We start from the raw sequence: 72,089 nt of genomic DNA on the forward strand, positions 1-72,089 counted from the left end.
TAAAATGTATATCATCATAAACGATGTAAGAGAGTAACGCAATAAGCTCCGTCAATAGTACAGTCTTTAAAAGTTTCTGGCGGGGTCCGCTATCACCACGAGGTTGAAGAGAAGATTTATATCATTATAAACGATGTAAGAGAGTAGCGCAGTGAGCTCCGTCGGTAATACGACCTTTCAAAGTTCACGGCGGCTTCCGCTATCACCACGAGGTTGAAAATAAAATGAATATCATCATAAACGATGTAAGAGAGTAACGCAATAAGCTCCGTCAGTAGCACGATCTTTAAAAGTTCACGGCGGGGTCCGCTATCACCACGAGGTTGAAAATAAAATGTAAATCATCATAAACGATGTAAGAGAGTAACGCAAGGAGCTCCGTCAATAGTACGACCTTTCAAAGTTCACGGCGGCATCCGCTATCACCACGAGGTTGAAAATAAAATGTATATCATCATAAACGATGTAAGAGAGTAACGCAATAAGCTCCGTCAATAGTACAGTCTTTAAAAGTTTCTGGCGGGGTCCGCTATCACCACGAGGTTGAAGAGAAGATTTATATCCTTATAAACGATGTAAGAGAGTAGCGCAGTGAGCTCCGTCGGTAATACGACCTTTCAAAGTTCACGGCGGCTTCCGCTATCACCACGAGGTTGAAAATAAAATGAATATCATCATAAATGATGTAAGAGAGTAACGCAATAAGCTCCGTCAATAGTACAGTCTTTAAAAGTTTCTGGCGGGGTCCGCTATCACCACGAGGTTGAAGAGAAGATTTATATCATTATAAACGATGTAAGAGAGTAGCGCAGTGAGCTCCGTCGGTAATACGACCTTTCAAAGTTCACGGCGGCTTCCGCTATCACCACGAGGTTGAAAATAAAATGAATATCATCATAAACGATGTAAGAGAGCAACGCAATAAGCTCCGTCAATAGTACAGTCTTTAAAAGTTAATGGCGGGGTCCGCTATCACCACGAGGTTGAAGAGAAGATTTGTATCATTATAAAGGGGGTAAGAGAGTAGCGCAGTGAGCTCCGTCGGTAATACGACCTTTCAAAGTTCACGGCGGCATCCGCTATCACCACGAGGTTGAAAATAAAATGTATATAATCATAAACGATGTAAGAGAGTAACGCAGTGAGCTCCGTCGGTAATACGACCTTTCAAAGTTCACGGCGGCATCCGCTATCACCATGAGTTGGAAGAGAAGATATCTATCCCCTTAAACATTGCCATAGATAATACCGCGACTTTCTCCCTGAATAATGCGACCTCTAAATAGCTAGCACCTCAAAAACAATCTTGAAATATGTTCTGAGCGATCACGCACTGTAACCAGATCTACGCCGATTTTTTATTTTCGATTTTTTCCTTCAAGGGGCATGATCGAAGATCGGCAAGTGATTGCCGATTGTGGTGAAATCGAATGGAATCGGTTGCCGATTGCAAAATCGGTTACAAGCTTACTCTAAATATAACAAAGACTTAAGAAATGTTAATTGTAAGCAGGTAAAAGTTTTGAAGGATCACTTGCTTTGCAATTCCCACGCTATAACACAATGACATGACCTTTAAAAAGGTCAAGTACACCCCAGGAAAATGCTGACTTGAATAAATAGAGAAAAATCAAACTTGCATAGTGCTGAAAATTTCATCAAAATCGGATGTAAAATAAGAAAGTTATGACATTTTAAAGTTTCGCTTATTTTTCACAAAACAGTGATATGCACAACTAGGTGAGTCAGTTAATGATGTCCATCACTCACTATTTCTTTTGTATTTTATTGTTTGAATTATACAATATTTCATTTTTTATAGATTTGACAATTAAGGACCAACTTGCCTGAACCATATAGTATTAAACAATACTAATTCCACATGTTCAGGGAGGAATTAATTGTTGTATCACTTGACAATGAGGAGAAAATTAGAAGATTTCATATTTCATATAATAAAATACAAAAGAAATAGTGAGTGGATGACGTCATAGTCTCCTCATTTGCATATCAGTCAGGATGTGCATATAACTGTTTTGTGAAATTAAGCGAAACTTTAAAATGTCATAACTTTCTTATTTTACATCCGATTTTGATGAAATTTTCAGTGTTATGCTTGTTGGATTTTTCTCTTTTTATTCAGATCAACTTTTTGTTGGGGTGGACTTGTCCTTTAACTTGAGTGACGTGCATATGCAAGAAAATACAGAGAGAATTGGTGCACATGCATAGCTGATTGTGCTAGTACTAGATTCCAGGCTAACGTGTATTGGTTTGGATGTTCTAATGTCATTGACAAGTTTAGAGTGTAATTTGGCGCTAATAAAGTTTCGCACCGGTCGATCTGGCAATGCCATAAAAACTAATTTCACCTCAAAATTTGTCAGATTTTTTTGCCAAATATCTATTCAATTTAACGTGTCGATCAGTGCTGGTTCTAAAACTACTAAAGATTAAGTATAAGAATATTAATACCTATAGTAAATTTTTTTTTAATGTAAAAAATATAAGGCCTTACTTAACCACATTTAGGGCCTATTACTATTGTAATATTTAAGGTTTTTAAACATATTGTCTTAATAATTTGTGGAAGTTAAAATCAAGATGATGAGATCTAGAATTCTCAGATCTGAAAGTTAGACTATAACTTACCTGAAAAATCCTAGAGTTCTCCAAATGCCTCATTTTGCCAGCCATATTTGAAAGGGTTCCTGCCTATTCCGAAAGCTATGCACTTTAAAATATTCATACTATTATTGTTAAAAAGACAAAAATTTAAGTGACATAAAGTAAACTGCAAACACTTGCTGGATAAATATGTTCCTCACACTGACACTGCTGTCACAGTTCCACATAGAAATTGAACATTGAAATTGCATGCACATTAATGAGTGGTGCATGCAAAGATTTACTTGTAGGACCCTTAGGCTTACTGCACCATATATTTTACGTCTTACCTCCTGTGCATGTGCCATGGCTGTGACATGTTCTTGTAGATTTTGCAATTTATTGGCATTTTAAACTATTAGTTTTTTTTTTCTTTTTTGCAGCCCTGGTAGAAGCACCATCATCAGATGCATTTGAAGCAACTATATTTCAGCTTTGATCTTGATACCATCATTCAGACTCTCATCAGCTGTATCATTATAGGTGGATTAAAAGAACAATATTCATGCAGATATAATGGTGAGTACAAATTTATCCTTTTTGGAAGGGATTTTTATTATTATTGTGATATTTTGATTATTTACATGTGCATGAACATGAGATGCAGTTAAATAATTTTAATTTTGTAACCACTCTGATACAAAGCTTGTCTAATGCTCTTACAAGGTTCATGCTGTTGTCAATTCAAACATAATAGATAGGCATAAGTGAAACATCAACACCTAACATGTGCATTTATGATCACTTCCGAATTGATCTTCATTATTAGTCCAGTAGATATGTGAAAAAGATGCTCGAATCTGGCAGAAAGTGTGAAATTTGGCATACAGGGGTATTTTTGGGCGCTGATTTCAAAAATTGCCGGCCCCAAGCGATTTGACCATCGGGTCGGCCGCCATTTTGAAATTTAAGATGGCCGCCATGAAAAATCATTAAATGTCATTTTTTTTAGTTTTACATGGCATGTGACACTGAAATTTGGCATATAGGGGTATTTTGAGGCACTGATTTCAAATATTGCCGGCCCCCAGCAATTTGACCATTTGGCCGGCGGCTAAATGGCCGCCATCTTGGAATCCAAGATGGCCGCCATGATATATTATTGCAATCATTTTCTCGAGTTTTATATGAACTGCGGTAATGAAATTTGGCATATAGGCTTAATTTGGGGTGCTGATTTCAAAAATTGCCGGCCCCAAGTGATTTGACCATCGGGTCGGCCGCCATTTTGAAATCCAAGATGGCCGCCATGAGAAATCTTTAATGTCATTTTCACGAGTTTTACATGACGTGTTACACTGAAATTTGGCATATAGGGGTATTTTTAGGCACTGATTTCAAATATTGCCGGCCCCCAGCAATTTGACAATTTGGTCGGTGGCAAAATGGCCGCCATTTTGAAATCCAAGATGGCCGCCATGAAAAATCATTAAATGTCATTTTCTTGAGTTTTACTTGATAGGCGACACTGAAATTTGGCATATAGGGGTATTTTGAGGCACTGATGTCAAATATTGCCGGCCCCCAGCAATTTGACCTCCAGGTCAGCAGCAAAACGGCCGCAATCTTAAAATCCAAGATGGCCGCCTTGAAATATAATTTGCTCAAGTCTTACGTATGGCCTGTATAACACTTTAAATTTGGAAAAAAAACTTGATCTTTCCATCCTTGATCAATGAAAAGAACATAGTAAATAGATGCTATTTTTAATTTCAATATGGTTACCAAGTTTGAATGATGTTCAACATTATAATGGTGAGTAAAACCCATTGCATTGGCACTGAAAACAAATCCAACACAACCACATCTTTGTCCGTTGCAAGGAATTTGGCATCCTTAATTGCTGATATAGATGTTACGTAAGTATGAAGCACCATAAATACACAAACCAGCTAGCTTCTTCTGCAGTTACACATTTGAAGTGGCTTTGGTTGAATAATAACCATCCAGAACAATCATTTTCTGTTGAGAGGCTTTAAATTATTTCTTTGAGTTTAATATGATCTGCATTATTGCACTATGACAAATCGACGGAGTGTGGGGTGCTTATTTCAAATATTGCTGGCCCTCAGCGATCTGATCCCGAGTCAGAGGCAAAATGTCAGCCATCTTGAAATCCAAGATGGCTGCCATGAAAAAAGATCATTGAAAAAAAATCACTTTATCTAGTATCACGTAACGTATTATTTTAAAGTTTGGCATCTAGGGATATTGAAATTGCCCCCAGTAATCTGTCCAACAGATATGCTGCAAAATGGCCACCATCTTGAAATCTAGAGAGGGTAGACTGTCATGAAAATTCATTAGAATAATTTTCTTGGTTTTAAACAATTTGAGGCTCTGCATTTTAGAAATACAGGCAGGATTTTGGCCAGCTGGTTTTAGAATATTGCTCCAATAATTGCAATATTTTATAACAAATCAACATGAAGAAAACTGCTCCAGACTTGAAGTACTGATGGTTATATAGTAGTATGATGATGATGATGAAAATTAATATTAATAATGGATGATAATAATACATATTTTATTGTTCAAAATAGAATTCAGTAACAGAAATGCTCCGAAAATTTATTTTGCCCATACCCTGTAGATCGTGAGCCCGGCAGCAACTTAGCAGCGCGACATCGGACGTTGCTCTATCCTTTAACAAGTGGAACGCCTCTGGCAGTCTCGCCTGCATTACGCGATTTAATATAGCAGCAGTGCTAACTTTGAAAATTACTATAAAATAATCATTCACAAAAACACCATTCATATAATGACATAATACCACGTTCATTGACCATAAATGACATTTGAACGGTGACTTAAGACTTGTCAACTACACCCATGTCCACATTTCATTCACTCTATCTATAAACTTTCAAAGTTATGATGGCAATTCAACAATTACCCCAACATTGCCTAAGTTTATTGACCTTAACTGACCTTTGACCTTGGTTTTGTGACCTGAAACTCACAGGGGATGTTCAGTGATACTTGATTACTCTTATATCCCAAGTTTTATGAACTAGATCCATAAACTTTCAGAGTTAGGATGGTAATTCAACAAATACCCCCAACACGGCCAAAGTTCATTGACCTTTAATGACCTTTGACCATGGTCGTGTGACCTGAAACTCGTACAGGATGTTCAGTGATACTTGATTACTCTTATGTCCAAGTTTTATGAACTAGATCCGTAAACTTTCAGAGTTAGGATGGTAATTAAACAAATACCCCAACACGGCAATAGTTCATTGACCTTAAATGACCATTGACCATGATCATGTGGCCTGAAAACTCGCACAGGATATTCAGTGGTACTTAATTAACCTAATGTCCAAGTTTCATGAACTAGATCCATAAATTTTCAAAGTTATGATGGTAATTCAACAAATACCCCCAACTTGGCCAAAGTTTATTGACCCTAAATGACCTTTGACCTTGGTCATGTGACCTGAAACTCAGGCAGGATGTTCACTAATACTTGATTAACCTTATGTCCAAGTTTCATGAACTAGATCCATAAATTTTCAAAGTTATGATAGTAATTCAACAAATACCCCCAACTTGACCAAAGTTCATTGACCCTAAATGACCTTTGACCTTGGTCACGTGACCTGAAACTCAAGCAGGATGTTCACTTATACTTGATTAACCTTATGCTCAAGTTTCATGAACTAGGTCCATATACTTTCTAAGTTATGATGTCATTTCAAAAACTTAACCTTCGGTTAAGATTTTGAAAATAATTCTCCCAACATGGTCATAGTTCATTGACCCTAAATGACCTTTGACCTTGGTCATGTGACCGGAAAGTCAGGCAGGATGTTCAGTAATACTTGATTAACCTTATGTCCAAGTTTCATGAACTAGGTCCATAGACTTTCTAAGTTATGATGTCATTTCAAAAACTTAACCTTAGGTTAAGATTTGATGTTGACGCCGCCGTCGCCGTCGGAAAAGCGGCGCCTATAGTCTCGCTCTGCTATGCAGGCGAGACAAAAAGGGAGTTCACCCCAGAGAAAAGTTTCTTGTAAAAACATAAGAAAATATGATATAAAAAGACATTGGTGGATCCATCAAAGATATTAGAATTTTAAGTTTTTGATTTGTGACGTCATATAGGCTACTGTACGAGCAGCTTTCCCATTATGTTGTGTGATATAAAATGCATAAATGGTTCATCATGGGTATTTTTTTTTCTTTCTGGAGCGGGTGTGAAATCATTAGTTTGTTGATATACTGAGGGTCCAATAAAAAAACATTTTCATTTTTTGAGGAGGCTACATTTCATTGATTTTTGTACTATAAGAAACATAGGGGAACTGCTTGCATCTGACGTCACAAATGCACCAAATGAAATTCCAATAGCTTTTTAAATATTTGATGGAATTTCCTCAAACCTTCAATATTTTTTTTCATTAATTATTCTGTTATTGTTTCAATAAACTTTTTGTCAGGTTGAACTTCCCCTTTAATTCGTTGACCGCCAAACAGGTTAGAAGCAGCTCCCCTTTTCTAACATCTTTTGGTCTGATGCTGTCGGAGCTTGAACTCCCGATTGTGAGGCGAACATGCTCCGATTGTAAGATTGTCGAACACACGATGGTTATTCAAAAATGCCAAATTTCAAAATAATACCTACATTATAATGATACTTGATTTTTTTAAATGATTTTTTTATGGTAGCCATCTTTGATTTCAAGATGGCTGCCATAAATTGGATGAACATTACTGGATTCGAAAGAAGTCTATGGAGATCACAGGGAAATCTCAGTTGTGGGCGATGCCGTCGAACTTAACACACGTGTAGAAAGCAACTTGGACGCCAAAAGAAAGCTTATTTTCTTCTCTTTTGACTGATGATACATATGTTTACTCACCATTATAATGTTGAACATCATTCAAACTTGGTAACCATATTGGAATTCAAAATAGCATCTATTTACTATCTTCTTTTCATTGATCAAGGATGCAAAGATCAAGCTTTTTTTCCAAATTTAAAGTGTTACAGGCCATACGTAAGACTTGAGCAAATTGTCTTTCAAGGCGGCCATCTTGGATTTTAAGATGGCGGCTGTTTTGCTGCTGACCTGGAGGTCAAATTGCTGGGGGCCGGCAATATTTGACATCAGTGCCTCAAAATACCCCTATATGCCAAATTTCAGTGTCGCCTATCATGTAAAACTCAAGAAAATGACATTTAATGATTTTTCATGGCGGCCATCTTGGATTTCAAAATGGCGGCCGACCCGATGGTCAAATCACTTGGGGCCGGCAATATTTGAAATCAGCAACCCGAATTAAGCCTATATGCCAAATTTCAATACCGCAGTTCATATAAAACTCAAAAAAATGATTGCAATAATATATCATGGCGGCCATCTTGGATTTCAAGATGGCGGCCATTTAGCCGCCGGCCAAATGGTCAAATTGCTGGAAGCCGGCAATATTTGAAATCAGTGCCTCAAAATACCCCTATATGCCAAATTTCAGTGTCACATGCCATGTAAAACTCAAGAAAATGACATTTAATGATTTTTCATGGCGGCCATCTTGGATTTCAAAATGGCGGCCGACCCGATGGTCAAATCGCTTGGGGCTGGCAATTTTTGAAATCAGCACCCAAAAATACCCCTGTATGCCAATTTTTACACTTTCTGCCAGATCCGAGCATCTTGGCCATTTTTTGTCACATAACCGCTCCACTATATGTGAAATTGGCAACTTGTAATTTCTTATTCAAACTGATGGAATTATCCCATAACCAATTAAAACACAAAAAAACATGAATTAAAATCATGATTAATTATAAAAAAGAAATGTTTTTTTTTTCAAATAAATTCACTCTAAAATGTCCTTCCCTATACAGAGATGGTTTCGAGGTGCAGATCTTGAGGGCATCAAGCCCCCCCCCCCCTCCCCTCCCCCAACTTGACTTTACATGTTAATATTTGAAGCATAAAATATGTAACAAACCCCACATTTTTTTTAAATAATTTTTTAAAAAGTTTGGACATTGATATTGAAACCATGTAGTTTTTAATGAATATTAAATAGTTAATGTAGGAAAGGTTTTTATGTTTCTCTTATTCTGTTATTTTTGCAGATGCTCTTCTTCTCTTATTTTTGCAGATGCTGTAAGTTGAAATGGAAGTTGTCCTGAATCTGCACCCAGTCATCTGGTTTCGTAACTCCTTTCATCGGGCTATTGGAACCTGCTCCCTACCAGCCTAACAGATTGGAAGAATAAAGGCCAATGGGAATTGCCTTTTATACTCCTACTTGCCACACAGCATTCCGTGGTTTAGCGCAATCTAAACTGGACTATTGTAATACTCTTCGTGCTTGAATTAGGGCGATCTGGACGACTGCAGAGAGTACAGAATGCTGCATCTATTGTGCCATTTGTCTAATACGCCAACTTCGCTGGCTGCAAGTCAAGGAAAGGATATACATGAACATCAGTGTCCATCTACTGATTTTCAAAGTCAATGACAGAGATCCAGATTACATGTATTAAAAGGAATGCCTTGTGCGTCATTTTCATTCTAGGTGCAAATGCCTTTTTATTTTTGTGATCATTATTTTACCACGCATGATTTTACCACTTATCTTGGTGGTGAATATGAGTATTTGCTTGGATCGCGAGATCTCTGGGCATGGTTAAAGGGGAATGAAACCTTTGGAACAAGTAGGCTTGCGTCAAAACAGAAAAATCAAAGAATAAGAACAAAGAAAGTTTGAGAAAAATCAGACAAATAATGAGAAGGTTATGAGCATTTGAATATTGCAATCACTAATGCTATGGAGATCCTCCTATTGGCAATGCGACAAGGATGTGTGGTGTCACATGTGAACAACTTTCCCTTTGATGGACTATAAAATACCCGCAAAATGTCTCTTTTTGCTTTTTCTTATGGTGATACAAACTCTTTATCCATGATGTATTCTTTAAAAATCTGTATTACATGCCCTCCTATAGAAAAAACACATGTTCTACTGATAGATGTGATAAAAGAGGCAATTTAAGTGAAATATATACTAAAGGAATGGGGAGAGTTGTTCACAAGTGACATCACACATCTTTGTCGCATTGCCAATTTGAGGATCTCCATAGCATTAGTGATTGCAATATTCAAATGCTCATAACTTTCTCACTATTTGTCCGATTTTTCTCAAACATTCGTTGATCTGTTTCTTTGATTTTTCTGTTTTCACACAAGCTATCTTGCTCCAAAGGTTTCATTCTCCTTTAATAAGAGAACCAATGAGCATTTGCCCAGACGAAAGCCATTCATAAGGTCATGATAAAGGCTTAAAGTGTATACAGACATCTTTCTCAGATACAGGAATCGTGGTTAGATGTTCTTGCTGAATCCAGTAGCTGCTTCAGGATGAAGCATCCATTTTCTGTTCTTTCCTCTTTGATAAATCTCCAAAGGATGACAACCACCTCCAAATATTTTAACTAGTTTCTAAGCAAATTGTATGCAAATAATATCAATTTCCTGATATTTATGGCAAACAGGAATTCCTCAGTGAGACAATGAACAAACAAGTAGACTTTAACAGATGGAGGACTAAGCCAGATTATTGCCTTTCGGACAAGAGGACACAAAATACCATCCAACATTGATGAGACAGTGTGTACCCAATTCAGGATTTATTTGCCACAATGTGTTACTCATGGGTATACTGTGAGGGTATACAGAGGAATAAACCTGGTACGACCAAGGTTGTGCTTCTGGAGGAATGCTAACTTCAATAGTGTCATGCAGACGTACCTTAGACAATCATACAACTCTCTGTACTGAAATCCGTCAAGTCGAGCATAGGAGATTGAATGCCAATCAAGAGGACTTTGACAAGAACCAAAACATTACCCGTCTTCTTTTGACACAAGTTGCCTCAATGAGACAATGGACATAAGTTGTGTCGGAGAGACAAGAGTTTGATCATGCGCTATACCTATGACTACATTGGAATAGCACTATTAAAGGAAGGCAAACAATTTTTAATCTTAGTATTCACCACTGATGATGATGATGATGACACTGCTCTGCAAGTACTGAGACCCAGTCCTGACCCAGACATGTCAAGATAACATATTGTTTAGTCAAGCAGGTGTAGCAAAACAACCTGCATGAAGCTTCTAGGCCAGATGGGAGCTCTGCTACACTTCTTATTGCATTTCCTTAACCCCATACTATCCTTAACCCCGCACTATTCTTAACCCCATACTATCTTTTTTTGGATTCACACTGTCTATCTTAACCCCATACTATCTGCTAAGCCGGGGTAAACGCCTTAACGGCGGACTATCCCACAGCTCATGAATATTGATGATTTTACCATACAGAGCGTGATTAACGTGCAATTTCTACTTCTGTGATTGGCTATTGCTTAGCCCCACTTTTCCTTAGCCCAGTTTCGTTTCACACTGCATCTCTTAGCACCGCAATTGTGGTGCTAGCGCAATAAGCCGGCTAACCCTGCTTTTTTGCAGGGCCAAATAGTACCGTACTATTTACAGTGCTAGCCCACTTTGCTAAAACATAGTGTGAAAACGAAGTGGGCTAAGCTTAACCCCGGGAAATTGGTGGGGCTAAGGCCCCCCCTTAGCCCCACCAATTTCCCGGGGTTAAGGAAAAAAGTAGTGTGAAAAGCATACTACTGAAACTACTCATCAGATCTAACCTGCCATAAGTTTGCTTTTCCTGGCCTCCCTTTTTTATACGGGGAAATTTAAAAAAGTCATTCACATCCATATAAGAAAGGGTTGTCAACTCTAACAAACTGCACACCAATTCAAATACTGTGCTTTGTTCTTGACAATCCCATCATCTTGTCAGTCTAACAACACGGCTTTAGGAAGCGAAGAACATATTTCCAGTATTTTTCCTTGAATATGAAATATATTAGGATAACTTTGCATGTTTAGTGACAGCAGCATATTAATTTGAACAACTAAAATGTTTTCACTGCAGTCAATATGAGAAAAATCAAAATTTCATGACATTTTCCATATAAGGATACCTATTTGCATAATATGCAAATGGCAGATTTGTTCGTTTTTTTGAATAAAAACATTGAACTATTTATTCATCATGAACTTTTGTTCAAATTACTTGCTTTGGATATTTAATTTGTAATCTTTGGATTATTTTCCTTATTTTCTAATTCTTTGATGGGTAATTTGCATTTTATGCAAATTAATTTTCAGGCATTTGGGTGAATTCTCATGCTTAGTGATAGAACCATATAAATGACAACACAACATTAATGAAATGTTTTCAAGCAGTCTATATGGGAAAATCACAATATCTTAACATTTTTCCATATAAGGATGCTTATTTGCATAATATGCACATGAGGTAGATTTTCTTTGCAATTTTGATTAAAAACATTAAATTCAGTTATTAAAATGAACTTTCATTCAAATCAAATTGTTTTGGACACTTAATTTGTAATCTTTGGATTATTTCCCTGATTTTCTAACTTTTTATGGCTAATTTGCATAATATGCAAATTTCTTAAATTTCCACTGCTTGGATTTTTGGGGACTTTTAGTATGTTGTTTAAGGGACCTTCCTGGAAAACATTGCAGCGGAATACCCCGTGTTGCAATTAGTGGTGGGTTGCCCGCCTATTCTGGCTAGATTGACTGGACTAGTTACTTATGTAATGCCTCAATAAAGCTTGTTTATATAAACCTCTCAAAAAAAGTTTGGAAATCTGTGTTTGGCCATTAATTTCTCCCTACTCCCAATTTTAAACAATGCATATTTTACATCAATCGAAAGATAATTTAATTCTCTTTAAAATGATACCAAACTTGTTATGATCATGTCATCACGAAAAGAGCAGGATTCAAATGTGTTGGATGAGGTCTGAATTGAAAAGCTGCAAAACGAGCAAAAAGGGTTTGGAAATCTGAGTTTGACCATTCCTTTCTCCCAACTCCCAATATTGCACAATGCATATTTGATATCATTCAAAAGATCATTTAATTCTCTTTTAGATGATACCATGCTTGTTATGATCATGCCATCACGAAAAGAGCAGGATTCAAAAGTGTTGGATGAGGTCTGAATCGAAAAGCTGCAAAACGTGCAGAAATAGTCATGAAGGGTCAATACAGAACATGGTTCTTTTGTCTGTGTCAGTAGAGATGAAAATCCATTCAAACCAAGCCCCTGCTTCTGTAGTGATGGTTCTGTGATGAACTATGCAAGGAGGTTTGTGACAAATACCCATAGTTACAAATTGCATTTTTTTCCAATAACGTAAAAAAGAGCTAATCACGTTCCACATGTTCATTCAAGCGTGAATGTTTAATTAAACGCCATTGAATCATTGAATCATGTTAATTGGTCATGAAAATAACGAAAAAGTTGAGAAAAGATCATTTTCAGTTTTTTCAGTTACCAAAAAGAAACAATACATGCCTATGATATTTGAAGATCGTATTTTTTGTATTCAATAAATGTTCATTGAACCGTGAAACGATGAATATTGTTGAAGATACTCTTCCTAAAAATAATTGTCATCATATTCTATCAATTTTATTGATAGAAATGTGTAAAAAATCAAATTATAGCAAATTAAGACTTGTGTTCATTCAACCATGAAATTTAGCCAAAGATGTATCGTCTTTTAGAAAGTACCTTTTACAAGCCTTAACACTATTTTTCATGATGAGAATGTGGAATTAATTTCAATAAAATGGAATCAAAGTAATGATATTTGGCTTGTGACTTTTGAAAAGTGACATTTTTTGCCTTTTGACGGTGCTCACTGAAGCATGACGTAAAATACGTCCATAACATTTACTCAGAAGATAGCTTATAAAATTACCTACACACTCATGTAAAAATATATTAAAAACTCGCATTGGTTCGGAAATTATTGATGTTGGTTCAAGGGGGGACTTACTCTTTTTGTTGTGTATATAAACCCCTTTTTCATTATTTTAGTGTTTTTGACACCCTTATTATGTTCCGTACGTAACGTGCCCTATCTTGAAAAAGAGATCCTTTTTACTTTTTTTTTGGTCATGCATGGTATCCACTCGTCAATGGAAATGCCACCCCCCCCCCCTCCTCCCCGGCTATACTGTATGCCAACTTTGTGTGTGGTTGTGTGTAGATAAAAACAAGAGTGTCGCAGGGGCGAGCACATAATACGCCCGCCTGTAACGCGGCAAATTGAGTTATTGGTCAAGCAAGTAAAGTGGAAGGTAGCGACATGACCTTTGACCTTTTGACCTAAAAATCAATAGGCATCCTGGGATCCATGCTAATATCATACACACCAAATATAGTCAAACTGAAGTTATCACGTTTACAAGGACTTCAGAGGGGTAAGATGAAAACATGTCACTGTGACCTTGACCTTTGAACTTTCGACCTCAAAATCACTAGGCTTCGTGGGGCCGTTTCATAAAGTTCTTTGTAAGTAAAGAGCGACTTAAAGAATGACTGGTGATCATTTCTTACGTGCTAAACCATCGCCAATGAATATACCATTTACCACAAGAAAGGATCACCAGTCATTCGTAGATTCGCTCTTAACTTATGAACAGCTTTATGAAACACCCACCCGGGATCCTTGCTAGTATCATACACACCAAATTATATGAGCCTAGGTTAAGATAAAATGAAGTTTACAAAGTTAACGGACAGACAGACACCGAGGACGTAGGACGGGCATAAGCCGCAATACGAACTTTAGTGCCGAAAGTCTGTAAAATGTGCGCAAAATTGGGAGAAAAAAGTCGAACCTTAAAAATAGTTTCGTTGCCTGATTCGGGCCACCAAAACTTAGCATTTTCAATAATGGTTGCCCGAGAGGAATTTTCAATGGCCCTGGGCCACCGCTAATGTCGAGCTTTGGCTAGCGCTATCAAAATTATTTGCAGAAACAAGAAAACAGCCTTGCATTTCCATATTCTATGTACACATCGCAAACAACTGCACACAAAATTTATTGCTATCACTGTGCAGGTCAGAATATCTACAGCAAAATTGCAGCAAAAATTTGTCAGAAAAAATGTGCGGAAATATGTTAAAAATCACTCATTTTAGAAGAATCTCTACGTCACACTCACCTTTGCTCGAAAGGTGATTTAGATATGGGCGTAAAATTCCACAGGATTGACAAAATATAACATGATTTTTTTTAATGATCAGACAACAATTGCACAATATCAATAGTGTATCATCATGCACTTAAAACTGGATGTTAAAAGCAAATTGCATGGTAATATAGAGCAGGGCTTTCCCTCGTGCACGGATTGATCACAGCTAGAACATGATTGTCTCTGGCCAAAAGAGGGCTGGTGATTTCTCAGCGATGATGATTGCTTCCCACCAGCATTGCATAAACATGGGCCATGGGCAAGGTCATGAAAATAGTGTAAAGAGAAAGTTAACTGTTTGAAAGCAATTTTGACAGAGCTCTGCAAACAGGTGGTGCCCATAAAATTATCTTGATGTCCATTTGTAATAGGTCCATGCTAAGATCATAGCCATTTTACATTTCACTGCAAGGGTTTCAACTAAATCTTCACCTTGAGTTCATCCTCTGACACCTTGAGTTCTATGGGTTCTCATTTTGGAGGGTAAATCATAAGTAAAACCACAAGATTTATGCCTGATTATGGACAACAAAATATGACCCTGGACAACAGATTATGAACCTGAATATTGGAATTTCAATTCAAATGTCATAATTTCTTGATTAATATTTGCATGATATCAAATTTGGATAATAAAGCATGGAAGGCGTTGTTCTTTCTTTCTTTTCCCCCTCTTTTTTTATCTGTCCATTTTTTCCCTTCCCCTGCTGGATAGATTGGGTATTGATTGTGAATTAGCTCACCTCTGAGGCACAGGAATGTTAAGAAGTCTTCAGTAGAAGGGCAGTGATTGAAAATACTGCAGGATTTGGTAGAGTTTATATCTCCATTCTTCACCTTGGATGGGGTATAGCCAGGACTGAAGGCCTGCGGATAGGCAAACTTACGCTGGGCTTGAACCTTGGCCCTGCAGAATACGATCAGTAGACAGGAGACGTGAGGAAAAAATAAAAAAGGAAAATGAATGAATGAATGTTTTGAAAAAGAATTATGAATATAAATATAAGTGGGAGGAGAGACAGACGATTCATTAAAATATATAGTACATGTACCGTAAATAACAGATTATACTATAGGTCACAATTTTTCTTCAGCGAGCAAGAGACAAGTCAGACGTGCAGTTTATTCATGATAGGTCTGAGATGAGCCAGGCTCAGCCTGAAAATAAACCCAAGACCATATCCCCTTGGGCTTGAAATGAATGAAGGTTATTCACAGGGAAATCAGTTCAATTTATATAGCTTGCATTTATTTGCAGTCAGTAGGCAGGTCCTCAAAAAGTGGCTTCTTTCATCAAAGTGATATTCACGACAAGAGAGGTTTTGTATAATTAATGAGCTGGATGCGAACCAAAACACCTCTATTTATTTAGCCAATGCTGCCCTAAATTTGTATAATATTTTATGATTCTGGTAACATTGTAAAGAAGAAGAATCATTCTTTCAGGTCATGTGTTTGAATTTATTTTAAAAATTTGTAAAGTAGGTGAATTTTTAGATCTAAAACATACTACAAAATAAATAAAGTTGTTTTTACACTTTATTTTTATTTGAGCCCAAATGATTTTAGATCATGATAAAGCTGAATATGACCTCGTTCTCATTATACTTTCTAAAACTATTTTCCTGGAAACCGGTTCAGGAAACCAGTTTGGAAGATCGCTTTGGTAGCGTTCCCATTTGATCACCCAAAAGTGGTTTTCAAAACCACTTCACGAAAAGTGGTCTTGTTGCTATGTGAACACTCTCTGTGGGGTGACATGTTTTGCGCGAAATTTGAAACCACAGCGTAGGCATTCCACACACAGTGTGTGGAGTAGCGTGCTCGAAATGTGCGAAGATCGCTTCACGAAAAACAGTTGTGTCCTCACGCTAAAACCAGTTTAAAACGAGGCAAAGCGATCTTCAAAACTATATCGCAAGGTGGTTTTCTGCACTGGTTTGAAAGATCGCTTCCAAGACCACTTTGACCATTCTCATTACACATTATACTAGTTTCCAGTAAACTAGTTTTAGGACGGTAGTGAGAACGGTGTCTATGTATGCTTTAAGATGATCTAAATATCAAAATAAGAGTAAGTTTAATCGGGTCAAGATCATACTTTTCATTGACCAAGCTCTTAACCTGAAAGAATAAATATAGGGGCAAAAAGAACAGAGGAAGGGTGGGGAGAGGGTGGACAAGAAAGGAAGACAATTCCAAGGTCCACATAATATCAATATTTCTGATAAATTAATTAAGACAGGCTGAAGTCGTTAATTAATTAAGCAAGTAAATCCAAAGACGACGGACCCTTTTGACCCTTTGTTTGCTTGTCAAATTTTTTTGGGTACGAAACGACCTCAAATTTTTGGTGAAGACCATTTTTCTTCTTTTTTTTTTTGCTCGTCAACTTTTCATTCAGCTTGAAAGTAACCCCCCCCCCCCTCTTTAAAAAATTCTGCGTATGCTACTGCCTTGGGCTCAAGTCAAGCTCAAGTAGCTAGTTGAGAGTTAGTGGAGAGAAGCAGTCTATTTAATAAATGTTACTTCTTAGACATGGTTTCATGAACATGGTTGTAACATGAACATGATGAATATATGAGAACAGGTCTGAAGGTGAAAATATGAGGGAAAGAACAAAGTTGGAAAGACAGATGACCCTGCCTGGTCATCACAAACCTTGACACATAACTGCGCAACCTTAAGTCACTTTTCAACCAAACTTGGATGGTAGATGGACTTAGGGGACCTATATGTCATGCTGCAGTCGCAGGTCACATGGTAAGACCAAAGGTCATTTTCAGGTCAACGTGAAAGTTTTCGTGCAAAAATCTCTAATGACACATAACTCTTTAACCGTAAATCACTTTTCAACCAAACTTGGATGGTAGATGTACTTAGGGGACCTGCATGTTATTGTGTTTGGAGGTCACATGGTATGGTAAATTATATCATCAATGCATACACATAGAAATAAAAGCGATTTTATGCTGTGTAATGTCGTTCCGCGCGAAAATGCACGCGCATATATGTGCATGCGCAAAATGTTGAAATGCCTAAAATGACCTGAAACGTACCTAAAAATAATCATACAGTAGGTGATTTTGAGCATTTTTCAATTGACCTTTGACCCAAACTTTATTTGCTGTAAATATGATTGATAATTGATGATTCATTATGTAGATATGATCAAATAAAGAATTTTACAAAATGGCGCCTACATGACGTCATGACCTGATGACCTTGAAAAGCTTAGTAGGGCATCTTTATGATAGACTTTATACATGACATAAAATTCAAAGAAATTGACCAAATATGAAAATACCGTTATTTTCTTATTTACGAGATAACTGGATATATTCATTTGATTTGCTAGTTCATTACGATTAACTTGCACGCCGAATAAAAGTACACAATTTTTCATGCGCGGGCGCAGCATCTCCCTACGCACGCACTATCCCAAGATCATCACGCAAATAGGCGTCCATTTCCTCTAATGAGCCTGAACGCAAGACATGTTGCCAAGTAAGGCGAGGGGTCGGTGGGAGGGTTCAAATGAAAATATCCAGTTATCTCGTAAATGAGAAAATAACGGTAAGTATTTTCATAATTTACTGTCAATAACTGGGATATATTCATTTGATTTGCTAGACCAACACGGATTCAACGTGAAGGGAGGCATGTCTAGACTAAGAAAAGTGCGTAAAAAATAGGGAGATGAAGACACGAAGGCCGCTGCCTTAAGGACAGAGGAGGCAAATAAGGCCTCATGCTAATGAAGTCCTTATAGTACAAGGAAGTATAGGAATTAGGAGAGCGCCAAAAGGCGGTCCTCAGGATGTCGTCTACGACGATTCCATTGAAAAGAGCCCAAGAAGAAGCGATACTTTTAGTATCATGGGCCCTCGGCCTAGTGTCAGAAGGAGAACATCATCACCAACTGACTTGATCGTTTCAACAATCCAGCGTGAAATGATGTCTCGAGAAGCTGCCGCAAACGGCTCGCGCGACAATACAACCAACTGAACAGAGTTGGGAATTGTCTGAAGAATGGCAAACAAAGACTAGGGTTGAAACAGGGAACCCACATTGTTTGATCGAAAACCTGTTTCAAGGACCCGGACACCAGATCCTATTACCAGGGGCTAAAGGATCTGGAGGGAGTTAAGGAACTCCAATGGAACAAGTGCAAACAACTGGCAATTTTCTGAAACAGGGGGCAATTTTAAAAAAATATATATAACGGTGAACCACACCGCAAATTTGTTTATAGTAAGCGCAGCTCCTGCAATTTTTTAATTAGTACATGAATAGCATATGCTAAGTATTCTAAGGCTTATTCAAACATTCAAGAAATCAGATTTAAATGTTTAAGTGTGTTTTGACACCCTCACTCCACATCCCCTTTACAACCACACTCACATGGGCTTATTTATTTTTCATCTTTAATGAACCACGATCAATGAACCCCCCCAAAAAATAAATGAATAAAATGAATAAAAAAAGAGAGAGAGATGGAGAAAGAGAGAATTCAGATCAAATAATAATAAATTTAGAAAAAATAATTTTTAAGGTTTTTTTTCATGGTTAGAATCACGAGTGTGGGTGAGTGTTTGTGTGTGATTGTGACTGTGAGGTGCACTTGGATTGCATATAAATTATGTTAAAGAAATGAAGAAATGGAATCAATGAATAACTCAGTCTATTCAAATTCCAGCACATAGCCACAGGCTATGTACATGTATTGTAGGTTCACGTACCTTAAGTTTTTCACACGTTATTTGAAAACGCAGATCTCCACAGAAAATGCCTTTCATTCTGGGAGTCTAAATTTGGTGAAAATGTATTCATTAGTAACTTAAATATTTATCACAATGAAGAAATCATAAATTTTTTGACAGTTTTTTCAAAAATTAACATGAAATCTAAACTCTATCTGAAACGGAAAATCACCATCACTTATGCCATTACTGATAGAATTCTCACCCAGAGCTCTGGCAGAGTCCGATAGTCCGCGGGTCCGATAGTCCGTGGTGTGTGTAAAATTATGATCAGGATATAGTGAGATCCAATGCCATCAAGAGGTCAAAAGGCCAATGATACGAGTCCATGGGGTTCTATAACGATGACCCAAAGGACAATCGCCCCCTGACATCTACTTCAAGGAAAATATTATCCCCATATTTTTATCGTCAGGGACTGTTACCCCCCCCCCCCCCCGAAATTTACCCTCTAGACGCCATACGGAGCCTCTAAAATGCCATCGACTTGACGACATGGCGAGATACTTTATCTTGCCATGTCGACTAAATAAGTTTATTATGTCCGCATGGCGCGATACGTTATCCTGCCAAGTCAGGCCACTTATAAAAAGTTATATGTCAATATGGCGAGATATTTCATCTTGCCAAGTCGACTTAAATAAGTTACATGTCAACATAGCGATATATCAGGATTCTCGCCGGGACTTTTACACTTCATATCTCGCCATGTGGACATATCGACTTGACAAGATAGAATATATCGCTATGTCGAAATAATAAGCGTATTAATTACTTAGGCGGCGGAAGCGGGGGGGACCTTTCCCCCCTAAATTTGAGGTGGGGACGGTCCCCCCTAGATTTTTGGTTGAGAACCTTTTTTTTTGCTTGTCAATTTGTTTTCTACGTCCCCTCTAAATTGAGGTGGACCCCCCTAAAATCTTTTTGCCCCCCCCCCCCTAATTTTGGTTGATAACCTTTTTTTTCTTGTCAAAAATTTTTGGTGGTCCTTCCTATAAATTTTGGATGATTTGCTTGTCAAATTTTTTACCTGTGTCCATCCCAAAATTTCAGGTGGACCCCCCTAAATTTTGTTGCCTTCCGCCGCCAATGATTAATTAAGACATGGCAAGAAAACGTACCACGCCATGTCGTCACGTTGATGGCATTTTCAAGGCTCCGTACTAGGGGTAATTATCCGGGGTAATTGTCTGGAGGGTAAATTTCCGGGGGGTATCAGTCCCCAGCGGTAAAAATATGGGGATAATATTTTCCTTGAAGTAGTTGTCAGGGGGTGATTGCCCTAATTGGGTTATTGTTATAGAACCCAGGCGCGGATCCAAGATTTCGTAGGTAGGGAGGGGGGGCCAAATTTGACAAATTTGATTTTTGGCGCCCATATGTGTACTTTTCGAAAAATTGTGCCCACTCCCTCCCGGCCAGGCTAACTTAAGTGCCTTAAATGGATTTTGAATTATCTTATAATCACATTAAAAAAAAACCAAAGACCACTTTTTCATGTGTTCTTGAAAAAAAATCCATGAATATATAATGTAATATCAATGGGAGCGCGAAGCACGAGCGAAATTTTTTTTTTTTGGGGGGGGGGGGTTCAATTTGGTTTAATGTCTAACCAGAGTAGGCCCTACTGGAATATTGTGTGAACGGGAGCTGTAGTTTCTGTACTGTTGTGTTAGAATACCCTTCAATAATATTAATGATAACCTCTTGGGAATAATGCAATCTCGAAGCAATCGACTAATTCTCCTCATCAGTGGCATATTTATTCAGCATGGGTGCATGGGGGGGGGGGTGGCGAGGGCACCAAGTTAAAAAAATTAATGAAATGGGGGGTAGACGTCAAAGAAAATCTGAGATTTCATTCTTAAAAACAAATTGAGGTATCTCACAAGGCCGAAATAAATAATGAGAACGCGAAGCGCGACCTGACTTTTTTTATAGAATTTTCATGTATTATATCCTGAAAGCCTAAGTCAGGGGCGGACCCAGCTCCCGCCAATAGGATGAGGGGCTATTTTTCACCCATATTTTCCCCGATCGGCCGCTCAAAGTTGATTTTTTATTGTTTCTTTGAAGGGGTTGTCCCAGTGCGGTAATGAGCCAACAATTTTGAGGGGGCTCGATATGGTGTATCGCATAAAATTAATAAGAAGTTGCCAGTGAGCGAAGCGAGCAAGCAGTTTTGCAGTTAGTCATTAAGACGATACATATTTCAACGATTAAATAATGCGAGCGCGAAGCGCGAGCTGAACATTTTTGATTTTTTTTTGTGACCCTGAACAGGGTATCTATCTCGCTAAACAGACTTAAAATTCGAAAACATTTTTGATATTCCAACCTAAAAAGATGAGAATTCAAATCCCCCAATGGGACATTCGATTCATGTTTGTCAATCATGAAAAAAGGATGGGTAATTTTTGGTATCTTCCTACAATAATAATGCGAGCGCAAAGCGCGAGCAGAAAATTTTTGATATTCTGATTCGAAACTGGATAATTTTAGCACGTTTCGAATAAGATCAAGCTTTGTATCTAAAAAACATGCGTGCGCGTGTTTTAGAGTTAGACAGAATCCTGGCAATCTGAATACATTTCATTTTTCATCATAAAAATCAATAATGCAAGCGCAGAGCCCAAGCTGAAAATAATATTTGAAATTCCAATATGAAAAGGGTCAATTTAAGCACTGTTTACAGCACTGTGTATATAGGGAAATTTGATAGCACTATATAAATAATGCGAGCGCGAAGCGCGAGCTGATATTTTATTATTTATTTGGCCTAGGATCGAGACATTTTAGGTCTAAGGACATTTTGTCATCATATAAGAATGATGACTAGATCTTTTATTTCTTTTCCTAAAACTTGTGATATTTATTTCTGAAAAAGGGACAATTTAGTTATTATGAATTCATACAAATTTTATTTCATATTTATTAATCTGTTAAGCCTAATGAGTGTGTGAAATTTGTTGACAGTGCATGAGGCCTGAAAACTGGATATTTTAAGCATTTTTGTAATCATGAATAGGATTCATTGGTTGATATATTTTTAGCAAATGATGCGAGCGCAAATCGCGATCCGGAATTTTTTAATGGGGGGATTTAAGTAGTTTGTTATAGAATTAATATACAGTGCGTATCAAAAAAAAGTTTACACTTAGAAAAAATCCTATAAAATTATACATTTGTAATATCCTGAAGATTTTTCCACTTTTTAACATTGGTACAGATCCATTCAAGCAAATGACGATATAACTGTCGAAAAATATTTCCGCTTGAGTGAGCACCACTTACTTTTGAAAAGTTAGTGAAAAACGATTTGCGCAGAACTTTGAAATAGTTATTTGAATAAAAGTAGACCTTAATCATGAAGAACACGTGGAATTTACCTAGTAAAATTGATTTGAAGATATCTTTTATCTTTTTATCTTGTTTCCTTGCCCAAAACACTTCAAAATGTGCATTGCGCCCCACCCCACTCTCCCACACACCGAGGCCATTGTGACGATATCTGCTTTACACTGAGCTGTGATTTACATGAAATGGTTCAGGATTGATTTTCATTTTGATAATAATTGTCAAGCTTGGGAAAAGTGTGAAGAAACAGCTATTAAATGAAAAATGAAATGTAAACCCACTTTAAATGATAAAAACTTGGTAAAAAAAGATGCTGGAGATGTCTGATATAAACTTTTGTTCAGATTCAGTTATGTCCTCAAATCCAGCTGACACAAAAAGGATAAAGGTTGTGCTTTCTAAGTGTTAAAATTTCAATTTGGGTGGCAAAATTGTTACAAAATGCTTGAATGTATCCGTTTTATTTTAATTGACTAAAAGTACAAGGGAAAATGTATGAGAAATGTATCGCAGAGAAAGTTTGATTTCGCCCTTTCCTCTTGACACAGTGTGAAAACAAGCATTTCTGCGCAAACAGATTTCTGCGAGCTTTACGAAAATGGACAGTGCTCACTTAAGTGTAACATTCTGTCAAAACTTTTACTTTCATTGGATAGATGAGACCCACACCCAAGATTATATGTGAAAAAATTACCCACATGTTGTATATATTTTAATTCCCAGGGCTTTTTCAAAGTGTAAACTTTTTTTTGATACGCACTGTATAGGTATACATAACTCGCCAATCAAAATGCGAGCGCACAGCGCTAGCTCATAGGCCTTTATTACTTTTTTTTACAATCGAGACACCTGAAAAGGTATATTTAGAGAATCTTATATGAAATATAAAAAGACAATAGGTAGGCCTACTTGGCCAATAGTGCGAGCGCACAAAATGTTGCAAATGTTGATTCAAACCATAAAACTGACATTTTACAGAGCACTTAAAAACATAAATTGGTAAATAAAACAAAATAACGAAAGATCGATGTCCAAGCTGAATTATGTTTTGTATATTGATATCAAAACTTGATATTTTAAACTATATATCAGCCTATAGAGCAAGATATGTTTCTCATCGAACAGGCAATGCGAGCGCGATGCGCGAGCGAAACTTTAATATAGTTGAAATTGAAATTGAAATTGAAACTTTATTTACCACAATCTTCATAAAAAACGTACAAATCAATAAAATACATTATAACAAAAGTGAGTATATTTAAGAATAGTGGAAGGATCACTGAAAAGTTACAAGGAACTTATAAGTTCTTGATCCTGAAATTAACACAAAACAACACAATTAAAAAACAAATGCAGTCAGGAAATACAGAATAACAAACATAACAAAATAGTGACATTAAATATTTTTTTTAATTGTTTTCCAAGTCTTCTCCTGACCTTATTTTATTCACTCGTCTTCCTCCTTTTATGTTTCGTCTTCTTTTTTCTACTTTCTTTCCCCCTTTTTTTTCTTTCCCCGTTTTTCACAATTTATTTGCTCTGTCAATAGGGGGGAGGTTGCCCTCGGGCCGCCTCGATCCGCCTGTGTTAGTAGTTGTTATGATGAACACGATGCATATCTATTAAGAAATGAATGCGACCACGAAGCGCTAGCTGAAAAATTTTGTAATGATGAAATGAAAAATACATTTTCAGTTGTCAGGTTAGAATATCAATATTTTCAGCTTGTGCTTCTCGTTCGCATAAAAAACTGTAAGGTCGGAATGCGAATATAACTAAACAATTTATTGATGCCAGCGCGAAGCGCGAGCTCAATTTTTTTATATTCTGACTTAAGAAGGACAAAGGTATAATTCTATTCTAATTGCTTGTCTTTTTTCTCTTCCTTTTTTCTGTTTCTTACCCCTTTTTGCGCCACCATGGGGGGGGGGCAAAATCTTTGCCCCCTGGATCGACCTATGTATGTTGACTTGAAAAACACTAACACTTACATGTGGGATTGAAGCAGAGGATGCATACCTCATTAATCAAATATTGCGAGCGCGTAGCGAGCTGAATTTGATAATAACCCTTTTTTGTGACCCTGAACAGGGTATCTATCTCGCTAAACAGACTTAAAACTCGAAAACATTGTTTTTTTCTGTTATCGTAAAAACGGGATATTTTAATTCAGCCGCATTAATTTAAGTTTTTTGGGCAGGACATCACTATAAACAGGCAATACGAGCAATGTTGCGCCCCCGGTCGAAAATGAATTTGCATGAAGCCCTCTAAGTTCAAGGTCAATTTGGCGCCCTCGGTTGAACATAAACTTGGCGCCCCCATGTGAAATATAACTTTGCCCTCCCTCCCCCTCTCTGAAACATGTATTTGCCGCATTATGGTCAAAATTCAAATTAGCGCTCCCCTAGTTCGAACATCAATTTGGTGCCCCGCTAGATCGAACATCAATTCGGCGCCCCATAGTTCGAACGTCATTTTGGCGCCATCAAATCGACGTCCAGGTCAACATCTCCCTCTTCCGTTTCCCATCTCCTTTTCTTTCTTTTTTCTTTCTCTTATCCTCATTCCCCTTCCTTCCTTTCTATTTCTTTCTCTCTTTCTTTCCCCCTTTTCTTCTCTTTTCCCCCATCTTTTCTTTCCCCCTTTTCTTCTCTTTTTTTTTTCTTTTCTTTCCCTCTTTTCCTCTCTCTTTTCTCGTTTTTCCTCTCTTCCCCCCTTACTTTCTCTTTTTTTCTTCTCTTTTCCTCTCTTCCTCTCTCTCTCTCTTTTTTTATCTTTCTTCCCATCTTCCTCTCTCTTTAAATATTATTCTCTTCCTTCCTCTTTTTTTCTTCTTCTTTTCCCCCTTTTCCTTACTCCGTTCTTTTCTTTTCTTTCTTTTCCCTCTTCCACTTTTTTCTCTTTCCCCCTTTTTCTTTTTCTTTCCTTTCCCCCTTTTTTCTCTTTTAATCTTTTTTTCTTCTCTCCCTCCCCTTCCTCCCTTTCTCTCTTTCTTCTCTTCTTTCCCCCTCTTCCTCTCTCTCTCTTTTTTTCTCATCTTTCTTCCCATCTTCCTCTATTTTAATATTCTTCTCTTCCTTCCTCTTTTTCCTCCTTTTCCTTTCTCCTTTCTTTTCTTCTCTTCCTTTTCCCTCCTCTTTTTTTCCTCTTCTTTCCCCTTTTCTTCTCCCTATTTTCTTTGTCTTTCCTTTCCCATTTTTCTTCTCTTTTTTTCTTCTCTTCCTTTCTCCTTCTTACTCTCTTTTCTATTCTCTTCTTTTCCCATCTTCCTCTTTCTTTTTTTATTCTCTCCCTTTTCCCCTCTTCCCCCCTATTTTTTTGAGCTGGGGGGTGAGGCAGTTCCCTCTCGCCCCCCCCCCCATGGATCCGCACCTGATAGAACCCCATGGCCTCGTATCATTTGACCTTTGGACCTCTCGATGACATTTGATATATCTGATCATAATTTTACACACACTGCGGACTATCGGACCCGCGGTCTATTGGACCCGCGGTCTATCGGACCCGCGGTCTATCGGACCCGCGGTCTATCGGGATGTCCCCATTTTTTTAGATGGAGCCTTGTTTGATGATTTATTGTCTGATATTTACCCCTCTCCAGGAAAGAAATTAAAAAGCTACAATTCACAACTATAAGCTAAGTGATTTTGGATTATTAAGGCTCCGTTTTGACAAGCAAAGTCGGCGACTGTGAGGATAAAAGACTCACACATCGTATGTGCTGTGAACAGGGATTTATCTCCAGTGCATTTCAAATTACTATATCGCAGAATTGTGATATCCCAACTGGAAATGTGTGCATTAGAAATTGCACATGGTGAAGTATGGAAAAACTGCTACCGGAAGCGCGCGCGCACATGTATTACAGGAAAAAAAAGACGGACGTAGCTCACTTTTTATGGTACAGAAAAAAAGACGCACTTGGCAATTTTAAACTGTGTTTATCCTAAATTGAAAGTTACTTCATTTTGGCTTTACAGATATTTAAATTACGGTACATGTATGATATGGCTTCACTGCTCACTCACGGCGGGCGCAATTACCTGGAAAAAATTTGCGCCCAGTCGTCAAAATTTTGATGATTTTGGGGCTTTATGGGCGCAATTGATGGCTTTATGAGCGTGAATTTGCGCTCAGCGCCTGCTTATTTCAAGGCTTGGCTCTGAACCAACAGACATCGCCAGACATGATACCTCAACAGTAACTTTCCAGACGGAATCAGGTAAGGTAACAACGGCCCTGTCCTATCAAATTTAGGGACGGAAACTGGCTAAGAGTGTCTAAGTCCTCGCTTGAAGAAACAAACGGAGGAGTATGGCGACTTAAGGAAAATAATCACCAATATTTCCCTCAGTCTGCGGTGAGAACCAGTTGTTTACGAAAACAACAGCTACAAGGCCTGGTTTCTCTGGTGATCGCAAGGGCGAGCACCCCCGGCGCCGGTTGCAAAAGCATGGAACAGTCCCATATCGGTAAGACAAGGAGTTCCGAAAGTTGCGGGGGGTGGCAAAACTGACGCCCTAAGCAGCGGGGGATGAGAATCTAAGCTTCTAAAAAGAAGAGCTCCAGTGAAGTAAATCACTTTCATGGAGGGACTCATCCACAGTCGGCCCTAGAGATAGCGGGTCGCGGTGATCGATGGGTAGACAGACATAAGTATACATACACACACGCATACATACACACATATATAAATATATATATATACATATGTATGCATATATATATACTTACACATACATGCATATATACATACATCTATCCACGATCACATCATACTCGGTCGCGCAGTGACCATGGCCACAAACATAGCATGGATGGAGGATGAAAGCGGCCTGCGAGGCGACTCAAGTGTGCCGAATGAAAAACCTTCTAAATAAGAAGACAACTCGACAAACGGACACGGTAAATGCATCAACCGTAACCCACTCCACACAAGGAGGAAGCGGCGGAGACGTCCGCAAGCTTGACCCACATAGAGGGCAGTCTATCAGATAGATTGTTTGAGCTCGACCGATTGCCTGGCGGCGGACAGTTTGATGTGTGCTCGCCGACCCGGCACGGTGGGTGCGCCCAGGAAGTAGGCATAGAAATGCCGACAAAAAAAGCCTGGGGCTTGAAACAAGCCTGAACGCACGTACACAGACGACAATCTAAAGAGATATACGGCTGTTACTTTCCTCCGAGGTGATGCTTACCCGACCAGGAAAGACTCAGGGAACAAGCTGTGAATGTCAACAGGAGGGGTATCTAGCATATAAATAGCCGATTCCCTCCGGGTGTTCGGTGCGGGTGCAGACAAACAGGTTAATCATAACCATAACGCACCGGGTGGTGAAGGCATAGCGATTACTAAGTATAGGAGAACTATTAATCGCCGTGACATTCAGCTCCGATATTCATGCTCATAAGCTCGGCAGAGCTACGAGATAGCGAGTCATACCGCTGAGCGGTAATGGTGCTAATATCGGAGTCGCCCTGCCCTCTCTACAGCGGCGATCGCTGGAGAACGGGTGTCTGTACTAGCCCTGACTCTAACCTTACAAGGAAGAGTAGGAGTTAAAAGTAAAGACAGGGCACCCTTACTTTCATATAGAAAGTGGGGTTCAAGCCAAAAGCTGACGGTCCCGTCGCCTGGGCGGACGGTCCGCGGGCATGATAGGTTGCCCTCTCAAAAACAGCCAAGCATTCTCACGAGAGAAGGAAAGCATGCGGTATGTAAGAAATTCTTACCTCCAATCTACAGGCCTGCCTAGGGGGTAGAATGGAGAGAGTTACCGCTGAAAGAGCCGTCGCCGTAAGCGATGCCCGGCATTCTCTGAAGCTAGAGGGCGAATTCTGAAATTCAGGAGTACCTGCATATTAATGGGGATACCCATGCAGGTGAACTCGCCGACGGCTCCCCGGAGTGCGGGCTGGCGGGAGAAATCTCAATCCGCTCAATGCCTGACACCGGCAATAAGACCAACAGAAAGCAGCAAAGCGGCTGCAGCGTCCACCAAGTGACATTCGGGGGCTTGCCGACTTGCTGGGTGAGACCCATACGTCGGCAGCACCTGTACATATCATGAAATCACCCGTGCGGGTGAAAGGGCCTGCAATTTCATAGAAAAGGGCCGGCGGCTGGTACGAGGCTGCTGATAAGCCCTGCCGTCGCGTAGAGGCAGTCTATAATGACGGAGAACAGGAGGGTAAGAACCCGTAATGCTCGGGGACGTATTGATGCAATCTGTAAGGATGCAACGTCCAGCCGTCGGTCAACGAGAGCTTGCCGACATGTTGGAGCTTGAAAGCCGTATGTCGGAAGCACCTGCATAGAAACAGGGGTCACCGTGTAGTTGAGCAGCGTTTCGATAAGGGCCCGGCGTGAGAGGGCAGGTGACTGCTTGAACCGCACGGTGCTTAGCACGGCGGCTGAAGCTGATATGAAGCGTGGGGGGAATTACCGGCACTGCTCGTGGACGTGTGAAGCAACATGAGAGTTGCGACGCCTGACCCACAATTATCGGGAGTCTGGTGACATAATGGGGGCGACGCCCGGATGTCGATAAAACCTGCGTATTAGCGGGGATTTCCCTTGCAGGTGCGTGAGCCGGCGAATCATGAAATTGCCGGTGACTCTCCGAGGTGTGAGATGGCGAATGTCTGCTTGACCTGCCCGGTGCTTGACACGGCGGTTTCAGCTGACGGGGAGCATGAGGATAAAAATCTGTGATGCTCGAGGGCATTCTGGTGTAACATGAAGTTACGACGCCTGGCCATCGGCACAAGAATCAGAAAGAAAGGTCTGCCCGCGAAGCGGGGTTAGCGACCTAGAATTTCTTGTTCTTCCTCTTCTATAAGAGACAGGGGGGACGTGATATCTCGCATGAGAAAAGTCACCCAAATCTGATAAAGCCTTTCAGGCACATGGACGCAATTCCACGGTTCCACCTTAAAGGGCACGTGGACGCGATTCCACAGTTCCATCCTGATTGGATAATCGTGAGTTTGACGGGGTCGAGCTCACATGTCTCTAGCGACTAGGGGCTGGTAGCCCTTTGCTAATGCTCCCTGACGGAGACTGACAAAGCATTGGGCCTAGTCTGTGCCGGAAAAAGAGTCCCACGCTCTTAACCCGGACTTGTTGGACCCGATAGCCGGTGGGTCAAGCAGCCCTGGAGGAGTGAGGTTTTCTATACTAGTACAACACTCCCAAAAATAGGTTCAGGTCCCATCGAGGGAGCCTTGGCTATCACCTTTCAGGCATGTGGCCACAGCGCCACGGTTCCACCCTCAAACGCTCGGGCACGTGGGCGTAGTTCCACGGTTCCACCCTTCTTTTTCCAGGGCACGTGGACGCAAACCACGGTTCCACCCTTTATAGAGCCCTACGCAAAGGGTCTCACTCTCTTGCCCTCATACTCACCGCCGCTGATCGCAGGAACAAAATACCATGTCTGGTTCTCTCCCAGCGGCAGGTTTCGAGTCATCAAGAGATGAGTCGAAAGAGCTCATCTACCTGGTAAGTTCTTAACCTGAAAGAACAAAAGGAGGGGCGAAAACAGAGAGGGGGCGGAGGGTTGGGTGGGCAAGAAAGGTGACAAAACAAGATCCCTTTCAGAAATTATTAATAATAAAATCAATAACTTAGGTAATTGACAAACAAAACCAACTTCTTAAACATGAGTTCTGAAAACAAAGTTAAGAAGCTCAAGTGAGAGGAAAAAAAAAAAGTTTTTTTATTTTTTATTAATTACACGAGACATGACGTTAATTAATTAAAAACAGAAAACGTCCAAGACGAAGAGCAAGATCAGCTAAGAAAAAAAAAAAAAAAGTTTTGGGTTTTTTTTGACAAAGGTCGAAAAGAAACAAGTAATAGGAGCTGATCTGAAGGAATAAGTAGAAGTTTACTTCCCTTAAACTGGAAAGCCGAAAACTAATGAGCGAAAACAAAAGACGCTAATAAAAGAACAAGGGGGCTTCCCAAAAAAAATTCAATACAAAATAATTATTAAAATTAATAAATAATTAAACAATTAACCAATAGTTAACTAATCAATTCATTAATTAATCAATTAATTAATCAATCAAGAACAAAAGATTGATTGAAACACAAAGAGAACAATCAACCAACTCAAAACAAGAACAACAACAAAGTTGAAAACAAGTTTGAGAACAAACAAAAGACGACGCTCCTACCTGTCCAACATAGCCTAAGCTGTGGAGAGGGAAATAAACTCAATTCAATTCAAGACGAGGCAAAGGAGCAAGTCAAGAATTATAAAGGATTATAAAGAAAAAAGGAAGCGTCACATCAATGCCCGCGGCACACAGGAGAGCACGGAGCTGCGGGGAAGGGAAGCTGAGGCAACCCGTCTGTGAGAAAACGAAAACTGACGGTTCGGAACTCACAAAGTTTATTTGAAGAAAACGTGAATAAATAACACGAAGGCTCCGCGCAGAGAGATATAAATGAAATCAATCTAAAGCCGAAAGGCAAAGGATTGAAATAAGCAATAAATGCAAAGATAAATATGTCAACAAGGGACACTTTAAAAAAGCAAAGTGGGAGTGTACTTAGCTAACGTCTAATCACGGCGGCAGGCGAAAGTAAAAGAGGAAATGGACGACTATTTGCATGATGATCTTGGGATAGTGCGTGCATAGGGAGATGCTGTACGCGCGCAGGAAAAATTGTGTACTTTTATTTGGCGTGCAAGTTAATCGTAATGAACTAGCAAAACAAATGAATATATCCCAGTTATTGACAGTAAATTAGATTTGTAGAAAAACTTGGCGACAAACAATGGTGCAAAAAAGAAATAAAGAAAGAAAATAGAGGTGATTTGTCATAGAAAGACAACCTAATAATCATTTAACAGTTAATAACAATGAAGAACAAATAAATAGCAATTAAATAAGCAATGTTAAACATTAAATGGATTTGTAAACAAGCAGGACAAACTGCGATGCAAAACCATGCACTAAATCATGAAAAAAAAATGGCTCTTGATAACTGAAAATAGCTCTGGTAAAATGAAAAATGGCTCTAAATTTTTTTTAATGGTTCCCTAAAAATAAAAAGTAATGTCAACACTGCAATGAATGTAAGAACACATTGCCATTTGCCACTCACATTATTTGGTTTTCATTGCATCATGTTTTGCTTCACTTCAGCAGTTTTACTTCATCTAATTTTACCTTTTCCTTCCATCCTTTTTCATAATCATATTCCTTTTAAGATCCTCACAACCCTCCACCAAATCTACATTTGGTGGAATCTTATTACTAAATGAAAAATCAAAATCCTACTCACTTTTTAGGTTTTGACGATTTGACATCATCCTCTTCTCCAGAAGTTGATGAAACTATTGCAGCAGAACTCTTTCTCTTCACCATCAGTCTCTCCTTTGCTTTCCTAGCTATGGACTGTCTTGTTACCAATGATGTTGATGATGTTGTGGACTTAGTCTCATCTTGGCTATCGGTATATGATGATGCTCCTGAAGATGGAGACGACGAGGCTGTGTTTTGGCCTCTGGTGCTCCGACGAATGGCTGGACTTGCAGCAGGTTCTGCCTGTGGCATCTTAAACTTGCTCCTACTACGTAGGTCCCGGCGTAGACTTCGTAAAGGTTGCTTGGGTATGGATTTCAGTTTGGGGTTTTTGTCATGTATGCTAGGCACTTGACTGGCTTTTACAGAGCTCTCTCTACAGACAGCAAAGCATTTCTTCTCTTTGCATTTAGTCAAGGACTGTTTGGAATGGGCCACAGCATTTGATTTGTGTTTCTTTGTAAGAAGCAGGGGTGGTGGCAGTGGAGGGGGTGGTGGAAGGAAATCACCCGAATTCTTTTTTTCATCTGCACAATCATTGGTCACTGCATTTGCTTCAGCATTCTGTTTCTTCTTTTGTGATCTCAAAGGTCGGCACAGAATATTTCCCATAGCACTCCCCGAACTGCCTGATACAGATGCTTTGAGGCGATGAGCTATACTTTCAGATAACTTTTTGGAAACTTCCTTAGATTTTATTCCTAGCAGCCCAGGGCTCATAAATTTTGGAGAGCGAGACCTGGTAACAACTGGTTTTGATAACTCTGGTTTCAATGTCCTTGTAGAAACCAACTTAGAACTAGAAATCATGGAAAATTTGAATTTTCCAGATATTACTTTCTTCTTGTGAGAACGTTTTCTCTCTAGCGACTTTTTTGACCTAGAAAAATCTCTTAGCTTTGAAGATTTCTGAACCTTTGGAGATCTTTCAACTTCGGAGAGTTTCTTTGACTTTGATGATGAGCCTTTATAAACTGAATTATCTTTTCTTTCAGAAGATTTTGGTTTTGCTGGATCTCTAGACCTCGTCTTTACAGGACATTCTTCAGGTTGGGGATGGATTTTGGCAGAATTCAGATCATGAAATGCTTCCGTTGCTTGTATGTCATTGTGGTCAGGGTCAGTTATATTCAAAGGTTCCTCAGGATGTACAATGTCCACTAAAGCATGATTAACTGCAGTATGGTTAACAACAGCCTGTGCAAGAACAGAGTGTTCTTCAACAGATTCATCTACAATGGGATGGACTACAACATGATGGTCTTCCACAGGATTGTCTACAACTGAATGGCCTACAACTTCAAGGATACTTTGTTGCTCAGTGATATCAGACAGCCTTTGGGGTTCACTCAAGAGAAGAGGTTCTGCGCTGCTGTCTGTACATGTAGCTGGAAATTCCACAAAGTGTGGTTCTGCACCCAACTGCACATCAGCCTGTGGTAAGTCTAGAGGGAGTTCACTGCCTTGATTCTTAGATTCTTTGCTCTGTAGCTTTAGGTTCTCTTGTAGTTCATCATCTGCAATGTCCTGTTCTGATCTAGGTCTCTGTAGTGAAGCATACAGGGCTCGGGTTAACTCCCTTTCTTCTTGCCAGAGGAGGCCATCATTGAATTCCTACAAGGTGAAATGAAACAAAGGATATTCATGTTTTTCAGATGATATATGTGACTCTCTAACAACTAATGTAATAATAAATGATGGCATAATAAACACACATATGATATTATAACTATATTTAATATGTTTCCATGCCATGAGCATCTTTTCATGATAGATACCGGACATTAGAAATGGTCCTGTCATTATCAATATAAATCTGTGCTGTAAACCAGATTTACATAGCTTTAATGAAATATGTGAATGTCTTCTTATAATGATTAGATACAGGACAGTAATTTTGCAGTACCTCTGGATAAAGAGAACTTTTCTCCAGAAGTGGAGTGATATAGGCAACCTTCAAACAAGTGGGAACTTCAGCCTGATCAACACTTAAACTAACTATCTGTGAAATAATGGGAGCAAATGTAGAGGAACAATCTTTTAACAAAATGGTAGGAATTGGGTCTAACTGGCATGATTTAGGGGGTATTTTCCTAAGAATTGATTGAATCTCATCTGGATTGGTAGGATGCAGAGTCTCAAGCAAGGTCGCAGTGAAAGGTTGAGGACGTGACTCATCTTGGAAGAACTGGATGAACGTCTCAGCCATAACATGACTATCAGTGTGACGCAGTAGAGGGGTAGACTGCTTGCGATTCAAAAGACGGTTAGCAAGAGAGAAGAGCTTGCGTGAGTCGCTACCACAGTCCTTAACGAGACCAACATAATGTGATCAATTCGCCTTCATCAGCATGGAGCTTACCAAGTTCTTCTGAGCACACCATAGTTCTCTGTCGATGTATAGCTTAACGTTGGAACGCCATTTACGTTCAAGTTTCCTACGTTTCCTCTTAGCTGCGGAGATATCAGGATTGAACCAAGGACAGTCGTTACGGTTCTTGATGGTTCTCGTCTTCGCAGGTGCATGAGAATCCAGGAGTGTGCCGAGCTGAAGATTATACAATCGCACAGCATTTTTTTTTTATTGCTTTTCAGATCCTAAAAAACTTGTCGATTATTTCGTCCACGATCTCTTCCCGGAATTTCTTTGACTCACTCAGAACGAAGAACGATAGCTACAGCGCTTCGCACGGGAGGGGGGACACAAACCCCCTCCCGAACCCTCCCTCCGTGCATGCTTCGCACGCACCGAGGCTGCTGCGCGGCTTGCGTCGCTTAGCGCTGCCAAGCGTCAGAATGAACCTGGCAAAGACGTTGAACTAGAATGACAGACTTTTTGTCAACTTTGATAGATATTTTTGTAAATAGTTTATCTAATACATCTGGCATTTTGGTGTCTGATTTGTAAGACTATTTCCTTATTTTTGTTGTGGTGTTTTTCGGCAGAGATAACGATAAATCTGCATCAATTAGTGTTCGAGAAATTTCAAAAGAAAATTTAAATAGACTTAGGGAGAGATTAACTGAGATCGACTGGAATGTCATTATAACATTCAAGACTCAGATATTTGTTTTGACAAATTCTTGGATCTTTTTTATGTCTACTTATAATGCTACAATCCCTCTTAAGAAGTTTTCCCGCTCCACATATAAAAAGGGTTACACTTCGTATTTCCGAAGGTTCATAATTCCGAAGGTTCTTTATTCCGAAGGTTCGTAATTCCGAAACACGTAAATTGCCTATACCTCGATGTTCGTTAATCCGAAAACGTAAAAGGGTTCGTTAATCCGAAAACGAAATAAGGTTCGATGTTCCGAAGGCTCGTTAGTTCGAAAACGAAATAAGGTTCGTTGTTCCGAAGGTTCGTTAATCCGTAAACGAAATAAGGTTCGTTGTTCCGAAGGTTCGTTAGTCCGAAAACGAAATAAGGTTCGTTAATCATTACGTTTTCGGACTAACGAACCTTCGGAATTACGAACCTCATTTCGTTTTCGGATCAACGAACCTTCGGAATTACGAACCTCACTTTGTTTTCGGACTAACGAACCTTTGGAATTACGAACCTCATTTCGTTTTCGGACTTACGAACCTTCGGAATTACGAACCTTCGGAAATACGAACCTTCGGAATAACGAACCTTCGGAATATCCGAACCTTCGGAATAACGAAGCTTCGGAATTACGAATGTATGCGATAAAAAGACACCCAGACTCCCCTGGATCTCTAAATCTCTCCTTAAGTCCATCAACCATAAAAACAATTTATTTTGCAAATATAAGAAACAGCCCGGTAATGATAAACTTGAAAGGAAATATTCTTGATATTGTAATGTACTGACAACTTCCCTATGTCTTGCCTAGGCCTGACTTGAAACGGATATTTCAATATCCGGATACCCGACACTGAAAACCGGACGGCGGACGGGTATCCGAAATTTTACCCTGAAATATAAAAAATAATATCCATTTGCACTTATTTGAGTTATATTTAAGATTTTCAGTTATAATTAAGTTTTGAACCTATCCGATGATGGCGAGAGTCAGCGTGCGCTAATTAAAATATTTCTGAAAACCACGAAATTAAGAGAAGCTGAATATTTTGGGTTGAATCTATTTTGCAATCGGATTTGACTAATGTGAGTTAGCATGAGGCTACGGCTACAAATGTAGATCGTATGACTGTGTAAGCTATGAGTAAATGACTAACTCACATTAGTCAAATCCGATTGCAAAACAGGAATGGGGAGAAACCCGAAAATATAATAAATATTCCAAGTACGATCCCATTAAATGGTTGCGAGAGTATGTGTGTTTATTTGTTAGTTCCGATCGAATGAAATAAGATGCAATGAATTTGACCGAGGCGAGTGTAAGAGCGAGTCTACTATCACTAAAAATCTAAAACCAGACAGGCCTATATCATTCAGCTCACGCACGTGCTGTCCTGTCTGGACGTGTCTGGAGTGAATCATCCGATATATATTTGGTCACATTACACTCGCTACACCTTCATATGGGATCCTACTTGGAATATTTATTATATTTTCATTTTCATGTCGGGTTTCTCCCCATTCCTGTTTTGCAATCGGATTTGACTAATGTGAGTTAGCGTGAGGCTACGGCTACAAATGTAGATCGTATGACTGTGTAAGCTATGAGTAAATGACTATTATTTGAGTTATACAAGTCGGGCCTAGTTACGATCCCATTAAATGGTTGCGAGAGTATGTGTGTTTATTTTTTAGTTCCGATCGAATGAAATAAGATGCAATGAATTTGACCGAGGCGAGTGTAAGAGCGAGTCTACTATTACTAAAAGTCTAAAACCAGACAGGCCTACATCATTCAGCTCACGCACGTGCTGTCCTGTCTGGACGTGTCTGGAGTGAATCGTCCGATATATATTTGGTCACATTACACTCGCTACACCTTCAAATGGGATCGTACTTGGAATATTTTCATTTTCATGTCGGGTTTCTCCCCATTCCCCAAATTATAGCCAAGCTTCTCATTTCTCAACTTCTGAAACATAATCACACTTCTAACAAAGATTCAAGACAAGATTTAATAACAGTAACAGTAACTAATCACTTACATTCATCACCAGTAAGTTTTACTGCATAACACGTTGATTCACAACCGACCACAATAATCATTATTAATGACAGTTCAAGAAAGAAAAGGGATGATTCATTATTTCGGATTTGATAAATAAATCAAAAGAAACAGAATAAAACGGCCAATCAACATGTATTTGACGTTTACATGATTTCAAAATTATCTTCATTCATATCGAAAGTTGATGTGAGACAAAAGTATTGAAAATGAATATTTCGTTACGCATTTCAATTTAAATAAATTACAAAAAACAACATGACACACGCAGCCAACATTCATTCGACATTTTCATAGTTTAAAAAATAATCATCTTCATTTGTAACGAAAGTTGCCGTGAGAAAAAGGAGAATTCATTTTGTATTTGATGAATAAATCACAAAAACAACATGACACACGCAATCAACATTTATTCGACGTTTTCAACTTTTCATAGTTTCAAAAATAATCATCTTCATTTGTAACCAAAGTTGCTGTGAGAAAAAGCAGAATTCATTTTGCATTTGCTGAATAAATTACAAGAAACAACATGACACACGCAATCAACATTCATTCGACGTTTTCAACTTTTCATAGTTTCAAAAATAATAATCTTCATTGGTAACCAAAGTTGCTGTGAGAAAAAGCAGAATTCATTTTGCATTTGATGAATAAATTACAAGAAACAACATGACACACCCGAGTAACCCGATCAACATTTATTTGACGCTTAAATGGTTTCAAATTATCTTCATTCTTCACTCGCATTGAAAGTCGAGGTAAGAAAATATACGATGAGTTACGCATTTGAAATCATCAAAACATAAGACGGGAAAGAAAAACTATCTTAAGCGACACCATAGCAAAATCGCCATCGTTGTCAGAACGGAATTTTACTCCATTCACGGACGGTCATGTTTCAAAACTGATATAAAAACGATGGTTTTAAACAAGAATATATTACCAAAGAAGATTAATTGACATTGGTGATTATATTGGCGACTAAAACTTATGAATTTTGTTGGTGAGTCTTACTAAATTTAATGAGTTTTTGTGACAGGAAAGTGGTGATTCAATGTCCATGGATACCCGAACCCGAAAAATCAAAACCGTTATCCGTCCACGCGGGCGGAAACCGTTAGGATATCCTTTTGGTGGCAGCACTAATTAAAATAATTCAGTTCAGAATCATACAAGTAATAGTATATCAACAAAACATTGTTCACAAAATGATTATTCATAATACACAAAATTGTACCAAAAAATACAGAATATAACATTCAAATCATCTAGAACAAAGTAAATACTTAGTCTGTAGACAAATAAAAAATACTAATATAACAAAAAAAGAATTTATAACGACGCAATTGAACTGAATGATTATTAGAAGTAGAACAACCTCCCATCCCAACTGCTCCCCCCATATCCCATCCAAGCCCAGGAAGCGCGGCCTAGCTGCTTCCCTCCCCTAAACCCCGGCTACCCACCACCTGCCTTCTGTACATGTACTGTAATATAATACCAGATCGCAGCGTGTCTATCGCATCAGGAAACTGTGTATGGTGTATGTTTGTGCATACCTAACCCAGAGAGCTCCAGCCCGCGTAGCGGGCTGGAGCCCAGACGCGCAGTGTACAAACGGGCATTCAGGTGAGAGTACCGTGAAGTTTGGTCAATATCATTTACATAATACATAATTTAAACAGAAATTAAGCACTTACCACGATTGTATGGATGATAGTCTAACGAGTGGCAGTTTCCTGACATCGAGGCACAGACTGGAACCTCAAAAAACGATCAGTTCTGTCGCGGTGTCTCTCCCTCTTTCAAAATTCAAAACAAAATGGCCGATCGAGACCGAGGCTAGTATAGCACTAGCGCATATAGACTTTGTCAAATTCGCGCATGCGCCCTACACCCTCTCGAACGGCCATTTTGCTATGAATTTTGAAAGAAGGAGAGCCACCGCGACAGAACTGATCGTTTTTTGAGGTTCCAGTCTGTGCCTCGATGTCAGGAAACTGCCACTCGTTAGACTATCATCCATACAATCGTGGTAAGTGCTTAATTTCTGTTTAAATTATGTATTATGTAAATGATATTGACCAAACTTCACGGTACTCTCACCTGAATGCCCGTTTGTACACTGCGCGTCTGGGCTCCAGCCCGCTACGCGGGCTGGAGCTCTCTGGGTTAGTGCATACCCTGCATGTGGTGTGTGCTGCTCGATTTACTTATATGCGCTCGACCTATCATCTAAAAATAGAAAATATGAATACATAATTAGGTACAAGTCTAACGTAACCGAGTCTACATACACTATAGCTAGCTGCGCGTGCATGCCGGTTTGGTATATAAAGCACAACGTGTGTATTGCATAGCCAGCTAGCTAGACCTATACTTTATACATGTATGTATTTATGAATTATTGTTTCTTTCTTTTCGAGGGAGAGTGGTCGAAACCGGGATCGAAAGAGGGAAAAGGGAAAATGTATATGATTTTTATAATCGTATACGATAAATTCTTAATTGGTCTAAAACCAATCTAGTTGGTCAGTACAGTCTCGACCCATTACCTAGGCCTAATAGCATTTTGTCTACCAAACAATGTATGAAATGGTGTCCCTGGACTGAAGCTCAGAATATTTCTGCTCCATCGTCATTACCACCACTACCATTACCTCTCGTTATGTTTTTTAATCATGAATTATAAAGTTATGAAAATAATATTGTATTCTGCATATCAATCATATTCTCTGCTTATGATAATATTCCCACTAGCTTTGCTCAAAAACAGAACATGAAAATTGTTCGCAAAATCCAAACATCCTTTTAACGTTAGAAATAAAAGAACACACAAAACAGGCGTTAATTTGAATAAAGAAAAGATGAATTATTTATGAAAGTTGATAAACGCAATTCTGGGGAAAAGAAGAGAGGTATAAACAACTTAAGAATCAACTTGACGTATTATCACTCAGTTTTATACCACTATCATGACTAGCAAAAGTAAATTACGGCATCCCCAAAAAAAATATTTTGCGTTGCTCTGACGTAATTTCGTCCCAACCGCGGGTCGGACGAAGGGCCAGGGATGGCTCTGACGTAATTTCGTCCCACCCGCGGGTCGGACGAAGGGCCGGTGCTGGCTCTGACGTAATTTCGTCCCACCCGCGGCGGGATGAATCTCGTATAAGGCTACGGCTGATATTGCAGAGCTCTTGGATCTGTCGTCCCGGGCGCGGCGGGATGAATAGCGGCGCGCTAGGAGAAAAAGGGGCTCGCTGAATAACCGAATCGTCCCAGACGGCAGGATTTCGTCCGAGGCGCGGCGACCCGCAACCGATAATAAGTTTGCTCTACCTTAGTGTAGTTTAAAAGTTTATTACATGTATATGCATGTATAATCATTGTACATTATTTTTGGTATGTTAAGATAGTGTTTACGAAATTATCAAATAGACACTATAGCCAAAACTTATTGCTTAGAAAAATTGATTTCAGGATCGATCCGGTTATCCAAATTATCTTCAGCTTTGCACAGGATTGAAGTTATGTAAAATTGAAGATGCATACAGTTTATCACCAATTGATATTATTCTCACAAACCAAACAATTTCTATTATTATTATCTGATATATCATAACTAAGCCAAATTACCAAAATTTGCAGACTACCAAAAGTATTGTTTAAAACAATATCATTGAAATTTGAAATTCTCAATCTTATCAGAAGAAGGGAGATGTTACGATATCAGTATTGATATCTAAGCACTCCATACACCTCCCGCAACATGGATACCATGCCTGTTGATTGACCTGCCTGGCCTGTATAATAAAACTGTATCATACGTTCACTACCAAAGTCTCCACCAGAATCCTTTGTATTGGATCAGTTGGCGTGAACAAACGAAATACATATCATCTAAAACGTTCACACATATCAACTTCAATAATTCATACTTGAAATGAATATCTGTGAATTGTCAATTCCACTTTGTTGAATGTGTACTTCTATCGAAATCTATTGAATCACGTACCCCTCCCGACCCAAGGTGGATTTTCCAATCGCCATAAAGATTATACAGCCACAATCACAGTAGACACATCCATAAATGAATATTAATTTCATTCGCTCCGAACATTGACTTCTTTTCGCCAATCCCCTCCCCCACAAAGTCACAAACATCACATCATTTCCATTTACATTGCCCACGTACGACAACCCCCCCCCCATTATTCTTTCTGTTCTCCTTTCACACAAATTAATTTAAAATAATATTTTATTTTAAATCGTAGTTGGTCAATTCCAGCCAAATATTGCATTTTTCCAGTTTTTGAAATTTCTTTCCTGAGAAATTTTGTTTATACTGTTTATAAGTATACATTTTAAGCAGGGTGCTACATAACTTTTTTGAAGCACTTGCCCAGTCGGGCAAGTAAATTTTCAAATAGTTGGAATACTTGCCCGAATATAGATTTCACTTGCCCGAAAAAATCCTTCAAAACAAAGTTTTATTGCTTCAAAACAAGTTATAGCCTTATAGTTTTACATACCATACCATTGACGGCTTTAAAAATACATTTTTCAACATGACTACTGATGTACCTTGTAGTTGTATTTCTTTTTATTTATGATTTTTATCTTGAATATCATGACAAAATAAATGGTAAATATGCTCTTTAATTAATTTCCTAATCTCAAATATTTTCCATATATTTTGGAGGGGACTAAGACACACAATAAAAAAAGGGGAAATCACTGATAATAACCAGAGAAAAAAAATGAAGAGAGGGGGAGAGAATGAAAGAAAAAAAGTAAGAAGACAGAAAGGACAAAGAAATAAAGGAAGGAAGGAAGAAAAAATAGGAAAAAAAAGAAATACAGAGAGAGAGAGAATGGCTGCGGGGAAGAGAAAGATGGTAAGAAAGAAAGGAAGAAAGAAGGGAAAGGAGGATGGAAAGATAAAAGAAAGAAAGAAAAAAATAGGAAAAAATGACAGGAAAGAAAGAAGGAAGATAGGAAGAAAGAAAAAGTATAAGGATAGATGGAAGGAAGGAAAAAAAAGAAAAAAAGAAAAGAAAGATACAACGAAAGACAGAAAGAAATGAAGGAAGGAATGAAGGAACGCAGAAAGAAAAAATAAGAAAGAAAAGGAAGGATGGATGGAAAAAAAAAGAAAAATCAAAAGAACAAAAGACAAAAAAAAAGAAAATCAGAAAGAAAGAAGGAAAGAAAGTAAGAAAGAAAGAAAGAAGGAAGGAAAGAAGACAAATTGAAAAAAACTGAGGGGAAGAGAAAGGAAGGAAAGCAAGGAACAAATAAAAAAAGAAAAAGAAAAAAGGTAAAAGAAAGAAAGGAAGAAAGAAAAGAGAAAAAGAAAAGGTAAAGGATTGATGGAAGGAAGGAAAAGAGAGAAAGAAAATGAGAGAAAGGAAAGAAGGAAGATAGGAAGAAAGAAAAGGTATAAGGATAGATGGAAGGAAGGAAAAAAAAAAAAGATACAACGAAAGACAGAAAGAAATGAAAGAAGGAATGAAGGAAAGAGATGAAGGAAGGCAGAAAGAAAAAATAAGGAAGAAAAGAAAGGATGGATGGAAAAAAGAAAGATCAAAAGAACGAAAGACAGAAATAAAGAAAAACAGAAAGAAAGAAGGAGAGAAGGAAAGGAAGGAGAAAGAAAGAAGGAATGACAAAAAGAAAGGAAGGAAGGAATGAAGGAAAGAAATAAAGAAAGAAAAGAAAGAATGAAAGGGATGAAGAAAGTAAGGAAGAAAAAGACAGGAAGAAAAGGTAAATAATGGATGGATGGACGGAAGGAAGGAAGACAGTAAGAAAGAATGAAAGGAAGGGGAAAAAGAAGGAAGGATTAAAGAAAGAGGTAAACAAAGGTTGGATGGAAGGAAGAAAGAAAAAAAGATAGAAAGAAAAGAATGACAAAAAGAAAGACAGCTATAGTAACAGAAAAAATGAACAAAAGAAGGAAGGAAATTTAAAGAAATAAAGAGAGATTCAAAAGAAGGAAAGATAGGCAGAAAGAAAGAAAATAGAGAGGAAGAAAGCTCAAACTATCCAGTCATAAATAAAGAAGAAAATTTATCAATTTCCTTGGCTAAAAAAAATAGTTACGAAAGAAACCACGTTTATCAACATACACACAAATGCATATGTGGGACTGTCAAACAATGTATTTCAGTGTGTGTGCGATACAGACGATCATTCGAAACCCGATCTTTTTTAAGCATAACAGAAGTAAAAATTTCTCCTTTTACTGCTTACAAATGACAGAGCTACCCCAATTTTTCGGAAATATGAACATTACAAGAATTTTCATTGGTGAGAAATGTGAATTTTGACAGTTCTGTGGGAGATTCTTCCATAGCAAACTTTGTTCGTGCAACACTGTACACCGTAGAAACTTTACTAAATGCATCGGCTGCGTGGATTAGGCGCTAGCTAGCTAGGTATGCTAGACTGCCATTGATTCTGTGTGTGTGTGTACGTCTCTGAGCTGTGTGTTTATTGCAGAAAATGGCGCAAATTTTGCAATTCGAATTATAAACTTTTTTTAAAGAAGAAATTAATGATATTGCTTTTTTTGTCTCTTTTTCTTTTCTATATTTTGATGGTGAAATATGGGGAATCTTTCTTAAATATAATTTCCATAGGAGAATTTTGCTTGCCCGATTCGGGCAAGCAGTTTTTGTCTTTGCTTCAAAACACTTGCCCGACTCTAACTTTTACTTGCCCCGGGCAATCGGGCAAGCGCTTATGTCGCACCCTGGGGCATTTCTTACTCAATCACACATCTCCAAATCAAGGGTAAGTCCTTTGATTAAACACAAACATGTAGTTGAATTGCAATTGCAACTCAAACTTATTACACTTGTATTCGAATATAATATAAAAAAACATACAACCCGGAAAAAAAAATCAGCGTATTCAAACCAGGGTCCCTGCAAACGTCAAAACAATGCTCTTACAGCATTCGCCATAGACCATTTGCTTCCTTCTTCTGGGTTTTTAAAGGTCAAGTCAACCCAAGAAAAATGTTGATTTGAATAAATAGAGAAAAATCAAGCAAATCGCTGAAAATTTCATCAAAATCGGATGTAAAATAAGAAAGTTATGACATCTTAAAGTTTTAATTATTTTTCACAAAACAGTGATATGCACAACTCAAATGAGACAGGCGATGATGTCCCTCACTCACTATTTCTTTTGTTTTTTGTTTGAATTATACAATATTTCATTTTTTATAGATTTGAAAATAATGACCAACTTGACTGAATCATATAGTATCAAATCAAACAATGTTGTTTCACTTAGCAATGAGGAGAAAAATAGAATATTTCATATTTCATGTAATAAAATGCAAAAGAAATAGTGAGTGGATGACGTCATCGGTCTCCTCATTTGCAAGCCCACCAGGATGTGCATGTAACTGTTTTGTGAAATTAAGCAAAACTTTAAAATGTCATAACTTTCTTATTTTACATCCGATTTTGATGAAATTTTCAGTGTTATGCTTGTTGGATTTTGCTCTTTTTATTCAAATCAACTTTTTGAGGGGTGGACTTGTCCTTTAATGGTACAAGTCTGTTCGCTGCTGTTGCCTAATCAAAATGCGTCATTAATTCTATTGCAATGGGGTTTTTCGGTGATTCCTGACTTTGCTACGTCATGAAATTTCATAATTTTTGTTGTGACGCAAGTGTTATTTATATGAGAAAATTTATGCTTTGTTTATTCACATATATTCAGGGCTCGAAATTGGTGGCGGTCCAGGGGCCATTGACCGCCTAAAGCTCCGTCGGGCACCCTAAAAGTCGGGTAATAGTGCCCAGGCTGACCACCAGAAAAAATAAATGTAGAAAACCGAAAATGAGTAGGTCTAAAACGAATGAAACTTCTCTCATGCAGAGCGTTTAAACTTATATTTTGTTGCTTACGTTTAGAAATTTTGAAATCCGTTTAGACGAATTCTGCACTGATTATTCAATTTTTTTACAATCCTCCCCGACTTCATTGTAGATTCGATCCACATCGCGCATCAAAGACAGTCACGCATGCAATCAATCTCACTCCCGTGATCGAAAGTGCATGCACACACTGAGCAAGACTGGTACCTAGTTTTGTAAATTTTGTGTGTATGACGCACACACTCTTATGCCGCGGTATATGGTATCATTCAACAGACTGGTGATCCCACCACTTAGGTATTGTGCGGCACTACCGTACGCTCTCAATATGACCGCATATTTAATACCCTTCATTATTTTGCGGCATGTACGATGATCAACCCACTGATGGTTTGACTAGCCCAAGGCACTTGCGCACGACTTTCATGGGCCAATCGACGGCCGGCGTATCCGGTCATTGATCGGCCCATTGAACTTGAATAAAGTTAAGTCCTTTCATTATAGTATCAAATTCAATGTGTAGTGAGCTTGTTGTGTGTAATTCGGTGATTGAGGACACATTTTGTGATGTTGGGAAATGGACAACGACATGATCACTTGTTTATGTTTTGCTTTTGCCTCATCCAAGCCACAAGTGGTTTTGTTGCCACTCTTTCTGTAATGTATACTTCTGGGGCCCATTTCATAAAAAGTTGCTATAAATTCTTTCGCAGCCAGAGGCTGAATTGTGGAATCTTTTACAAATCAAAAATATAAACATTACATAAACATCATAAATAATTACATAATTACACAATCAAAAATTCAACCATTGGTTTGCATCAATTTGTACCAGTCAATGGGAGGGGGCTGAAAGTGAAGCCTATATATCAAGTTTGTACATTTAGTATTGGGGGTAAAAAAAATGAAAAAATAGTTTACACATGTGACAGACCAAATCATGACAACAAGTCTTGGTTTGATAGTACATATTTTATCACACTTTATTCACTTTATGGAGTGAGTGCACTTCAACATTTCCGCGGCAACGACTGTTAACTTGGTGTGATGTTTTGACAATAAATTTATCATAACCATGATCAAATGTGAATTGAATGATGTTCTTTCCAATTTCAGTTTTGGTGAAGTTGTATTCATTTTATTATGCATGGTTTCCCTCAGTGTTGGTGAGGGTGTTGTGCTTTTATTTCAGGAAATGTCATTGACACTTGTTCATTTTAAAACGTACCTCTAACATTAAGTCTAAAAATGAAAAAGTCTCAAGTAAACAAAGGTGTGAAAAGGATCATGAGTAATTTTTTTAAATCTCCTTTGAAACAAAGGCTTGAGTTTGTCCTTTTTAAAGGACAAGTCCACCCCAACAAAAAGTTGGTTTGAATTAAAAGAGAAAAATCCAACAAGCATAACACTGAAAATTTCATCAAAATTGGATGTAAAATAAGAAAGTTATGACATTTTAAAGTTTCACTTAATTTCACAAAACAGTTGTATGCACATCGTGGTCGGTATGCAAATGAGGAGACTGATGACGTCATCCACTCACTATTCCTTTTGTATTTTATTATGTGATATATGAAATACTCTAATTTTCTCCTCATTGTCTAGTGAAACAATGATTAATTCCACCCTGAACATGTGAAATTAGCATTGTTTAATACTATATGGTTTAGTCAAGTTTGTCCTCATTGTCAAATCTGTAAAAAATGAAATATTGTATAATTCAAACAATAAAAAACAAAAGAAATAGTGAGTGATGGACATCATCACTGAGTTGTGCATATCACTGTTTTGTGAAAAATAGCGAAACTTTAAAATACCATAACTTTTTCATTTTACATCCGATTTCGATGAAATTTTCAGTGTTATGCTAGTTTGATTTTTCTCTATTTATTCAAATCAACATTTTTCTGGGGTGGACTTGTCCATTAATCCACAGAAAGGTTCTACCAGTAATGTAGTGTTTCGCAGCAAGAGTTGATACACTTTACAATTTGTCATGATACAATATTTTCAATATGCATGTGATGACCACCTAAACTGCCATTTGACCACCTAAGTTCAGTCCAGGGTGCCCGGCTGACTTCCAAAAATTAAAGTTAATCGAGAGGCCTGTTATTTCTTGAAAAAAATCATTTTTTCTAAGCTAAATATCGGTAACAAAAATACGTTAAACGTGCATTTTATTTGACTGTTCAGAAATTTCAAACTTTTATCTATATAATAAGACCAATTTTTAAGGAATAAACAATTCTAAGCGCAAAAAAACGCCGATCGGAAAGATCGTCTTCACTGGCATGTGAGTGGGGTAGAAAAAAGTAAGGAAAATATTTTGCTGCAACAATCGGAGCAACCGAGCGGGGGTGGGAGGGGGTTTCCCCCCTCCCACGGTGCGACGGATTTGTAAGTCAAATGGTGCAATTCGAAGCATACTTTTGATGACATTTCTAGGTACTCTTTGAGTTGGCAATCTGTACAAAGAAAATAATACAGTTGTGTAGTTATAAGATCTAGATGACACTTACAAAGTCTGAAAGTCAAGAATCTTGACTTTCAAACTTTGTGTCATCTAGATCTAATAACTACACAAGTGGAACGCCTCTGGCAGTCTCGCCTGCATTACGCAATTTAACATAGCAGCAGTGCTAACTTTGAAAACTACTATAAAATAATCATTCACAAAAACACCATTCATATAATGATATAATACCACGTTCATTGACCATAGATGACATTTGAACGGTGACTTAAGACTTGTCAACTACACCCATGTCCACATTTCATTCATTCTCTATCCATAAACTTTCAAAGTTATGATGGCACTTCAACAATTACCCCAACATGGCCTAAGTTTATTGACCTTAACTGACCTTTGACCATGGTCATGTGACCTGAAACTCGTACAGGATGTTCAGTGATACTTGATTACTCTTATGTCCAAGTTTTATGAACTAGATCCATAAACTTTCAGAGTTAGGATGGTAATTTAACATATACGCCCAACACGGCCAAAGTTCATTGACCTTAAATGACCATTGACCATGGTCATGTGACCTGAAACTCACAGAGGATATTCAGTGGTACTTGATTAACCTAATGTCCAAGTTTCATGAACTAAATCCATAAATTTTCAAAGTTATGATAGTAATTCAACAAATGCCCCCAACTTAACCAAAGTTCATTGACCCTAAATGACCTTTGACCTTGGTCACGTGACCTGAAACTCGAGCAGGATGTTCACTAATACTTGATTAACCTTATGCCCAAGTTTCATGAACTAGGTCCACATACTTTTTAAGTTATGATGTCATTTCAAAAACTTAACCTTCGGTTAAGATTTTGAAAATAATTTTCCCAACATGGTCTAAGTTCATTGACCCTAAATGACCTTTGACCTTGGTCATGTGACCTGAAACTCAGGCAGGATGTTCAGTAATACTTGATTAACCTTATGTCCAAGTTTCATGAACTAGGTCCATATACTTTCTAAGTTATGATGTCATTTCAAAAACTTAACCTTAGGTTAAGATTTGATGTTGACGCCGCCGCCGTCGCCGTCGGAAAAGCGGCGCCTATAGTCTCGCTCTGCTATGCAGGCGAGACAAAAACTGACTCAAGATCATCAAAGTCGAAAATTGACAAAAGTAATTCAGTAACCAACTCCTGATCAGTCCTCTTCCAAAATCAGTTCCAACTATGTTTGATATTATGAGCAGTCTCACATGAGTCAGTTTATTCAAAAAGTGATCCGTATCCATGTAGCGGGCCTCAGCAAACAACTCTGCGGCTAGTGTCCAGTACACTCCCGTACAATTCCAGCTCTGCCTCTACTCTAGTCATGTTTGCTTCTTTCTGTGACAAAGTCATTGATTAGCGTATCACTCCACTTTAAAAAATAGTTCAAATTTGCATAGTGCGCAACTATGAACAAATGATGCAGTACTTCATGACTGTAAAAATGATTTGGAATTGTATCCTGAGCTGAGAAAGTAAAATTTGAATCCGAAATAATTCCAAAATGATGAGATCATACGCGAGCACTCGACAAGAAAAAGTGATGCAGCAGGACGTCGGCAAAATGAGCGGGCAGTCAGCAAACACTAGCGGTCTAGGGTAGCGGTACTACTACAGCGCTGTTTTGTAGCACATCACCGACACACGCGATGAAAACCACCTCATACCTTTTGCTAGACTATTTCAACAGTCGTTTTTACAAGTAATATCGCCTCAATTACGTACATTTCTGCATAAAATTACGCATGTATATTCTAATGTCTGTTTCGCAAGTCTGACAATAAAACAGAAGAAATAGGAGAAATAAAGAGAAAACACAGAAAAGAGCAAAAAAAGTGCGGAGATGAATTTTTAACAAGTGGAGTGCCTCTGGCAGTCTCACCTGCATCACGCGATTCAATATACATGTAGCAGCAGTGCTGACTTTGAAAACTACTATCAAATAATTATTCACAAAAAAACACCATTCATATAATGATACAATACTACGCTCATTGACAATAAATAACATTTGACCTTGATCATGCAACCTAAGACTTGTCAGTGATACTTGATTACGGTACCCCTGGCTATATCCACATTTTATAAACTAAATCTATAAACTTTGAAAGTTATGACAGCAATCTAATAATTACCTCCAAAATGGCCAAAGTTCAATGACCTTAATTAACCTTTTACTTTGGTCATGTGACCTGAAACTCACATGAGATGTTCAATGATACATGATTACTCTATGTCCAAGTTTTATGAACTAGATCCATACACTTTCAGAATTATGATGGTAATTCAACAGATACCCCCAACATGGCCAAAGTTCATTGACCTTTGACCTTGGTCATGTGACCTGAAATTTGCACAGGATATTCAGTGATACTTGATTACTCTTATCAGTCAGTCCGCAAGCCCCTGTGTTAATGAGCAAATGAGCAAGATTTATCCAAGTCCTCTCGTGGCTGAATTCATGTCCCTGCAAAATCTCGTGAATTGTGAGACTTTCTTTCTCAAAGAATTTAACCACTTTCTTCTTGAGTAATATTGATTATTTTTGTACCATGGGCAAGAGTAAATGTTACCCTTTTATATTGGCCATTTCTTTTGAATTAAATATTTTGATAAATAAGTGAATTTTTTACCTGAAAAGATGCATCAAACAGAATTTTCTTCCTCTGTTTTCACTTGCAAATTGTGCAACATTTTGTGTTTTAGGCACCAACATTATTTATATCATCAGAAAGCTCAAACTCTATACTTTCTTACAATGTCACTCTTGATATGTGGCATCTTTTAGATGGGTCAGCAGCCAGTTATTTCCATCAAGATGCAAGACGAGATTTCTGAAATTTCTGAGTAACATAAAATCCAGAGTTCTGATTGGCTGAATACTGTTTTCAAAACAAACAGGCGCGGGTAATTTGAAGAGATTACCACATGGTGAGTGTGACCTTGCAGAGGCCCAGTGTGGGGAACATTGGAATTTGCGTGGGTGTGTGGTCTATGACCAATCAGAGCGCAGTATTCTTGTTTTTGAGCTGCAAAATGTACTTGGCCTATGAAAAGCTGGCTGCTGACCCATCTAAAATACATCTTCTTATAAAAATTATATCATATTAAAGCTTAGATCTTCAGCTTTATCATGATTTAAAAATCATTTGTGCCTAAACAGAAATTAAGTGTGAAAACAACAACTTTTGTTGCATGAAAAAAAATATTTTGTTTCATGTTTTAGATCAAAAGTTTTTCCTATATTACAACATTCTTTTAAAAATCCAAGCACATGACCTAAAAGAATGATTCTTCTTCTTTACAAAGATACCAAAAACATGAAATTTTGTCAATATTTAGAGCAGCAATGGCCGAATAAAAAGAGGTGTTTTGGTTCGCACCAAGCTCATTAACTATGCAAAAACCCTCTTGTCATGAATATCACTTGGATAAAAGAAGCTTCTTTTTCAGGGCTTGCGGACTGACTGTTATGTCCAAGTTTTATGAACTAGACCAATACACTTACATAGTTATGATGGTAATTCAACAAATACCCCCAACATGGCCTAAGTTCATTGACCTCTGACCTTGGTCATGTGATCTGAAACTAGCACAAGATGTTCAGTGATACTTGGTTACTCTTATGTCCTGGTTTTATGAACTAGACCAATACACTTACAGGGATATGATGGTAATTCAACAAATTCCCCAAACATGGCCAAAGTTCATTGACCTTAAATGACCTTTGACCTTGATCATGTGACCTGAAACTCACACAGGATGTGCAGTGATACTTTATTACTCTTATGTCCAAGTTTCATGAATCACATCCATAAACTTTTAAAGGTATGATGGTAATTCAACAAATACCCCCTATTTGGCCAAAGTTCATTGACCCTAAATGACCTTTGACCTTGGTCATGTGGTTTACTGACGGATAGTCTAATATCACTTGGTCTAATCATCAGATGGTCTAACAACATTCGGGCTAAACCCACTTAGTCCAATTCTCTTTTGGTCTAATGACCACTTGGTCTAATAGCCAATAAGTCTAATGACCACTTGGTCTAATAGCCAATTGGTCTAATGACCACTTGGTCTAATAGCCACTTGGTCTAATGACCACATGGTCTAATGCCCAGTTGGGCTAATCGTCACTTGGTCTAATTTTCATTTGGTCTAATTGCCAATTCGTCTAATGTATTTTATTGTCACTTGGTCTAATTGCATTTGGTCTAATACCAGTTCGTCTAATAGTCGGTTGGTCTAATACTAGTTGGTCTAATGCCAGTTGGTCTAATCCTCACTTTGTCCGTTATTCATTTGGTCTATATTGCAGTTGGTCTAAAGTGCAGTTTGTCTAATTTCCATTTCGGCTAATTTCCAGATAGTCTAACATTCATTTCGTCTACATGCCACTTGGTCTAATTTGTAAAGTTTGCATGGTGACTTGTTTTCAATTTTCTGGTGAAATTTTAAAAGTTACTTTCCGCGCGCCGGCTTCGAATCTTCACACGAGCGCCCCTTGATATTGGAGTACAGTTAGACTAGAGTGCCTGTGGAGATGAAAAAAAATAATTTCAGGATTAAACAAACTGGGGATTTTTTTGTGTTTCAGTGGATTTTTGAAGGTTTTAGGGAAAAACAATAATTTTGCTATTTTTCTGTAAAATAACGCTATTCTGCGATCATATATATGTATATAATCTACTGTAGATAGTTAACGGCTGGCTTAACCCAATCAGGGTTCCCAGCTTTTCAAGAAAACAAAAATCCCTGATTTTTCTCTGAAGAAGTTTAAAAATTCCCTGATAATTATTTAAACCCATTCCCAGTTTCTCATGTTTTCTAAGTTGTTGCAGTGAATTACATGTATTATTATTGTTTTATATACATGTAGGCCTATTATTCACTGTTGATTATATGTACCACTGCAGTGGCGGACTGTGACCCGGAGGAGACAAAGCATTGGAGGGGCACTGTATTGTTTGTGAACAATGCTGTGCCCCTCCAATGCTTTGTCTCCTCAGGGTCACGGTCCGCCACTGTGTACCAGTAGGCCTACTTGTACTGTAGTACAAGAGGCTACACTAAAAAACACCATAACATGTCATTCAATGAATTGTTTTAATATACAACAAAATATATCAGAGTCTGACTGACTATCGTGCTTTCGACTTTTGGGCAGATCAAAATTTCCTGATTTTACCCCCATTTGAGGCATTTTCCCCTGATTTGAGGCAATTCCTCGATTTTTCCATGACTGGAAAAAACATTTTGAAAATACCTGATTTCCTTGATGGGCTGGGAACCCTGCCAATCCATTTAAAGGAGGCAAAGAAGTAGAACAAAAACAGAATGAGAAGATTAAGATGAATGACTACCACTAGCGTACCTAAGGGGGGGCAGTCCCTGACGAGTCACAACACATGCAAGGGACGTACCCCTGCCCCCCCCCCCCCCTGACGAGCCACAAGTGGCCCCCTCTTTTGAACTTGAAGACCTTTTTTTTTTTTTACTTTTTTTTTTTGCTTGTTAATTTTTTATGGTGCGAAATGTCCTTTATTTGCTGTTGAAGACTTTTTTTTTTTGGCTTGTCAATTTTTTGGCGGACGAATTTGCCCCCCCTTTGGAAAATCCTGGGTACGCCACTGATGACTACTGTGGTGATAACTGATAAAGGTCTGCAAACGTAGACTATACTATGTTATTAACACGTCTCTATGGCTGCTACCAAGATGGTCGCAGTGATGTTGTCGCAGCTAACCCAATAAACCTGTAACTGGTCTGTTATTTGCCTCCAAACTAACTATTGGAATAACTAAACAAAATATTCATAACAAAATTACATGATCTAATGGCTTTGTAACTTTTGGAATCCCCCAATCTGCATAACTATTGCTTATTTTCCATCAAGTATCGTCCGTAATGGGGCATAACAATGATTTAAAAGAGGCATAAACATGTTTACCAGATACGTATCCACACAATCAATTACATCATATTTTCGTTCCTTTCTTCATAATAATGTTATTCTGATGAAACCCCGCCCGACCATTATAAGCTATAAGGTCCCCAACTTATTTATTGTTCTGTAAATGTGCATGCGGTGATGTAATGATTATGAGTATGATATAATTTTCATCATCATCTATATAATTGATATGTAGGCCTAATTATAAGAATCATATTTGATTAGAATAATTCATTTGATGAGCGACTATCTCGTCATCGATAGTCCTTCACGGTGAGGTTTTGCGCCCACCAGCCCTACCCCGGCTCTACCCCTCCGGATCCTGGCGACATGTATTAACTGATGCATGGTATTTATCCACTACGTTCCATATTGTTAATTCTAGATCAAATAAATATAATGAATGATGTTATGTTAGAATATATGGACATTTAGACCAAGTGTGAATTACATGTAGACCAAATGAAAATTAGACAAAGTGACGATTAGCCCAACTGGGTATTAGACCAATTGGCGATTAGACGAAGTGGTAATTAGACAATTTGGCTATTAGACCAAGTGTTCATTAGACCATTTGGCTATTAGACCAAGTGGTCATTAGACAATTTGGATATTAGACCAAGTGGAAATTAGACCAAACGGTCATTAGACCATGTGACAATTAGACAAAATGAAAATTAGACCAAGTGGAAATTAGCCGAAGTGGAAATTAGACCAATTGTTGTTAGACCAACTGGAAATTAGACTAAATTGTTTTAGCCCAACTGCTCATTAGACTAATTGGATATTAGACCAAGTGGGAATTAGACGAATTGGATATTAGACCAAGTGAAACTTAGCCCAGCTGGTTATTAGCCCAAATGGAAATTAGACGAATTAGATATTAGACCAACTGGGAATTAGACGAATTCGATATTAGACGAACTGGTTGTAGACGAAATGAGTTTAGACTAATTAAAAATGTGAAGTTGGACGAACTGATAAGTAGACCAAGTGGTATTAGACCATCCGATAATTCTCCGGTCATGTGACTTAAAACTCAGGCAGGATGTTCAGCAATACTTAATTAACCTTATGTCGAAGTTTCATGAACTAGGTCCATATATTTTCAAAGTTATGATGACATTTCAAAAATTTAACCTTAGGTAAAGATTTTGATGTTGATTCCCCCAACATAGTCTAAGTTCATTGACCCTAAATCATCTTTGACCATAGTCATGTGACTCAAAACTCAGGCAGGATGTTCAGCAATACTTAATTAACCTTATAGCCAAGTTTCATGAACTAGGTCCATATATTTTCTAAGTCATGCTGTCATTTCAAAAACTTAACCTTCGGTTAAGATTTGGTGTTGACGCCGCCGCCGTCAGAAAAGCGGCGCCTATAGTCTCACTCTGCTTCGCAGGTGAGACAAAAACGCGGAAATTCACGGAAACGAGGAAGTCTCACATGCCTGTTTTCAATGGGCTGCTGTCAGCTCAGCTGCTCACAGCTCATTGTGCGACGTTAATCATACTGGAGCTCGCTGGAGGACCGATTAAGGCAGAAATATGGCATGAAAATAAATCGTTTTTTAGAGTTGATTTCTGCAAACTATTTTGAAAAGTGAATTTACATATCTGATTAGTAATACTTCCCCTTTACAATGATGACCACAAAAGTCATTATAAAATACTTTTGATTCTTCAGCCGTGTACAAACTACAAAATGATTAAATATCAGAGTTACAATGAGTACAGGGTAGATGCAGCGTTACTCACCGACTTTTTATTGGTGGTGCTCCTCCTAGGGCGTTTGTCCATGTTGCAACATGTATCGGCATATAGCACCTGAAATATCAGGAGCAATCCAATGAAGCTCCTAAAAAATCACACAATTCTGAAAAAAAAGAGAAGATGAACTGCAATTGCTCAATTGATATTAGAACAGATAAATCCACTTGCAGGCTTTTTGTTTGTATTTAAATAAAACATACATGTAAATTTCCTGCACAATCTCTATCACACAGCAGAATGCTTGGCAAGAAAGATTTACACATAATGATGACAATCAAAGGGTTTCTATCAAAATCTTCCATTTATATTGCTCTATGTTTGTATGAATTACCTTTATTTGTCATGTACATGTATGGATTTACATGTTGAGTAACATAATTTCCTTTCTTTCCACACATGATTACAGTGGGTTTTTTTACTATGATTAATAACGCCTATCAAATTTGTGTAAGTTAGGAATAATATATAGATAGATCTAGATCTAACTGTTACAAAATAATAAACATTAAGTGAACAATTAACAATTGATATCAATTTAAAAAAATGAATAGCAATTGAATAAACAATATTAAACATTATTTAAACAAATATACAAGCAGGACAATAAAACTGTGATGCGAAACCATGCCCTGAGCTGAAAAAGATATATGGCTCCTGGTAATAAAAATGGCTCTCAATTTTTATTTTCTAAATGCCCCCCCCCCCCAAGTATTTTTTACCCTTACATATAGAATAATGTTGAAATCATTCACTTGACATGAACTTTTTGTTTTACAATAATACAGTACCGGTATACATGTACATCAGTAATACATCAATGAATTTTTATTGCATCATTCAATTTCCATAGATTTCAAATTAATTGAATATGTATATTTATTTATGTATGCATGTATATCTTTCTTCTCATTTATTATTAATATTGAGCATGCACCGATCACCTAAATTGAGCCTGAAACCATTTGATTAAAAAATAGCAAAAAAATATTAAATAGTAAGGACCTCCCTTATCAAAAATGTAAAAAAACGGGCCGAGAAAATGTCTCGTTTTTAAAAAAAATATTAAGATATCAAATAGTAAGGACCTCCCTCATCACTGCTCTCGAAAAACCCGGATGATCAACTACTTTCTTGTTTTACTTGGCCTAAAAAAACATTTGGTCAATGAAACTCACTATAAATTCAATTCTTAGCAAAAGCATTTCTGACTTTCTGTACATGGAAGCAGCGAAAAAAATACACAAGGGCGGCAGGCAAATTCGCCCCGGAAATGCCTAAAGCCGCCCTCGAAATCACCCAAAATCATGCTTTCGGGGCGACATAAAATCTGGAAGTCACCCCCGAAATTATTGCCGAGCGATAAAAACTCAGCAGACCGCTAGCGCCATATGCTCGAGCTCCGCTTGCCATTTAAAAATCATCCAAACTTTGCACTCAAAGTCATGAACAAGCCTTGAAAATAGCTAGGACACAGTTTCAAATTCCCAAGTTGCGTCTTTTTTTCTGTACCACGTTTTTACATACATGTACACATGGTATGGAAAAAAAATCAACGCAACGGTCGGGAAACAGTTGCATGTATAAGGGTTCATTATGACTACCACCATGTGCAATTTCTAATGCACATATTCCCGCGACAAATATCACAATTCTGTGATAAAATGATTTGAATTACACAGGAGATAAATCCCAGAGTCTAGTAACCACGCATTGGTGAGTTGTCATTCGGCTTTGCCTGTCAAAACGGAGCCTATTAACATCCAAAATAACTTTTTTTAATCATAACTCAAAAATCATTTGTTTTATTTTTCTAGGGGATGAGGTAAATATCAGACAATGAATCATCAAACAAAGCTCCATAGATATTTACAAGTCCGACGGGAGGCTCAAGCACGCACGCATTGGCGCATGTACTAGCTAGCCAGTCTGAGCTCTGTCTCTCTGCCAGAGCTCTGGGGGACAATTCGCTCAGTAAACGCCTCAATGATGGTGATTTTCCCGTTTCAGATAGGGTTTGCATTTCAGGTATATTAGTCAAAACTGCCAATAAAGTTTGATGATTTCTTCATTGTCATGTATTTAAGTTATTAATGAATACATTCTCACCAAATTTAGACTCCCCCATAGAGAAATGCAATTTTCATGGAGTTTTGCGTTTTCAAAGAACTTAAAGGAGAATGAAACTCTTGGAGCAAGTTAGCTTTTGTGAAAGCAGAAAAATCAAAGAATAAGATCAACAAAAGTTTGAGTAAAATAGGACTAGCAATAGAAGAGTTATGAGCATTTGAATGTCGAGATCACTAATGCTATGGAGATCCTCCCAATGGCAATGCGACCAAGATATATGATGTCACAGATGAACAACTCCCCCCTTTTGGACACTGAAAATATACCCCAAAACATCTCTTTTTGCTCATTCTAATCATATGACAAACGATTCATCAATGATATAATGTTGTGAAACCTCTGTACTTGTCCTCTCAAAAAGAGAACACCTCACCTTGTGATAGACTCTATAAAAGTGAGAATATAAGTGAAATAAGTACTAAAGTAATGAGGGAGTTGTACGTGTGTGACATCACAGATCTTGGTCGCATTGCCAATGGGAGGATCTACATGGCATTAGCGATCTCAATATTCAAATGCTCATAACTTTCTTATTATTCATTCAATCTTCCTCAAACTTTCAACAATATGTTTCTTTGATTTTTCTCTTTGATATGGATTCAGCTGGTTTCAAGGGTTTCATTCTCCTTTAATGCAGATTTTTATACCCCTCACTTATCCATGTTATCTGAACTTTCCTGGCAAACAGTTAAACAAAGAATTAAATATCAAACCGCCTTATGTACAAAATTCAAAATAATTTAATGCTATCATATTTGAAAAATATAATTCCGAGAAAAGTTTCTATTTGTACACAATATGCTGCTCACTCCCCACTCTTTTTAACCAAACCAAGAACTGATTACTTTAAACGCTCGCTACATTATAATGGTTCATTAACTTGGAACAATTTGCCGTCTGATACCCGTGCAATAACCTCAGCTCAAGTATTTAAGAGGCATTGTAGGCTTTTTACTCTCACACCAGCTTGATCTTTTTTATTGTTGTTTCCTGTTGTTTTTTTATGTAATATATTTATCTTTGTGTAGGCTTATGTGTGCGTGAGGGTGTGTACGCGTGTGTGTGGATGTTTATGCGTGAATGTGATTAATATCCAAAGTCTAATACTATTTTGTTTTGTTTATTATTATCATGTAATATGTAAGGCTTTACTTTGTAATTTATTGTGTATATTTTTAATGTTTTTATCTGCATAGACAGGGCCCCTTGGCAGAACAATACTCGATATTGAAAGAGCTACCCTGTATAAAGAAGACCTAATAAATAAATAAATAAATAAATGCGATATAGCAGCAGTCCTTCCTTTGAAAATAGCTAATGAATATTATTCACAGAAGAAAACACTAATATGATACAAAAATATTATGCCCATTGACCCGAAATGACATTTGACCATGATCATGTGACCTAAGACATGTGCAAAACAATCATTCATACTTGATTATCCTTATGACGATGTTTCATGAGCTAGATCCATAAACCTCCTTAGTTATGATGCCAATTCAACACATACTCCCAACACAGCCAGAGTTCATTGACCTTTAAATGACCTTTGACCTTGGTCATATGACCTGAAACTCGCACCGGATTTTCAAGGATACTTTATTGCTCTTATGCAGGGCACGACACTAGCGCCGGTCCGACGGTCCCCGACCGGTAAAAATCACTGTCAGGCCAGTAGATTTTCAAAAATAGCAAGATTTACTGGTCCGACATGACCAGTAAAAAATATTGTCGGGCCAGTAATTTTTCCAAAAATAGCAAGATTTATAGGTCCGACATGACCAGTAATAAAAACCATTGTTGGGCCAGTAACTTTTCCAGAAATTGTCAAATTCACTGGTCCAACATTAACATTAAAAAATATTCCATGACTCAAATTGCAAACCATTTTCCTCCCGTTATTTTCTGTCATTCACACACAGAATACACACAGAATGAATCGCACGTGTTACTAGAGTACCATACAGTGTACATGTAGCCAGCCACACAACCCAATTCTCTACTGGCTGCACGAACGAAGCTTGGCTAACCTCTGGCAGAAATCTCTCACAGAACTGTCAAAATTTACACTCATGAAAGGCTCTTATTATGTTCATCCATATTTTCTAAAAATTGGGTTAACTATGTCATTTGTAAGCAGTAAAAGGAGAAATTTTCACTTCTGTTTAAGGTCAAACAGATCGGGTTTCGAGTGATATCGTCTGAATACATGATAGCCCCACATATGCATTTATGTGTGTGTTGATACACTTGGTTTCTGACTTTCTTTCGTAGCTATATTTTAATTGAGCCAAAAAGAAACCGGGAAAGAAACTGATTTATTTATGATGATAATCTAAGCTTTCTTCCTCTGTTTTCTTCCTATCTTTCTTTCCTTCTTTCTTTTCAATCTTTCTTTATTTCTTCCCTCTCTTCTTTCATTTTTTTTTACTGTCTTTCTTTTATAATTTCCCTTTTTTTCTTTTTTTCTCTATTTCTTTTTCTCTTTCTTTCTTTAATTCTCGATTCCATCCATCCTATATTTATCTCCTCTTCTTCCTTTCTTTCCTTCCTTCTTTTTACCCTTTTCTTTCCTCCATTCTTTGTTACTTTCTTTGTTTCTTTCTCCCTTCCATCCATCCTTTCTCTACCCTTTCTTGTTTTTTATTTCTTCCTTCTTTCAGCCCTTTCTCTCTTTCTTTCATTTATTCCTTCCTTTCTTCTTTCTGTCTTTTGTTCTTTCCTTTTACCCTTCTTTCAATCTATCCTTTTACCTTTTCTTTCTTTTTTTTTACTGCTTGCTTCCTTTCTCTCCTTTCTTCTTTCATTCCTTCCTTTCTTTGTCTCTCAGTCTTTCTTTTTTTTCCTTCTTTCCATCTCTCCTTTTTTATTGCTTCTTTCTTTCCTTCACTACTTTCTGTCTTTCGTTCTTTCGTTCTTTATTGCTTGCTTCATTTCTTTCCTTCATTCCTTTATTTCTTTTTTCTTTTGTTCTTTCTTTCTTATTTTTGTTCTTTCTTTGTTCCTTCCTTCATTTCCTTCTTTAGTTCTTTCTTTTTTTTCCTTCCTTCACATATATCCTTTCTTTACCTTTTCTTTTTCTTCCTTTCTTTTATTCTTTCTTCCTGTCTTGCTTTCTTTTTGTCCTTCATTCCTTCATTTTTTTTTTGGAGGGGGGGTAACAAGGATAAAAAAATAAACTCGCGCCTTTTTTAAATGTTTTCTTTATTTTTTGGGACAAGTAGATTTTAAGTTCGGACCAGTAAAAAATTGAAAAACTGGGTATCTACTGGTCCGACATGAATAGGTTGGACCAGTAGAAAAATTGGGTTAGTGTGGAGCCCTGTCTTATGTCCATGTTTCATGAACTAGATCCATAAAATTTCAAAGTTATGATGACAATTCCTCAAATAGCCCCAACATGGCCAAAGTTCGTTGACCCTAAGTGACCTTTGACCTTGGTCATGTGACCTAAAACTTGCACATGATATTCAGGGATACATGGTTGCTCTTATGTATAATTTTCATGAATTAGATCCATAAAATTTCAAAGTTATGACAATTCCTCAAATAACCCCAACATGGCCAGAGTGCGTTGACCCTAAGTGACCTTTGACCTTGGTCATGTGACCTGAAAGTCGCACATTCAGGGATACATGGTTGCTCTTATGTCCATGTTTCATGAACTAGATCTATAAAATTTCAAAGTTATGATGACAATTCCTCAAATAGCCCCAACATGGCCAAAGTTTGTTGACCCTAAGTGACCTTTGACCTTGGTTATGTGACCTAAAACTCACACATGATATTTAGGGATACATGGTTCAGGGATGCCACTAGGTGTCCTCCAAAAATACTGAAACTTATCGCAGGCCGGGACAGTGTCCAAGAAAGAAAAAAATTTAGGGGGGTCCACCTTATATTTTGGGATGGACACAGGTAAAAATTTGGACAAGCAAAAAAAAAAAAAGAATTAGGAGGGGGGGGGGTCCGCCCACACCTCAAATTTAGGAGAGGACCAAGTGGCTTCTTACCTTGTTGTGATCGATGACTTTGAAGTCAATAAGGTTTGAAAAACTGACGGTAGTTAGTTGTTGTGTGTTTCTCATAGAACGCTAGACCAAAAGCTTCAGTCTCTGTATTTTGGTTATTCAGCTGAACCGCGTTGGCTCCACTCACCAATACATAGACTGAAGAGTTGTTGGCCCGTACATAAAGACAATGTATCAGCTAACCTGCTGCATGCTGATATGGAACCCAGGGAGCTCCGACCCGGAAAGCGGGCCGGAGCTCCCTGGGTTCCGTATCAGCATGCAGCAGTAACGTTAGATCTAACATTCGGCGGAAACCCGATTTTCGGATAGTTTTTGGTACATAAAATGTCACATTATAAAAAAATAATTACATCCAAACTTACGAGAAAATATATAAAATTCAGAAACATCGTACCTTAGACCGCAGTTACCGCTAATTCCTTTCAAATGATGATCAAAACATAGTCATCCTCGATCCTTTCGCATCGTAAGTTGCCATCTTGGATGACGTCATCATCTTTACAGACGTATTTACCAGTCGCTATTATACCGCGGTTCGTGCCGCTGCTTTGCGCTCGTCTATGTGCGTGCATTCGAAACTTGTTGCTCGCATTGATTGGCCAGGATTTATTCTAATCGGAAAGCCTCGATAAAAGCATGACTCAATTAACGTAGTGGGTAGTGCGCGCGTTTATAATAATAGCAAATATCTTGGGGAAATATCTCTCACTCTGTCGATCGACATGCATGAGAGAGAGGGGGGAAAAGCGAGGACTTTCCGGTTTTTTAATACACAGAAAACGTCGGAAATACGAAAATAAGACAGATAGCAGGGAAAAAGCCGGAATTCCGTATAAAGATTGAAAAGTGGCATCCCTGATGGTTGCTCTTATGTCCAAGTTTCATGAACTAGATCCATAAACTTTTAAAGTTATGATGACAATTCTTCAAATAACCCTAACATGGATAAAGTTCATTGACCGTAAGTGACCTTTGACCTTAATCATGTGACCTGAAACTCAGGCAGGATCTTCAGTGATACACTATTACCCTTATATCTACGTTTTATGAACTAGGTCCATATACTTTCAAAAACTTTCAAAAACTTAACCTTGGTTAAGATTTCAATATTGATTCCCCCAACATGGTCTAATAGTCCAGTAGAAATTTTTCATACCTGGAAAAGTTGTTAAGTACAAGGTATTTTTGTTGAATCGTGTTCTAGATGGGTATTAGAGTAAATTCAGCTTGGTTGCCACCTTGGCAACCTTGAGCAATTTTTCTAATTAGCCTAATTAGCATAATCATCTAATTAGCATATTACGATATGTAATATGCTACTTCTCTTAAACCAGAAAGATTGAAAACATAAATAATATAATTTTTCTAAGAGGTCCTGTGACGAAGAATCGATTCATAGCAATAACTTACATATTTAGGATATGCAATTATCGTAATCAGGCTAATTAGCATAATGAGCTAATTAGCATAAGTGTAATTTATACATATTTATGGTGTCTATCCAGAAAATGCCTAGTACGTAGATAATGCAACCCTCCTATGGTTTTCTATAGCAAGGAATTCATTTATGACATTATTTTCAATTTTAACCAATGTAATCGCTGTAATTAGCATAATTAGCATAATGCACTAATTAACATATATGTGTGTAATATATATTGAAATATATATTTCTTTGTCATTTCATATCGAGAATGCCCGAAAACATGAATACAGCTAACCTATGGTTTTCTATGGCGAGGAATTCATTTATGACGTTATTTTCCCCTCTTTACCAATGCAATTTTCTTAATTAGAATAATTAGCATGATGCGCTATTCGCTAATTAAGATATATGTGCAATATGTATTCCTTTGTCGTTCTATATTGAGAACGACTGAAAACATAAATAATACGGCTATCTTATGGTTTTCTATGATGAGGAATTCTTTTGTGACATTACTTTTCCCCTCTAACCAATGTTATTGGTGTAATTAACGTAATCAGCATACTGCGCTAATTAATATATACAATTGTATGAGCAATATAATTATATATAAATATATATTTTTTGTTATTTTATATCGAGAATGCCCGAAAACATGAATAATACAGCTATTCCATGGTTTTCTATGACGAGGAATTCATTTATGACATTATTTTTCCCTTTTACCGATGCAATTGTCGTACTTATCAAATTAGTATAATTAGCATAATGCGCTAATTAACATATATGTGCAATATATATATTCCTCTGTCATTTTATATTGAGAATACCTGAAAACATAAATAATACAGCTATCCTATATTTTTCTATGGCGAGGAATTAATTTATGACAATATTTTTGCTTTTTTACCAATGTACTTGTCGTAATTAGCATAATTGGAATAATGCGCTAATTAACATATACGTGCAATATATAAAATATATATTCCTCTGTCATTTTATATTAAGAATGCCCATAAACATAAACAATTCAGCCATCCTATAGTTTTCTATGATGAGGAATTCTTTCGTGACATTATTTTTTCCTTTTAATCAATGTTATTGTTGTAATTAGCGTAATTAGCATATATATTAACATATAATTGCAATATATACATTTCTATGTCAAAGTACTTTCTACATCTCTCCTAATGTTTTCTATGTTGATGAATTCATTTATGACAGTAATTTTCCATTCTAACCAATGTCAATGCCTTAATTAGAATAACTACATGTAGCACAATGCACTTATTGACATTTATGTGCAATATACTAAGTATATATTACTTTGTTAGTTTATATCGAGAGTGCCTAAAAACATGAAAAATACAGCTATTCTATGGTTTGTGGTAATTTAAATATAGGTGCAATACACAATCTACAGTATGACACTGTACAGTAGTAATTGTCTCGCCTGCATATAGTGCAGACGGCGGCGGCGTCGTCAACATTGAAATCTTATAAACCAAGGTTAAGTTTTTGCAATGTCATCATAACTTAGAAAGTATATGAACCTAGTTCATGAAACTGTGATATTAAGGTAATCAAGTATTACTGAACATCCTGCCTTAAAGGACAAGTCCACCCCACCAAAAAGTTAATTTTAAAAGAAGGAGAAAAATCCAACAAGCAAAACACTGAAAATTTCATCAAAATCGGATGTAAAATAAGAAAGTTATGACATTTTAAAATTTTGCTTCATTTCACAAAAATAGCTATATACACATCCTGGACAGTATGCAAATTGGCAGACTGATGACGTCACCCACTCACTATTTCTTTTGTATTTTATTATATGAAATATGAACAATTCTAATTTTCTCCCCATTGTCTTGTGAAACAAGATTTTATTACTCCCTGAACATGTGGAATTACCATTATTTTAACAGTTTATGGTTAAGTCAAGTTGGTCCTTATTGTCAAATCTGTAATAATTGAAATATTGTATAATTCAAACAATAAAAAACAAAAGAAATAGTGAGTGATGGACATCATCGACTCTCTCATTTGCATATCGCCGAGTTGTGCGTTTAACTGTTTTATGAAAAATAAGCGAAACTTAAAAACGTCATAACTTTCTTATTTTACATCCGATTTTGATGAAATTTGCAGCGTTATGTTTGTTTTAATTTTCTCTATCGATTCAAATCAACAATTTTCTGGGGTGGACTTGGCCTTTAAAGTCAAAGGCAATAGGGCCAATGAACTAAGACCTTGTTGGGGGAATCAATATCGAAATCTTAACCAAGGTTAAGTTTTTGAAATGTCGCCATAACTTAGAAAGTGTATGAACCTAGTTCACGAAACTTAAATATTCGGGTAATCAAGTATTACTGAACATCCTGCCTGAGTTGCAGGCCACATGACCAAGGTCAAAGGTCACTTAGCGTCAATGAACTTTGGCCATGTTGGGGGTATTTGTGGAATTGTCATCATAACTTTTAAAAAACATATCGATCTAGTTCATGAAACTTCGACATAAGAGCAATTAAGTATCCCTGAAAATCCTGTGCAAATTTCAGGTCACATGACCAAATTCAAAGGTCATTTAGGGTCAACAAACTTTGGTAGTGTTGGGGGTATTTGTGGAATTGTCATCATAACTTTAAAAGTTTATGGATCTACAAGTAGTTCATGAAACTTGGATATATAAAGTGCAACCATGTAGGCCTATCCCTGAATATCCTGTGCGCATGTCAGGTCACATGACCAAGATCAAAGGTCATGTAAGGTCAGTGAACTTTTGCCATGTTAGGGGTATTTGTTAACTTGACATCATAACTTAAAAAAATTATGGATCTAGTTCATGAAACATAAACATAAGGGTAATCTAGTATGAAGGATTGTTTTGCTCACATGATCATGGTCAAAGGTCATTTTGGGTCAATGGACATCATATGAATGTTTTCTTATGTGAATATTTATTCAATAGCTGTTTTCAAAGTCAAAACTGCTGCTATATCAAATTGCGTAATGCAGGCGAGACTGCCAGAGGCGTTCCACTTTAATTAGCTCATTATGCTTATTACGCTAATTACAACATTAACATTGTTAACAGCGAAATATAATGTCATAAATGAATTTCTCGTCATAGAAAACTATGAAATAGCTGTATTATTAATGTTTTCGGGCATTCTTGATATAAAATGACAAAAGGAATATATATTTATATGTAATTATATTGCTCATATATGTTAATTAGCACATTATGCTAATTACGCTAATTAAAACAACATTTGTTAAACGGGAAAAATTATGTCACAAAAGAATACCTCATCATAGAAAACCATAGAAAATCATAGAAAACCATAGGATAGCTGTATTATGTTTCCAGGCTTTCTCAATATAAAAAGACAAAGGAATATATATATTGCACATATACAGTATGTTAATTAGCGCATTATGCTAATTACGAAAATTATAAATTGGTAAAAAAGGAAAGATAATGTCATAAATTAATTCCTCGTCATAGAAATTCATACACAGTAAAAACGCCGTTTAAGATTTTATACAACGCTGTTTACTATATGAACCTTACAGTATTTGTTTAACCGTTTAAACAATCGTGCTTAATTTATTGAAGATGAGATATTGAAAATTAAACTTTGTTGCTTAAGATTTAAACACTTGTTTAAACTGTTTATACAATTATTGTAATGTTTATATAGTAAACAGCGTTGTATAAATTTTTTTTACTGTGTAGGATAGCTGTATTATTTATGTTTTCGGGCATTCTTGATATAAAATGACAAAGGAATATATATTCATATGTAAAGTATTGCTCATATGTTAATTAGCGCATTATGCTAATTACGCTAATTAAAACAATAACATTTGTTAAAATGGAAAAATAATTTCACAAAAAAATTCTTCATCATAGAATACCCTAGGATAGCTGTATTATTTATGTTTTCAGGCATTCTCAATATTAAATGACAAAGGAATATACATGATATACGTATTGCACATGTGTTAATTAGTGCATTATGCTAATTATGCTAATTATGCCAATAACGAAAAGTACATTGGTAAAAAGAGAAATTTACTGTCATAAATGGATTCCTCAACATCAAAAACATTAGAAGATCTGTATTATGTATGTTTTCAGGCTGTTGTAGTACTTTGACAAATAAATCTATATATATGCTAATAGTCCAGGAAAAATAAGGTTTGACCGCAAACAAATTGCAATATAATTTTTTTCAACGCAATGCATTTTCATGAAGTCCCCAAAATGACATACTAAAAGTCCAGAAAAATCCATTTAGTGGAAAGATGTCTAATTTGCATAAATCCAAAATGGCGGCTACCGTAAAAAATTTGATGATTATTGATAGTAGTACAAACATTGTTCTGATCATAGCACTTTAAAAAATTATGATAAAAGCATGAAACTTTCACCAGTGTTATATCTTACAATAGCCTTCATTTTAAAATCAGAATACAAATCAAATTTGACCTCCGCTGACCTCTAGAGGTCAATGACCTTAAGTTCAATGACCTCTAAATATAAGAACATTGATGCTTTGCATCATTAGTACATAATAAATATGGTTATAATGAAAACAAAATGATTCAATATTGACTTTCAAGGTATCTTGATATTTTAGAAAGAATTTGGTGAGTTTTAAGTCTTGACCTTTGACCATGGAGAGCTGGAAAAGGTCAATGACCTGAACATTTTAGAATATTGACACATAGCATCTCTGATTTATGAACCTGTAGGCTTCTAGTGTAAAAATTGCAATACAATTAATTTGAGCACGATGCATTTCCATGAAGTCACCAAAATGACATACTAAAAGTCCAGAAAAATCCATGTAGTGGAAAGTTGTCTAATTTGGATACCTGTAAATCCAAAATGGCGACTATCGTGAGAATTTTTGATGATTATTGATAGTAGTACAAACATTGTTCTGAACATAGCACTTTCAAAACTTATGATAAAAGCATGAAACTTTAACCAGTGTTATATCTTACCATAGACTTCATTTTGAAAGCAAGATGCTATAATATAGTCAAATTTGACCTCCGCTGACCTCTAGAGGTCAATGACCTCTAAATATCAGAAAATTGATGTTTTGCATCATTAGTACATAATAAATATGGTTATAATGAAAACAAATTGATTCAATATTGACTTTCAAGGTATCTTGATATTTTAGAAAGAATTTGGTGGGTTATAAGTCTTGACCTTTTACCTTGGAGAGCTGGAAAAGGTCAATGACCTTAACATTTTAGAATATTGACACGTAGCATCTCTGATTTATGAACAGGCTTCTAGTGTAAAAATTGCAATACAATTAATTTGAGCACGATGCATTTCCATGAAGTCACCAAAATGACATACTAAAAGTCCAGTGAAAAGACGTCTAATTTGCATAAATCCAAAATGGCGACCATCATGAAAACTTTTCATGATTATTAGTACAAGCACTGGTCTGATCATAGCACTTTTAAAAATTATTATTGAAGCATTGAACTTTCATCAGTGTTATATCTTACCATATGCTTCATTTCAAAATAATGATGCAAGTCCGATTTGACCTCTGCTGATCTCTAGAGGTCAAATACCTTAAGGTCAATGACCTCAAAATATAAAAAAAAATTGATGTTTTGCATCATTAGCTCATGATAAAAATAGTAATAATGAAAACAAAATTATTCAATATTGACTTCTGAGGTATCCTGGTATTTTAGAAAGAATTTGGTGGGTTATAAACTTTGACCTTTGAACACTGGAGAGCTAGAAAGGGTCAATGACCTTAACATTTTGGAGTATTGACGCTAAGCATCACTGTTTTATGACAAACCGGCCTCAAGGTGTAAAAATTGCAATACTATTTCTTTCAACACATTGCATCTCCATGAAGTCTCCAAAATTATATACCAAAAGTCCAGAAAAATCCAAGTGGTGGAAAAGCGTCTTATTGGCATCAAAAGTGATCCAAAATGATTAATCGGAGTAGTACAAACACTGGTCTGATCATAAGATTAAAGCGTTAAACGTTCGTCACTGTTATATTTTATCATAGGTTTCATTTTAAAAATCGGATGCAATTTAGAATTGACCTGTGCTGAACTCTAGAGGCAATGACCTAAAGGATTATTGACGTCGGAATATCATAAAAATTTATGTTTTGCATCATAATAATTTGTTAACTTATAAGGTCCCTTGATACATGAGAAAATTTGCGAGTATTAAAAGTTGTGACCTTCAACCCTGAAACTTTCAAAGGTCAATTTATTTAGAATATTAAACTTAACTAGTTTACTATCCAGCTTCTGCTGAATAGAACAACCCAGTACAAGATACACCAAAGTGGATATCTTCCATGGGACCAGTCCAATGGAGACTTCACCTGGATATTGAAATTGAAGGAACAAAGAAGGGAAAGGCAGCACGCTTCGGTGACACCACTCTGAGTAAATGAAACATTTTGATCTGCCGCTCAGATGTTCATTTGATCATCTCATCATGTCTACATAGGGAAAAGGATAAGATGACAATATCTTAGATCTCGTCTCGTCTACATCCTGTGTGAGAGATGATCAGATGGCAAGATCTTGGATCTCGCCATTTTTTACATCCTGTGGGAGAGATGATCAGATCTAAGATATTGTCATCTTATCCTTTTCCCTAAGAGTTGTAGACATGACGAGATCCCAGATCTTGTCATCGATCATCTCTCTTACAGGATGTAGACATGACGAGATCACAGATCTGATCATCTCTTCTAAAAGATGTAGACATGATGAGATCACAGATCATGTCATCTGATCATCTCTCCCACATGATGTAGACATGACGAGATCCAAGATCTTGCCATCTGATCATCTCTTCTAAAAGATGTAGACATGACAAGATCACAGATTTTCTCATCTGATCATTTCTCCTACAGGATGTAGACAAGACGAGATCCAAGATCTTGTCACCTGATCATCTCTCCCACAGGATGTAGACAAGACGAGATCCGAGATTTCGTCATCTTATCTTTTTTCCTTAAGAGATGTAGACATGACGAGATGATTATATGAACATCTTAAGCTTCCATACTTAAGAATGGCTTGTCAGCCAGTTTAACAATGTGCTACACAGTCCCATCTCCCAGAAATTTTGAGGAAGGCTAAAGTAATTCCTCAAACCTGGGAAAGATCCAAATGTGCCTAAAGCTACAGGCCAATTGCCCTTTTCTGATATCTCTACAAGCTACTTGAGCATCTCATCCTAAAAAAATGCTCCCATTATAGAACAACATAACATATTTCTAACCAGGCTGGTTTTTCACTTTGGAAATAATATACAGGCTAGGTTCTACACCAGACTCAGTTCACCGAGGACTTCCGACTTAATACAGTATTACTAACTAACGGGTGTAGAAAATTTTGTTGAATTAGCAGTTGCATCTGATACTGTGGTCTACTCGTACAACTATACAACAAATCATTGATGACATTCATCTGACCAAAGTCATCAAACTTCTACTAGAAAACAGACATCTATTTATGGAGCTCAACAAGAAGACCAACATGTAAAGATTTCAAAAGAACTGACTCTCTCAGGGTAGTGTTCTTGCTTGAGTCCAGTCTTCAAACCCAAAGACCAAGGTTGGCTTGTTTCATCCCCACAATCCTCATGCTTTGAGGAAACTCAAAACAACCTATGGTTTTAATTCTATTCCAGCACTGCGACCATGCAATATATCTTGGTGTCAACCTTGATCAGTCACATTAAGAGTGAAGGGGGAAAGTGTGGATCCATAATAATTACCTTCTCCGGAACTGACAAACTCCACCAATACTCTGCTACAGAGAATGCATGTGCTGTCTTGGACATGTCTACCTCTAGACAACACTTGTGGGACTATCACAAACTATCTAAAGCCAAAAATGTGAAGAGTCTGTATGTCCTGTCAGGTATTGCCCATCTGATATACGCAGATCAGTAGCTATACCACAGAGCTCTCAGCGAAGATATAGCGTCCATCAAATCTATGATGCCAAACTAGTTGAAAAAGCCTAAAATCTAGGAAACACATTTTTAATTCTGTCCAACCTCTGACAGAGTCACCATTACGGTATGCAAGTTATGGGACGAGAAGTGCGGTGCCAACCAGCATCGTGGTAAGCTGCATCTCCTTTCTAAAGAGCAACTACACCAGGTTACAATCTAGATGGGAAAACTTGCAAGTCTCTCGGGAAGTATACATAGATGATAATTTCCAAAAAATAATTGAGGCATTTCAGATATCATTTCAAAACCTCCCAATGCTCTAACCTCAGTCAGGAATGTACTTGCAAAAAAAGACCTGGGACCCGTTTCATAAAGAGTTACAACTGTTGTAACGTTGCCATTATGACAACTACCATGGTAACCTTGATTTTGATTGGCTGCTGAACCCTAATGCCATGGTAGTTGCCATAATGGCAAAGTTACTCTTTATGAAACGTACCCCTAGAGTTTCAAACTTACAACTATACAGATGATATAGTTTTGTTATTTTTAACTGATCATTTACATGTAAGTAAAGTTTGCAGATCTCAACATTTGACTGCTGAGGAAAGTGAAAGGTCAGTTACCTCAAAACATTATCATATCAACCAGTGATGCCGAGTGCCAATGTTTTTACATTTTAAGGTCAAATTTCTTTAGAGATCCTCAAATTTCAAACATAAGTTGATATAACATGATGCTAATCAAGAACTCTGGATGCAAAACATCAATATTTTTAAGTCATTGGCCTTAAGGTCATTGTCCTCAAGAGGTCAGGAGAGGTCAAATCTTAATTGCATTGGAATTTTTAAATGAAGCCTATGGTGCAGATATAACACTGGTGAAAGTTAAATGCTTTTATCATTATTTTTAAGTGCTATGATCAGACCAGTTGTTTTTACTATTATTTGTAAAAATGAAAAATTCTCACGATGGCCTCCATTTTGGATTTATACAAACTAGATGTC

The 72,089-nt window shown here is 37.3% G+C and overlaps 1 protein-coding gene across 1 annotated transcript; it reads right to left on the reverse strand.

Moving 5' to 3' along the window:
- Positions 1-2,784: 2,784 nt before the first annotated feature.
- On the reverse strand, positions 2,785-55,526 carry LOC135153230 (uncharacterized). The gene is made up of 6 exons (XM_064095648.1): positions 55,485-55,526; positions 34,604-34,789; positions 32,222-33,855; positions 15,541-15,704; positions 8,365-9,088; positions 2,785-3,467 (listed from the first exon to the last, which is right to left on the reverse strand). The coding sequence occupies exons 1-5, from the start codon at positions 55,524-55,526 to the stop codon at positions 9,009-9,011; spliced, it is 2,106 nt and encodes a 701-aa protein (XP_063951718.1). The 3' UTR covers positions 2,785-3,467; positions 8,365-9,008.
- Positions 55,527-72,089: the final 16,563 nt, after the last annotated feature.

Source organism: Lytechinus pictus, chromosome 2 (assembly GCF_037042905.1).
Source record: "Lytechinus pictus isolate F3 Inbred chromosome 2, Lp3.0, whole genome shotgun sequence".
Classification (NCBI taxonomy): Eukaryota; Metazoa; Echinodermata; class Echinoidea; order Temnopleuroida; family Toxopneustidae; genus Lytechinus; species Lytechinus pictus.

Coding starts and splice junctions, on each gene's coding strand:
- LOC135153230 (XM_064095648.1), bottom strand. CDS start 55,526: ATGGACAAACGCCCTAGGAGGAGCACCACCAATAAAAAGTCG. Junction 15,705..32,221: donor AAATCGTCAAAACCTAAAAA/GTGAGTAGGATT, acceptor CGTATTCTGCAG/GGCCAAGGTTCAAGCCCAGC. Junction 9,089..15,540: donor AACATTCCTGTGCCTCAGAG/GTGAGCTAATTC, acceptor CTTGACTTGCAG/CCAGCGAAGTTGGCGTATTA.